We start from the raw sequence: 72,089 nt of genomic DNA on the forward strand, positions 1-72,089 counted from the left end.
AGTAAAAATTCCACGTGGTGTTGGTATGTCCCTGTGTCTACAGTCTCGGAGGAGACGAGGGTCTGAACGGTCAGGGGCCCTGTGGATACCGCCTTGCAGGGAACAAGGGTATGCACGGACAGGGTAGGAGATGTCCCTGTGACTACCGCCTCGCAGGAGACGAAGGTCTGAACGGGCAGGGCAGAAAGTCCTCGTGGATACCATCTCGCAGAAGACGAGGGTCTGAACGGACGAGGTGTAAGGGAAAGTTCTGCGAATACCGCCCTAGGAAGGGGTCTGCACGGGTAGAACAGAAGAGGTAAGAATCTTTTGATAAATTGGATAAGATTAAATAATACAGAAGCCGGCAAATTGGGCAGTAAAAGTATAGAAATATGTGTAGAAGTAGTATAGGAAACAATAGCGCTAACAAGTGAGTTGTGAGATTCTGAGAAACATCCTGTAAAACAACATGATGGGAAAAGGAGCTTCAGTTGAAATATTAAGTAAAAAAATTCCAGTATCTGAAAGTGATATCACAAAAATTTCGGAGAAATGGGAAAAGAGAACCAAAGATCTAGTTACAAATGGCAAAAAGAGGGAACTTCTGACGTGTGTGTGAGGAAATGGAGGGTTTAATTAAAAACTACAAACCAAAAGACAAAGCTGAAAAAAGAAACCAGCAGAGAGAGCAGGAGGCAGAGATACTAAATATTTTCAGGACGGAAGGAGAAAAGTTGAGAAAAGCATATCAGGCGTCAGTAGAGCGCGCCAGGAAACCAGAGAAACAGCTTCCCATAACAGGGGAGGAGGAAAGTCGACTTTGTATCCGGACTTAAAAGAGGTAAAAAAAATCCGCTCCCTATCCAGACCAAGGGAAACTCAAACAGTGCCCAGTAATTAAAGGAATAGTGGGGGTACAAGGGGAAGTAGAATTCTATGACGATGAGCGGCAGATCAGGGATTTAAGAGAAAGAAGGGAGGAAGAAAAGAGAATGTTGCAGCAGCAAAGGAGGAAATAGAGAGGCAAAGTTTATAATTACAAGAAGACAGTAGAACATTGATGGAAGATAGAGAACGGAGGGAGTTCGAGGAATTCCGAACAAATACAAAGTTAGCCGAGCTACTTCGGATGAAGAGAGAACAGGAAAAAGCACAAGGGCGAGAGAGAAAAGAAACCCCGGCAGAATCGGGGTGGCAGAAAATAGAAATAGAACCAGGATCAGAGGCTGATGAGGAATCGGACAGTGGACCAGCAGGTCAGTGCTCGGAAGGGGGAAGGGGAGTGTATCTACAGTTAGTTAAAGGACCAGGACAGAATCAGTACATTCCTTGGGAAACTCAGGACCTAGAAGGGATGATAAATGCATTATCCAGTATATATGCAGGAGCGGCAAAATGGATTAGAGCCTTTGAGGACGAGACCACAGGACGTTTACTGCCAATGGGTGACTTGAAGGCACTACTGGTAAACGTGGTGGGAATCTCGAAACTGAGAGAACTGATGATTTCAGCTGGCTTAACGAATGTGGCAAACAACCCAACGATTGATGGATGCGGTTTTGACAGAGTGAGGCAGAGGGTATGGAGGGCCCTCAGAGACTGCTATCCACCTAAAGTGGACCCCAAAGCCTTAAAAGGGGATCCACTGGGAGAGACTGAAAACCCGGCAGCGGACCTAGAAAACCAGTTGGAAAAGTGGAGACTGTAAACAGAGCAAGAGGTGGAGGGCAACCAGTTGATGACCACATTGTTTCGGACTGCTATTGTAGATGCAATGGCCCCCCCCCCCCCGCCCCAAGTCAAGGCCAGACTCGAGGAGGTGGTAGGGCTGACGTCAATGTCCCGCCAAGAATTTAGGGACCACGTAGTCCACGCAGTCGATAAATACCGAGAAGACAGAGAAAAGCTGATTGAACAGTAGGAGGAGGTGCGAAGAAAGCTGACACAGATGCAGCCTGAGGAGCTTAAACAGAAAGAAAAAGAAAAAGGCAAAAAGATGTTTCCAGCAACTGATCTGATTGTGCCGACCGAAATGAACGAAGCGCCAGCTTTGGGAGGAACCTGTTATGTCGCCAGACAAGGGCCAGAAAGCCCCATGCAAGTGATAGGTGTCTTTGGGGGAGCGTTTCCTCAAACGCCATATAAGCGGCAAAATGAATTCATACAAAAGCCCAGACAGGGCTGGAACTTCCAAGGAAGAGGGCGGGGAGGTAATTGGCAAAAAGGGCCAGGGAACACACAGGTAGAAAGAGGAACAGGAGGATCATGCTTGGGATGTAATCAGCCATTGCACATCAGGAGAGACTGTCCTTACAACCCTTGACCTGCAACATTTCGGCGGGAGTCGATGGTTCTCGAGCAGCGGTTTAATCAAGGACCGGCCCCAACAGGTCTGACTGGACCTGTGAACCCTTATAGAAGGTGCTAGGTGTGCCCAGAGACCCGGGTGGGAAGGGACAGTACCCAATGATAACACGGGAGGCGGAATAATGTTCAGATCATTCTAGAAGGGCAAATAACACCAATGATGATAGATACTGGAGCCACATACACTTGTGTACATCCATAATAAGCCTCCCACCTTCCCATGTCAGAAAAGTTTGATAAAACTGTAGGGTTCTCGGGAGAAGTTCAGTTAACACGATTTACAGCGCCAGTGAGTTTAAAGATGGGAAATAATGAAATAGTTTTACCTATTTTAGTGTTCAAAGGAACCCCGATCAATTTCTTAGGCAGAGATGCACTGCTAAAACTGGGATTAAAATTAGACTGCTCCTCCAAGGGTTTAAGTGTGGGGTAAAAAGAAACACTCAGCTTGTGATGCAGGAAGCTGAAAGAGCGAATGTGTATTGGATAGGGGACATAGAAGATCAATTCTGGAAACCCTAGAGAAAATGGAAAGAGGGCGCTCTGGCAATATTACCTAAGGCCAAGCCGCCTAAGACTGAGTTGCATTGCACAGTGATTTTTGATGAGACTCAGTGTAAAGAGACAATGGCACAATGAAGTAAATACTCAGCAGCATTTAAAAGGTGAGGCAATAATAACAGGGAACCTGTGAGCTGCCTTGCAAATAAAACAAAATGCATTTCTGGAGAAATGGTACAGGGTGCCATGAGCTGCACCCCATGTAACGCTGTTAGTAAATGAGGGATACCAGTCCAAAGATTTGGGGCCCATGGTGAAGCAAGCAGGAACGATTATTGATAGGCAGATAGTGACACCAATAGTTTGGAAGTCTGGGGACGATAATAATGTCAAAATAGCAATAGACATAGAGATGATAGGAAGCCCTAAAGAGGTCGAGGTAACCCCTCAACGACATATGACATTGCTAGGAGAAGAAGAGGGCCAGCAGAAGGATAAAAGGCTGGAGGCACTGACAGCCATTTTATGGTCACAACACGATACAGATGTAGGAAGAGTAAAATCAGCCAGTCTAGTAGAAATAAAACTAAAACAGGGAGAGATTCTACCTAGAAAACCACAATATCCCTTGAAACCGGAAGCAGAAGAAGGAATAGGGCTACCAATACAGGGATTGCTTGAGGTAGGAGTGCTTGAGAGCACGAGTAGCCCCTGTAATATTCCACTGTTACCTGTCTTGAAAGCAGACAAGTCCAAGTGGAGACTGGTACATGATCTGCGAGCAGTGAATTGGGCAGTGGAAGATTGACCAGCTGTATTCCCAAACCCACATACGCTGTTGACTAATGTGACACCGGAGTAAATTTGTTGTTCGGTGATTGATTTGTGTTCGTTTTTTTTTGATCATTTCTTTAGCGAAGCAATGCCGGTACTTGTTTGCTTTCACTTACAGAGGTAACCAGTATACTGACGCTAGGATTCCGCAGGGGTTTAAGCATTTATCACATATTTTTCACCAGACATTGAAGAGAGACCTAGAGGGTATAAGATTGGAAAGTACACTGATACAGTATGTGGATGATTTGTTGGGTTTCTCCTAAAGCGAGGAACAGTGCGAGTGGCATACTCTGGCCTTGTGAGAAAGATTGGCATGTGAAGGTCATAAAGTATCCGAAAAGAAGCTGGTTTTGTAAACGGCAGGTAGAATATTTGGGTAGATTAATACCTAAGGGAACAAAGTCGATAGCGCCGGATCAAATTGCGGCTATAACTTAAGCTCCTAAACCTCAGACAGCAGACAGATGATGACATTTTTGGGAATGGCAGTAAACCGTTCAGATTGGATTGGAGAATATGCTGAAATTGTGACAACATTGAGGAAAATGATGAAGGAAGCTGGACATACAGACTTGAAGGGTGTTTTGCAATGGAATGAGGAGGCAGAAATAGCTTTTAACACTCTTAAGCAGGAATTGCAGTCAGCCCCAGCGCTAGCTTTGCCTGATTATGAAAAGGTTTTTCATCTCTATGTGTCTAACGGACAGAAAGGTTATGCTGCAGCAGTGTTGACACAGGAGACGGGAATAGGGAGAACAAAACAGCCAGTTGCATAATATAGTGCGAGACTGGATGAGGTGGCACAGGGATATCCACCTTGCTATCAGGGACTGGCAGCATTGTACTATGCTTCTGAGAAAGCACCATCTGTGAACACGGGTTATCCTGTGGTTCTGTACACGCATGATAAGGTAGCAGAATTATTGTAAAAGGCAAAGTTTGTACTGACACCAGCTAGGATAGTTGCGTTTCGGATGGAATTGATATTTCCAGACAGAACTATACGAAGGTGTACCACAAGTAGTATAGCTGATTATATTCCACTGGGATATAAAGGCAGACCCATGTGAGTGTGAGGGATATGATGAAATTTGCCAAATTAAGAGTGGACTGACAGTCAGAACCGTTGGATGATGAGGATAAAAAGATTTTGTTTGGTGACGGCTCTTGCTGCAGGGACCACGATGTGAATCATGCAGGTTTTCAGTGGTGCAACAGGATCAGTCTGAGTTTAAAACAATTATGCTGGAAGCTTGTCCGCAACTCTGTTCAGCTCAATTAGCAGAACAAACAATATGGAGAGAAAGGGGAGCTAAGTTGAACCAGGAAGGCTTATGGAGCATGGATGATGGTTTGTTGGTAGCAACCACCCTTTTGTTGACTGCCCTCCTTTCAGAGGCACATGGGTTAGACCATTGTGCAAGGGGGGAAGTGTAAAAAAGGAGGTATCTGTGTACTGTTTAGGGAACATTTTTGTACTGTTATACCAAATAATACCAACTCAGAGGGATCCTTTGCTAAGGCGATGAATAAACTGAAAAATTTGAGGAAAGAGGTTAAAAAGAATGCAGGATTTGAACATCAGTGTTTTGATTGGCTGGAAAGTAAGTTAGATAGTTGGGGAGCCTGGTTAACCAAAATTGCAAAAGTTGTGGGTATGGCATTGCTTATGTCTACACTTATTTTGTGCTGCTTCCTTCCACTCTGAAGTCCCTTCGAGTGCGCGCCACAGCATAACAGTTTCCGATACTTCGGGCAATGGCTGAGTCGAACCCCCGGCAAAGGAAGTTGCAACAACATACTTCTATGATCAGACTCGGGGAGATGTGCCGAATGATGATGATAACATTGCGGACGACAATTATGTTTGTGTTGGGAATAGTCTGTGAGGGCCACAGCTTCTTTTTCCCGTCTCCGTTACGGAGGGCTGAGTTGTTGGCCCTCTGTCCCAGGTAATAGAGAGCGAATCTATGGGGCTTGTGCACAAAAAGTGCATTATACCTGTTTTTGGGATGATTGGTTTTCTATGTGAGACGGTTTGATCTCAAAGGGGGAATATATAGAATATATAGAAAGTAAAGGCTATACTTCTTTTATTTATAGTCTTCTCTGTGTTTAAGATGGCTTATGATCTCCTTGAGACGGCCGCAGGGTCTCCTTCTTCTTCAGCCGGAGCGCGGGAAACTCTTAGTGCGGGTAACATATCGCTGTTTAAAGAAATAGTTAGCCCATTCTTTGGGAGACACTTTTGATTCAGTGTAGCTCATTGAAACGACGGTTAGCTCATTCCGAGGAAGACACTGTTGATCTATTGTGTAGCTAATGGTCGTTAGGGTTAGTGCGACTAATGATTTTGTAGCAGTTCTGTAGTTGATAGTTTTCATAACTGATAAGCCAGGTGCAAGCGAGTCTTAGAACTCATAGAAGTAATAGAAACACATTGTGATGTTTTATAACTGTTAGCCTTTTAGCGAATAAGCCCAGTATTGTTTTATAACTGATAGTTCTGCGGCCTAGTACCAGTACTCCCGATGCCCACAGATAATTGGACACTCAGTGATTGAGTCAGGAAATGACTGTGGTGAAAGACAAATGGTTGTGAGCCAGGAGACAACAGTGAAAGGAGGCAAATGAAGGATGAAACTGTGAAGATAAGAGAGAACATGATGGATTGTAACAATGTAATTGAGCTATGAAAAAAGGTATAAAACAAGGCCCGCGAGCTTTGTTCGGGGGCAGTCAGAGAGGGCAGTATTCAGAGGGTGACTGGTAACTGACTGTCTGACTTTCACAGCTTCTCTTTGCAAATAAAGGTTTAACTTCTTTAGGAATCTTCTGCCTTCTCCTAGTCATCTATGTATTGCGGGTAACCACGGCAAGCGCAGACCCCGACAACCCCAGTACTGGTCTGTGGGGCCACAGATTCCCAGCACCAACCTCTCTGCTGTACAGATAAAGACATGAACAGCCCCTGCAAACACTGAAGCCACAGCCCAAAATAGAACACACACAGCCCAGCGTGGACAGAGAGCTTTACACCAGCCAGCCCAACACTGGAAGGACACAGATGTGCACAAACCAGCCCCGGACTTCACGGGGACTGCTCAGTACAGCTCCAGCACTGCACGGCAGGGAGTAGGACAAGAGGAAACCAAGACCAGTGCTGCAGGGACACCGACTGCTGCACCCTCAGCATGGTGCAGGGTGATGGGGAACCTCCAGAACTTCCTGCCCAGTGGGTTGTGGGAGCCAGAACACTGGAGGGATTTGAAGATAATTTTGGGGAAGAGTTGGGGATTGTTTGGAACTGGCACAGAAGAGGAGTTGAAGCCTGGATCAGACCACCCGTGATCACATGGAATGGTGGGGCAGGGTTGAGGAACAGGTGACCGCCTCCTGCTCCTGTTGCTGCTGTGATGCAGGAAGACACAGGGGTGGAATGTTTACCGTGCACCCAGGAGAGCTTCATTTGCCAGTCGGTGGACAGACCTACCTGGTACGGTGCTGGACATAGTCCATGGAATGAGGTAAGGAGAGTGGAAGAAGTGTCTGTGCGGCGAGAACTTTGGGACGAGTGAGTACAACTCAGGATGTTTCAAAGTAGTTCTGGAAAGGGGAGATAGATCGTCTGGAAATTCAGTGTCTGGATCGGGGGGGGGGGTCTGTGGGGGGGGGGTGGGAAAGGACAACGTCATCATCATTGAACAGGAGAAGGTTACTGCAGGGAGAGATGTTACCTGCAGGTATATCGACGTTCATTAAGTGGGAATGTATTAAAAGTTAAACAGTGAGAGTTAAGGGCAACGTGTTTGTGTCAGGGTGAATATGAAGGACGGCAACTCCCTGGACCCCTGGATGTGCAGTAACACGGAGGATTTGATGAAAAGGATAAGCATCAGGTGGTGGGTAAAGAGCACTCAAGGCCGGGGAGGCCCTTCAGGTGCACAGAGAGTGGGTGTGGTGTGTGACTCCCAGAAATAGGAGGGCAAAGAGTCACAAAATACCAGTGACGGCTGAGATTACGGAAAACTCAAATATTTTATGTAAATCAAGAGCAAGAGGGTAACTGGGGAATGTGGGGCCTGTGAGGGACCAAAGTGACAGCCTGTGTGTGGGTCCAGAGGGTGTGGGAAAGGTCTGAAATGAATCGTTCCCATCTGTGTTCACTGAGGGAAAGACATTGTGGTTGGAGGTTTCATTTGGGTCAGTGACATTATGGAGCACATTAAGATTAAAAACAAGGAGGTATTAGATGTCTCGGTAGAGATAAAGGTGGATAAATCCCCAGGGCCTGAGGAGATGTATCCCAGGCTGCTGTGGGAGACAACAGAGGAGATTGTTTGGGCCCTGACGGAGATATTTAAATCTTCACTGGTCACAGACGAGGCACCAGATGATTGGAAGACAGCCAATATTGCATCTTTATTCAGGAGAGCCAGGGATAAGCCAGAAAGTTAAAGGCCAGTGAGACTGACATCTGCAGGTGTAAAATTATTCAAGAGAAACTTTAAGAAACAGAAATAATCTGCATTTGGAAAGGCAGGGATTAATCAGGGACAGTCAGTTCGGTTTGATTGGTGGGAAAGCCTGTCAGACTAAATTAATTGAGCTTGTTGAAGAGTAACTAAATGTATTGCTGAGGGCAGTGTGTGCGATGTGACTTACAGAGACTTCTGTGTGGGAGTTATGAACTAGTCTGTGTTGTGTTGCAACATTTGGGCGAATTGAATAGAGAATTATTCTACCTGCAGATGGGTGACCAGTGGTCATCCATTGGAATCAGTGCTGGGACCTCAAGTTTGATCAGAGAAAAATCCACATGGGCTGATTAGCCTGCAGACGACACAATTGTTGGTGCAGTTGTTGATGGTGAGGAAAGTTGTGAGAAGGATACAGCAGGATATAGATCAGTTGCAAATATGGGAAGAGAAATGCAAGATGGACTGTAATCTGGACAAGTGTGAGGTGTTCACTTTGGAATGTCAAACGTTGGAGGAAAGTGCACAGTAAATGGCAGCTCCCTTCGGAACATTGATCTACTGAGGGATCTTGCGATCCACGTCCATAACTCCCTGCAAATGGCAACACAAGGAGACGGTGGTACAGTTGGTATCTGGTACACTTGCCGGCATCAGTCGGGGAATTGAATATAAAACTTGGTTAGTCATGTTGCAGCTGTGGAGAACTTTGGTTCGGCCACATTTGGAGAACTGAGTTCAATTTTGTTTGCCACATTACAGGAAGGATGGAAAGGTGCTGCAGAGAAAAACCATCATGTTTCCGGGATTAGAGAGGATCAGATGCAAGGAAAGTTTGGATAAACTTGGATGATTTTCTCTGGAGGATGAGGGCTGAACTGAGGGAAGTATATAAAATGAACAGTGACACAGACAGTGTGGACAGGCAGAGTCTTGCTCCTCGGGCGGAAATATCAAACACTGTTGGGCAGAGATTTAAGGTGAGGGGGGAAGGTTGAAAGGAGCTTCAGGAGGCAAGTTTTATATCACACAGGGAGGAGTCGGTGCCTAGAACATGCGGTGAGTGGAGGTGATGGAAGCAGATCCAATGGAGAAACATTGAAGAGGCATTTAGACATCCCCATGAAGAGACAGTGGACGGAGGGACACAGACCAGGTGCTGGCAGATATGCAGTCTTAATTGTCATCATTGTAGGGAGAGGCAGTGTGGGCTGAAGGGCCTGTTCCTGGGGGTGTTTGCAGCTACAGCAGGTAATGAGGAAAGCTGACCTTTTATTGATGGGGGGAACTGAGTACAGATGTGTGCAGGTTGTGCCTCATTGATGGAGGGCAGTGGGGAGGCCACTTGTACAGTGTTGGGCTCTTTATTTAAAGAAGGATGTTAATGTATTGGACTCAGTTCAGAGAAGGTTTACTGAACCAAAACTGGCACTGGGCTTGTTGTTTGATGAGGAAAGGTTGGACAGTCTGGGCTTGTATCTGCTGCAAGTTTTGAAGAGGGAGAAGGGACGATTCAAACAGGCAGAGGTCCTGAGGGATGCTGACAGGCCACATGGGGAGGGTGGTTCAACATGTGGGAGAATGTGGGATTGGAGACTGCTGTTTAATGATAAGGAGCCTCTCATTTCAGCCAAGGATGATTGAGGACTTTTGTTTTAAGATTATGTTTATCTTTGCAAAGGTATTTTTTGCCTCAGAGGTTGTTTTGATCTTTGGAATTTTCTTACCCAAAGGGTATTGGGAGCAGAGTCTTTGAACCTTTCTAAGGGAGAGCTGTTAATCCACGTGAGATGTTACTGCGGGCAGACAGGAACTGGAGTTTGATGTTAAGCTGAGACCAGCCGTGAGCTCATTAAATGACAAAGCAGGTGGGAGGGGCTGAGTGGAGACTCCTGCTCCTAATTCGGATGTTGGTGTCTGTGTGTCCCTGTGGGGTTTTGACCAGGACTGGACACAGCGCTCCAGCTGTGTCCCAACTTGTGTTTCTCCAGTTCCAGCAGAGCTCCCTGCTCTGGCATTCTGTGCTTTCAGCCGACAAAGGCAGGTCTCCCATCCGCCTCCTTAATCCATCGACTCACCTGTCCCCCCACCTTCAGGGACATGTCCACATGCTCCCCAGCGTCCCTCTGCCCCTCCACACTTCTCCATATTACTCCACGTGCTGTGTGTCCCCCTGCCGTGTTTAAGCTCCCAACCTGCATCACCTCACTTCCCCTGATTAAATTCCATTTTCCCCCTGTTTGCTCACCTGCCCAGCCCACTGATATCTTCCTGCAGCCTTCAGCTTCCCTCTTCACTGTCAGCCACACGGCCAATTATTGTCACATCTACAAACTCCTCGATCAGCTCCTCACACCGAGTCGTCCCTTCCCATCAGACGCATGGGCCCTGGCCCTGGTCCCCAGGGAGCCCCACTGCAGGCAGCCTTCAGGCACGGGCGCCCTTGTCAACAGTTCCCCTGACTTCCTGTCACTCACACAGTCTGGCATCCAACTTGTCACTTTGCCCTGGAGCCCATGGGATTGACCTTCCCTATGGGATTTGTCCAACACCTTTCTAACATGCATGTGACCACAACACACAACAGTACAGCACAGGAACAGGCCCTTCAGCCCACAGTGTCTGTGCCGACGGTGATGCCAAATTAAACTAATTCCTTCACCTGCGCAGGATCCCTATCCCTCCAATCTCTGCACATTGACGTGTCCGTCTGAACCCACTGAACCCCACACTTATGTGTGCTTCCACTAACCCGGCAGTGTGTTCCAGGCACCTTTCACCTGTGGAAAAGAAATTTGCCCACACATCCCCAGTAAACGTTCTCCCTCTCACCATAAAGACATGCCCTCTAATGTTCGACCTTTCTACCCAGGAAGAAGACCCTTACTCTCTCGCCGGCTCTCCAGATATAATTTTATAAACTTCTATCATCAGGTCTCCCCTCAGCTTCCAACACTCCAGAGAACACAATCCAAGTTTGTCCAACCTCTCCTTAGTGGTAATCCCCTCTTATTCAGGCAGTATCCTGGTAACCTCTTCCACATTCACCACAAAGCCTCCACATCCTTTCTGCAATGGGGGGACCAGAACTGCACTCAACACTTCAAGTGCAGCCTAACCAATGTTTTCTCCAACTGCAACAAGACTTCCTGACACTTATACCTCCTGCACCTCATACTGAGGGCAGGCGTGCCACACACGTCCTTCACCATTCTGTCTACCTGTGCTGCAACTATCAGGGAGGTAAAGACTTAGATCCCAGGGTCCAACTGGACATCAATGCTCCTGAGGGTCCTGCCATTCACTATATACTTTCCCTTTATATGCAACTTCACAAAGTACAACACCTCACACTTGCCAGGATTAAACTTCACTCTCTCTTCATCAACTCTCCTGACAAATAATCAGAACAGTTTCAACCTTCCTATCTCAGATTCGTGGTGACTGCCTTCGAGAATAATTCTCTGCCATTCTCAGTGGTGATTTCTGCCGTCCCTCAGAAATCCCCCCAGTATTTCCCCCAGCACTGCTGTGATGGTAACCGGCTTGCAATAACTCAGTCTGTCTCTGCTCCTTCTGTATCCACCGGTTTCACGTCAGCAGCCTTCCAGTCCTCCGGCATGCCACCTGCAGCCAGAGAGGGCTGGGAAATGATGGGCAGGGTCTCTGCTATTTCCACCCACGCTGCTCTGAACAGACCGGGACGTGTTTATCAGGGCCGCTGAATTACCTGTGTGTAATGGTGCTGAACAATGTTTCTTCCCTCTGATCCGTCCCTCTCTCCCACTCCTCCTGCTCCTCTTCCTCATGTTCTCATTCAGACCCTCGTGTCTGCTCCACCGGTCAAAGAGGGCAAGGCTGGTCTTTGACCTCAGCACCACCCTCCTGCACTAACCACAGGTACAGAGACTCCTTGGATGACTAAATATCTCCCAGAAACTGTCAGTTTCAGCACTGAATACACTGAAACCTGGGAGTCCACAGTCCACAGGTCAGGAATATCAAGGTGATCCATCCTCTTATGAAGGAAGCAGCTTCGGGACTTTGTTCTTGAAGGTCCAACCCCTCATTCTGAGTGTGACACTTCACTACAGACCCCTCAGACAGCAGAAACACCCTCCCTGTATCCAGTCTGTTACACCATCCAACAATTCTGCAAGTCTCCATTGGATCTCCCCTTCTTCTCATTAACCCCACAGAACACATGCCCAGCCCACTCACTGTCCCCTCAGACAGGGGACCTGCCCTCCCTGGAACCAGTCAATTCAGAGTGGGGAACAGTCACTGTACTCCCTCTGTTTCAGGTAGATCCTTCCTGAAGTAGTGAGACCAGACCTGGCACAATGTTCAAGGTGCGCTCTCACCAGGGCCCTATATAACCCCAGTGAGACATCTCTACTCCTGCTCTCCAATCCTCCTGCATCACAGGACAAAATCCTGTCAGCCTCCCTAATGACCTGCTGTCCCTGCATGGTCACTTTCAGTGGTTTGTTCACAAGGACACCCGGGTCTCTCTGAACATTTAAGATAAGGTAAGATATCTTTATTACTCATATGTACATCGAAACACACAGTTAAATTCATCTTTTGCGTAGAGTGTTGTGGGGACAACCCACAAGTGTCGCCACGGTTCCGGTGCCAACATAGCATGCCCGCAAATTCCTAACCCGTACGTCTTTGGAATGTGGGCGGAAACCGGTGCAGCCGGAGGAAACCCGCGCGGGCACGGGGAGAAAGTACAAACTTCTTACAGAGTCCGAATTTGTACCCGGGTCGTTGGCACTGGAATGCGTTACGCTAACCGCTACACTACCGTGCCTGCAACTCTGTCCCCATGCAAAATGTTCTCTCCTATTCTGTGTTTCCTCTGGGAGTGGATGACCTCACCTTTCCCCACATTCTGTTCAACCTGCCCCCGTTCCCTTTTATATCTTTCCTCTCTCACTTTAAACCTGTGCCTCTAGGTTTGGACTCCCCTCCTCTGGGGTAAAGACATTGGCTGTTCATCTGACTATGTCCGTCACGATTTTATAAATCTCTCGGAGGTCACATGCACTTCAGGAGAGAAAAATATTAGCCTATCTAGGAGGGCATCACCCAAACCCTCGAGTCCCAGTAACGTCTTCAAATCTCTTTTTCACCCTTCGAGTTCAATGACCTCCGTCTGACAGCAGGACACCAACAACTGTATGCAGTTCTCCAAATGCAGCTTTCCCAAACGCGTGTACAGCTGGAACATAACGTTCCAATTCTGGTACCCAATATTCTGACCGATGAAGGCAAGCTTGTCAAACGCCTTCTCCACGACTCTGTCTACAAATGTTGCCTCTTTGAAGGAATGAGGTACCTGCACCCCGAGGTCTCTCCGTTCTGCAACACTCCCTGTGCTCGACCACTTACTCTGCCAGTCCTGCCCTGGTATGCCTGACCAAGATGCAACGTCCCACATTTATCTCCCGTTCCTCAGCTCACTGAACAAGTTGATAAAGATCCCTTTATAATCTCAGATAAATCCTTTCACTGTCCACTGTACCACCCAGTTTAATATCATCCGCAAACTTCCTGACCATGCCACCTACATTCTGATCCATATCTTTCATATGAATGATTCTGATACAAATAGCAGCAGACCCAGCACTGATCCCTGTGGTGCACCTCAGGTCACTGACCACAAGTCTAAAACATGACCCTCTGTCCCTTACCATCAAGCAATATCATGTCCATTTGAACAGCTTCCCTGTATCCCATATGATCTAACTTACCAGACTGGTCAACAATGCGGGACGTTGGGACCTTGCCAAAGGCCTTGCTGAAGTCCATGTAGACAATGTCTACCGCACTTCCCTCATCTAGCTTCTTGGCTGCCTCTTCAAAGTAACTCGACCAAGTTTGAGAGACAAAATTCCCCACAGACAAAGTCATGCTGACCATCCATAATCAGTTCTTGCCTTTCCCAACACAGGTGGATCCTGTCTCTCAGAACCCCCTCCAATAACTGTCCCAGCACTGATGTTAGCCCCACCGGTCTGTAGATCCCAGACTTTTCCTTGCAGCCCTTCTTAATCTACAGCACAACATGAGCCACAGTCTTCCGGCCTCTCACCCGTGACTTTCGATGATACAAATATATCCACAAGGGGCCACACAATGTCTTCCGGACCTCCCAACAATGTCCGAGGATACAATTGGTCAGTCCTCAGGGCTTTATCTACCCTAGTACATTTTCATACCTCAAACACCTCCTCCACTGTAATGTGGTTTCTCTTCAAGACATATGCCCCGAGTTCCCTGCTATTCATGCCTTTTTCTACGGTGATCACAAAAATATTTGTTAACGACCTCACGTATCTCTGATTCCACATACAGATGATCTTGGTGATATTTAAGGGGCCATGTTCACTCCTACTGTTTAACTGTTGTATTGGAAATGTGTGTCTGTGTCTTGGCCTCAGTGTGGGACTGAATGTGTCTGCTGTCTGACACTATGGAACTGATCAGCTGTCGGTGTATCTGTACTCTGTAAAGTACCTGGTGTGTGAGAGACGGAGCGGCTGCTCTGTTCCTTGTGCCTTGGGTGGAGGGAACACCAGAGTTGATTGACGCCTCTCCCTGTGGGAAGGAAAAGGAAACGGCATCAGTGAGGGAGAGGTAAAAGGCAGACGGCTGTGTGAAGTGGCCGGTGCAGCCAGTGCCAGTGTGTGAGGCCGCTGCAGGGCTGCGGCTCACAGCTTCTGCCGTCCAGCAGAGGGCGGTAGCTCCACACCAAGTGTGGGACACACACACCGCCACATGCCGGCACTGATCCGGGAATGGGACTGCCCATGGAGCAGGGAGATTTACACAGCTCGCATTTCCACTCACCTCACACGGCGGACTCGTCGCTCAACCGGAGCCAAACAGCCGCTGTTTACACTGTGTGCCCCACAATTCTCACCGGGACCCTACAACAGACGCTGTTTGTAAAACTGGCCCCACCCTGAGTGTCCGGTTCTGTGTCCACTGTTCACTCTCCAGTAACAACACACACGGCGAGACTGGAACACAACCTGGGACTTTCCCTCCTGGTCTTGGGAGAGGAAGCACCAGTGACCATCACAGGCACCTACTCCCCACCGCCTCCCCCGCCCTGCCCACCCCAGCCCGGGAACGGCTTCTGCCTCCCCACTCACTCCATGTTCCGGACCCAGTCGCTACGTACTCCGCCTCTTCCCTCCAGCCGCCGTCTGCACTGCCCCGGGTCCGGACTCCCACGTCGGTCCCTGAGTCCATCTGTGGAGCCGCTCCCAGAGCGATGCGCTGCTGGAAGGAGGCTGCTCTCAGCGCACTGCCCCCGGGCCCAGGAGGTCTGCATTTCCGGCTGCTTTAAACCCGCTCCCGCTGCTCTCTGGGGGAATGGCGCTCACAGCCGGAGCTGCAGCACAAGGCGCATGTGCTCTGCCGCCCGCTGTCAATCAGGGCAGGGGCGGGGCTACGCAGCGCATGCGCTCCTGTCCGTCTGACGTCACAGAGAGAAGCCCAGCCGGACCTTTCCACAGTTAACTTTGATCAGAGTCTGAGCGAAGGGTCCGGGGCTGGGGAAGGGACAGGTTGGCTTTACACCCGGGACCCATCCGATGTAAAACATGTCCACTTGGGATTGTTCTATGCAAAATGTTTCCCTTGTTCCTGAGGTTGAACAAAATGTCCCTTCTTCTTGGAGACTCACACGTCCCGGCTCACTGCAGACCGGCCTGTTCCACATTCCGAAAAACGGATCACCTCAACATCAATCTATTTGTCGGTTTTAGTGTTCAAAAATTCACTAGTATTTCCCGTTAAACTTCTCCTCGTCGGGGAATTGAACCCCGGTCTCTCGCGTGACAGGCGGGGATACTGACCACTATACTAACGAAGAAGAGATAGAACGATGTAGCCCATCTTTTGTCAGGGTACAGGAGGACTCACAGAATCACACTCATGTTAGTTCATTGACTGTAAAACCGGCGCCTTTCAGACACCTACCTCACTGTGTGACCGGAGGGGTCTCAGGATCTCCAGCGATTCAGTTACTTTTTGTGCTTAAGGACTAGACGGAGGTGGGGCTCGCATTTGCAGTTAATAGGGTGGTGTTGGAAATTAAATTTATGATCTGGATTTATTTTCCAATTTGCTGATGTGAGGGGCAGGAAACGATGTGTCGCCCATCGACTATTTAAGGGGTAGACTGTAACTTCAGTCCGATCCCGGGTGAATCTTCACTGGGCGCTGCGTAACTCCGGTCTGGTGGAGGGTGGCGACATGAATTGGACGGAACAGGGACTGCAGCAGAGTGAAGAATGACCCGTCAGAAAGCAGGTCGGGGACTGGTGATCGAGGCACAGAGTCAGACAACACTGGAGACGGTTCAGTACCCGCATCTCCTGCAGCATCATGGAGCGATGGTGGTATTGTGGTGAGCATAGCTGCCTTCCAAGCAGTTGGCCCGGGTTCGATTCCCGGCCATCGCAGGAGGTAGTTGAGTTTTAAAATCCTGACATCGGGTTTGTCAAAAATGAACCTCTTACAGTTCAACTGTCTGTACAGAGGTGGAGGGGCCGAGTGGTCTACTTAGGCTAACTAGCGGATAACTTTCTTCATTCATGTAGTTTGATGGGTGAGTGTAAGAGAGATACCATTGCTGTTTCATTAATTATCACTTCCTGTGTGCAGGTCAGTGGGCCAGGGAAGAAATTCCCCTCCCCTCACCCTTTACTTGGGAAATCAATGAACGGATCAGTGCAGCTTCCAGCCCTCACTCTGTCGCAGATTCCCACAACAAACTATGACACTTGCGGTCGCCTCATTACATAAGGATGTGGAGGCTTTGGAAATGGTGCAGAAGTGTTTACAAAGATGTTGCTTGGATTGGAAGTCATAAGCAATAAGGAGAGGTTTGACGAACGTGGGTTGCTTTCTCTGGACCCTCAGGGGCTGAGGGTAGATCTGGCAGAGATTTATAAAACTATGAGAGGCATAGATGGGGCAGTGAGTCGGAATATTTTTCCCAGGGTTAAAATGTAAAATACTGGAGGCCATGCATTTAACGTGAGTGTTGGAAGTTTAAAGGGAATATATGTGGCAAGTGTGTTACAGAGAGCGGCCGGTGCCTGGAATGGGCTGCCAGGTGTGAAGATGAAAGAGGACACGACAGTAACGTTTAAGAGGCTGTTAGATAGACACATGAATCTGCAGGGTGTGGAGGGATATGGATCAAGTACAGGCAGAAGAGTTTCGTCTAATTCGGCATCGAGTTCGGCACAGACGTGGTGGGGCAAAGGGCCTGTTCCTGTGCTGAACTGTTCTCTGCTCTATGATCCCAATGTCCCAGATGACGTGTTCACATTGAGAGACATCAGTCTGTTCACCCTCCCCCGCCCTCGCTCCCTGTCTGGGTTTACCCCGTGCAATCATCCCCTCACTCCCCCTCCGTTCCGACACGGACTACACCCGGTGCTTCTGCACTGACAGGAGTAATACAGGGTGACAGGGTCACAGGCCCTTCAACCCAGCATGTCCGGACCGACGATAACATTCCCGACTGTGCTGAACCCGTTGTCCAGCCCTTGTCCCCAAAACGTCTCCGCCTTTTCGACGTAAATGTTCCTCTGGACACTTCATCGATGTTGTGAGAGTTCCTGGCTCCGCCATCCCCTCACGTCGTGCGTTCGAAACACCAACCACTCTTTGGAGAAAAACATTTCCTCATACCGTTTCCAACCCCTTCGCCCTATCCCGGAACTGGACATTTCAGCCCGTCACCCATCAGTCATTGTGGCTCCGTGTTTCCCCTTTCCAGGGCCAAAGCCGGCCTGTCCTGTGTGTCCCACAGCACCGTCACATGATGTGTTTGGTCTCACCGTGTCGGAGATGTTCCCCTTGTTCCCCCCACTGCGCACTCCCTACCTTCTCAGCTGTTGAACATTCACTTATTCTCTCTCTGACCCGGTTCTACTGACGGGTCCCGGCACTGAAACGATAACTCGCTTTCGATTTCCGCCTGAGCTGCTGAGTGTTTCCAACATTTTCTGTTCTACGGCAGAGCTCAGCCTTTCACAACAGACTTCAATGTGTATTGGACCATATCTAAGCACAATAGGTCGTTCTCTTGTCCAGACCTGCCCACATAAAATGATGGAATAAAAGTAAATTTAATATTGAAACGCGAGATTTTCATTCTAAGTGAAGTGAAACGAACATTGTGTGAATGTGTGACGTGACAGGGTTCCGTTGTTAAATGTTCTGCTGAACAACAGCAGAGGATGCTTTCGATCCATCGATCTCTGGGTTCTGGGCCCAGCACACTTCCGCTGAACCACTCTGCTGTGAGACAAACAAAGTGCAACTTTCCGTATTCCCTCCTTTACTCATTTTTGCCGTGTTCCTTTCCGACTTATACTGTTTCTTTTGTTGGTTTCTCTTTACTTCCCTCTGACTTACTACTTTATCTCTTCCCATAATCTTTCTCTCACCCCCTCTCTCTGCCCTCCACTCTCTCCGTCTCCGTCTCCCTCTCCCTCTCCCTCTCCATTTCCCTTTGTTCCTTATTCCTTGTCCCATCCAGTTACTATCCCTGTGCTGTCTGTACTCTGTCCCAGTCGGATCCCAGTTCCCAACATTTCAGCAACAACTGTGTTTGACATTACTTAATTGACACTGTTCTTGCGGCCCTGCTGTCGGACATTCTGTTTCTCTTCCTCCGTGTCTCTTCCGCCTTCTCTGGGTCAAACGTGAATGTACAGAGCAGAGGGCACGGTCTGTGCTGCTGTGGGGCATGACCCGGGGATACTGAAGTCTCCCCGCGGGCCACCACGCAAAGGCTTCACCCACACCTGGTGGTGACTCATTTTGCCCAATCCCGAGATCTCATTAACTTCCCACACCTATCACTATAACTCAATAAATGTCGGATTTCCTTCAGTGCTGAAGGGCCGGCAGCTCACATTGTCTCTTTGTGACCTTCCTGATATAGGTTGTCGACCCGAAACGTCGACAATTCCTTTCCTCTCACAGATGAAGCTTGACCTGCTGAGTTCCTCCAACATAGAACATGGAACCGTGCAGCACAGGAACAGGCCCTTGGGCTCACAATGATGTGCCGAACTATTTAAATTAGTAATCAAATGCCCGACTGAACTAATCCCTTCTGCCTGCACAATGTCCACATCCTTCCATCTCCTGCACATCCGTGGGCCTGTCAAAGAGCCTGTTGAACTCCCCTTTCATATTTGCCTCTAAAACCACCCCAGGCAGCGCATTCCACGCACCCACAACATTGTGTAAAAAAAATGCCCCGCACGTCTCCTTTGAAATTACCTCTCTCACCTTAAGTGCATGGCCTCTGGTATTGGACAAGTTAAGATTAAGAGGCGCAAATCTGGCAGTTGGCTATGGACATATTGCAGGTGAGATCTTCATGATAGATGTCACTTTCCCAGCCCTTTGTGGCTCGAGCGCACATCAGGTTTGGATTTTACTGGCCTTCCGTTCTGAGGTCAGTCGGAAGTCTCTCCAGGAACGTGCACCGGGGTTTTGTTCCAAATTCAAGGTCACCAGCGTGTAGATGCCGGAGATTGAATTCGGGACCTCATAAATGCAAAACATGCGTGCCCCCAGTGAGCTACATTCCCCCTCCTATTCCGTAATTTAAAAAGGCCGCTGCTTGCTGTGTCTCACCCGTTGAGCAAAAGACGTAGACATTGGAACATAGCTAGTAGGGCTGCCACCGGCCATTCGGCCGTTCACCATTCAGTGCGATTATGATTTATCAATCCCCTGTCCCGTTCTCTCCCCAGACCCCGTGGGCCGAAACCATTTAGATTTCAAATGAATGATCGAAGAGCTAAAAGTAAATCAAATCACGACAGTTGTCCCGCAATCCCGTCAGTTCCAAGAACATCGCCGGAGGAAGCACACACATCCCAGTGAAAGGGAGGCGGAACACCGGGGCTCCCTGATGTGAGACACGGCAGGAAGGGCTCCCACTGAGCTCAGTGAGGCAGCAGCAGTGAGCTGCCGCCTCCGGACAGTGCAGTGTTACCCAGCTGATGATGACACGCACAGCGAAAGCTGCCGGATCGCCAGCGTCCCTTGGTGGGGTCGAACCACCAACCATTCGGTTAACAGCCGAACGCGCTGACGGAGTGCTCAACTGAGAGACCCTGAAGGAAGCGGGGATGAATTCCAGTCTTGGTGAAAGGTCCCGGCCTGAAATGCCGACTGTTTATTTCTCCCCGGTCATTTCTTGTGTGTTGAGGAATGATTCTCGGGTTGGGACGCCGCGACGAGGGACTGGTATTGGGAACCGGCTTTTCACAATCTAAATCGATGTTTTGGATCCGGGGGTCACGGATAATATAATACAGAAAATTCAAGAAACACGTATTCGGCAGGATTCGAACCTGCGCGGGGAAACCGCAATGGATTTCTCGTCCATCGCCTTAACCACTCGGCCACGACTACCCCTCTCCCCACGGCTGGGCAGACAGAAGGACATCGGCCACCAGACACGATCCATGGATGCCGGGACGGACGGGGTCAGCACCGATCCCGGAGTGAGAGAAACAGGACTGATCCTGAACCACAAATAGCAACTGTCTGAAACACTCAGCAGGTCAGGCAGCGTCTGTGGAGCGAGAAATGTTTCAGTCGATGACCTTTCACGCTGAAGTCCGGCGGGCGGTTGGACGGAGGGAATGTCAGTCAGAGCGGGGCAGGGTTTCCTCACCAGTCACCACACCCCCAGACCTCCCAGTTTGCTCTCAGTCTCTGACCGTGGGCACCAGCAGCAGGGACAGCGGTTATTGTCATTCCCCAGCTGCCCTGGTAAAAGGTGGTGCAGGGCCGCCTCCCTGGGTCGCTGCGCCCCGTGTGGTGAGGGCGCTCCCACTGGGCTCTCAGTAACCGGGCTCCAGGATCCTGACCCGTCGCCCAGACAGCGATGACTATGGGGGGGGGGGGGGACTGCAGTGTGGCCCGGGCTGGGCGGCCTGTCCGGTTTCACTCTCCTTCTCTTTTCTGATCCACCCGACGGGCTTGCCGGGCTTCTTCAGAGGGCAGTCACCAGGTAACTGCATTTGGTGTGGGCTGGAGTCACGTACAGTCCAGAGCGGGTGAGGACGGCGGGTTTTCTTCCCCCAGCACCTGGGAGTCAGCAGGTGGGAGAGACTGAGATCGGTTGGCGGGGCTGAGCTGATGTTCCGTCTGCTGTCATAGGGCATTGACCTGACACTTCTGTCTTCTCTCTCCACGGGCGCTGCGTGACCTGCTGAGTTTTAGAGCACGTTTTGATGTCATATCCAATTTACAGCAACCGCAGTATTTATGGGCTGTTTGGACCCGACGCTGGATATAAAAGAGCTGACGGTCTGGGGCAAGAATGACATCGGTGCGTTAAATTCTCCCCTGACTTGAACAGGTGCATTTTAATGAGTATTAAGGAGGTGGAGGAGCCTTGGTTTCCATGTGCAGAGACCCTTAACGTGACAACTAATGCAGGTGAGGGTGCGACGCATCCAAACGGGGGAGCTCCTTCATTACGCGGTACATGGAACTTAACAGCAGGGTGGCTTTGTTCCAAACATGTTCGAGTTTGAGTCGGCCCACACTGGAGGGCTGTGTGCAGTTCTGTTCGCCACACTGTAGGGAGGGCCAGATTTCGCGAAAGAGGGTGCAGAGGAGATTCACCAGGATGTCAATTCCCTTATAAATGTTTCCTTTGGAACAGCGGGGATTGCGACGCTTGTTGATGCCGCGCTTTGTCTAAGGCTGAATTCTTTTCAACTGTCGACACCCTCTGAGTTGTACTGGAGGAAGTCCTGTAGGAAACAGTGAATAATTGTTGGTGACCTTCCAAAATATTTGGACTCTGGAACAGTTACCGCTTGTACAGGTCGTTCCTGTCCCACAGAGATCCCAGTGATCCAAACAACTGAATCCTTCCCCTTCATTAAATCTTCAGCTGCGAATTTGTCTGCCATATCGCTTTGTTCTTCCTCTCAATCGTCGTGGCACGACGAGTAATACAGATATCACTACCCTTAAGATCCTCCTTTTTCTCCTGTTTCCTGACTCCCGATATACACTCTGCAGGACCTCATGACTTTTTCTGCATGTGTCATTAGTCCCAATGTGTGCAATGACTTCTGGCTGCACACACTCCCTATTGAGAATGTTCTGCAACCGCTCAGAGGCATCCTCGATCCGGGCACCAGGGAGGCATCACACTATCCCAGAGTACTGTTTGCGGCCACAGAATCTCCTGTCTGCCCCCGAACTATCTAGTCTACTATCACTATTGTGGGTCTGCTTTCACCCTTCCTTGCTGCGCTTCAGAGCCAGTCATCAATAAAATCAATAAAAAGGAAGGCCATTGGGTCAGAGGAGGTGGAATCCTTATGGATGGAGCTAAGAAATATCAAGGGTAAAAGGACAATAGTAGCAGTCATATATAGGCCCCCTAACAGCGGTCAGGAAGTGGACGATAAGTTGCAGTTTGAGATAGTAAAAGCATGCCAGAGTGACAATGTGAAGATAATTATGGCGGATTTTAACATGAAGGTGGACTGGGAAATCCAGCAAGGCGGTAGAACTCAGGAGAGTGAGTTTGTGGAATGTCTAAGGGACGTTTTTCTGGAGCAACTTGTTGAAGAGCCCACCAGGGGATCGGCTGTTTTGGATTGGATGCTTTGTAATGAACCGGGGGTGATTAGGGTATTAAAGGTAAAGGAACCACTCGGAACCAGTGATCACAATATGATTGAGTTCAGTTTCAAGTTTGAGAAGGAGAAGCTGATAACTGGTGTATCGATATTTCAGTGGAAGAAAGGAAATTACAATGGTATGAGAGAAGAGTTCGCCCAAATTGATTGGAAGAGTAAGCTAGCTGGAGGGACGGCAGAGGAGAAATGGAAGGAATTTCTTAAGGAAATAAGGAAAATAAAGGATAGATACATTCCAAGAAAAAAGGTTTTGGATGGAAAAAAAGACACAAATGTGGATAACGAGAGGGGGGAAGGCTAAAATAAAAGCAAATGGGTCGGCTTACAAAGAAGCAGAAATTAGTGGGAAAACATAAGACTGGGAAGCTTTTAAAAACCTGCAGAGAGAAATTAAGAAGGTCATAAGGAAAGAAAAGATGAATTATGAAAGGAAGTTGGCGGATAACATGCGAAATGATAGTAAGAGTTTTTTTTTAAATACATAAGGAGTAAAAGAGAGACACGGGTTGATATAGGACCAATTGATAACGGTGCAGAAGGTATAATAATGGACGATAGAGAGATGGCAGAGGAATTGAATGAATATTTTGCATCGGTCTTCACCGTGGAGGACATCAGCAAAGTGCCGGTTAGTCAGGAGTCTCACGAAGTGGAACTGAGTTCAGTTAAGATTACTAGGGAGAAGGTGCTCGGAAAACGAAATGGTGTAAAGACTTATAATAGTCCCGGACCTGATAAGGTTCATCCCCGGGTTCTGAAGGAGGTGGGTTTAGAGATAGTGGAGGGATTGGTGATAATTTACCAGGAATCGATAGATTCCTGCATGGTTCCGGAGGACTGGAGGATCGCAAATGTAGTTCCGTTGTATAAGGAAGGTGGGAGGCAACATAAAGGAAATGACAGACCTATTAGTCTGACGTCAGTGGTGGGAAAATTATTGGAATCTATCCTCAAGGATGGGTTTACGGAATACCCAGAGGCGCAAGACAAGATAGGTCCTAGCCAACATGGTTTTGTGAAAGTAAGATCCTGCCTGACCAACCTTTTGGAGTTTTTTTGAAGAATTCACAGGTAGAGTGGATAAGGGAGAGGCGGTAGATGTTTTGTATTTGGACTTTCAAACGGCCTTCGAGAAGATGCCTCACAAGAGATTGATTAATAAAATGAGAGGTCATGGAATTACGGGTAGGATAGCAGAATGGGTGGAGCATTGGCTGGTTGGTAGAAAGCAAGGAGTGTAAATAAAAGGATCTCATTCTGGTTGGTTACCGGTTACTAGGGGTGTGCCGCAGGGGTCGGTGTTGGGACCGCTCCTTTTTACCTTGTACATCAACGATTTGGATAATGGAATAAATGGTTTCGTGGCAAAGTTTGCGGATGACAACAAGATAGGTGGAGGCGTAGGGAATATTGTGGAGATAGGAAGGTTGCAGAGGGACCTAGATAGTTTAGAAGAATGGGCAAGGAAATGGCATATAAGATTCAATGTTGAGAAATGTGCAGTTATACACTTTGGAAACAGAAATAAACGGACACATTATTATCTCGAAGGAGAGAAAATTCAAAGTACGGAAGTACAAAGGGACTTGGGGGTACTCGTGCAGGATACGTTAAAGGTTAACAACCGGTCGGATCGGTGGTAAAGAAAGCGAATGCTATGTTGGCATTCGTTTCGAGAGGTATAGTGTATAAAAGTAAGGAAGCGTTAATGAGGCTCTACGGGCCACTAGTGAGTTCTCATTTGGAATATTGTGCGCAGTTTTGGGCCCCACATCTTAGGAAGGATGTGCTGAAGTTGGACAAGTTTCAGAGGAGATTTACGAAGATGATTCCAGGAATGAAAGGGCTTACGTATGATGAGCGTTTGTCGGCACTTGGACTTGGTCACTGGAGTACAGAAGAATGAGAGGGGACCTCATAACGACATTTACAATGTTGATAAGAAAGGACAGAGCAGATGTGGCTAGGCTGTTTTTCTTGGTGGGTGAGTCCACGACCAGAGGGCACAATCTTAGAATTAGAGGGTTACAGTTTCAAAACAGAGATGAGGAGAAATTTCTTTATCCAGAGGGTGGTGAATTTGTGGAACTCCTTGTCACGTACAGCAGTGGAGGCCAGATCAGTGGAGGCGTTCAAGGAAGAGATAGATAGCTATCTAAATAGTCAGGGTATCAAGGGATATGGGGATAAGGCCGGAAATTGGAATTAGAATAGGTTTTATTTTCTCCCCATTCCCCATTTCTTTTTTCCCTTTTCCCTCGAGTAGACTCGATGGTCCGAATGGCCTGCTTCTTCTCCCTTGTCTTGTGATCTTGTGATGATACCATAGTGGGTCGATACTCTCTGCAGTTTACTGGGTAAGAGGTGATTGCCCCTCACACTCTCTGGACCCACGGATTCATGTCAGAAGCCGATGGATGATTTTTTTTAAAACTGATAGCAAGTGAAAATCTAAAAATAACTCATATTGCAGCAACATAAGACAGCCACAGGAACTGCTGAAATACTGAGCAGATGAGGCCATATCTGTGGGAAGAGAAAGGAGTTCACATTTCAGGTCACAATCCTCTCCTGTATCTTGCAGGCATCTTCTGTTCCCTTTTCCGTTCTGACGAAGGGTGTTTGACCTGAAGCTCTGTTCCTCTTCCCACAGTGTCTCAGCATTCCCCGCATTTCTTTTTGTTTTGCAGCTCAGCAAAGAGACTATTCGGCTCATGGCGTCCGTGTCGTCCATAGATAATCAGTCGACCTTCATGAGCAACCAGGACCACTAGCAGGAGAGAATTTCCAAAGTACACTTGAACATGTAGTCGGGACGTTAACTGGCCCTTTGAAATGCTCCTCGTGTGCAAGTGATTGGGGGAGTTGATGGGAATGTTGTGAAAATAAAATGGGATCAGTGTAAACCGGTGATTGATGTGTGAATCCAGTGTGTTGAATGGCCAGTTTCTGTGCTGCGTGACTCCATGACCATGACCCTGTCACACAAGAGCTTAGATTGCAGTGACGACGGAGAGCGATTTATGAAGCTATTGGAAGCACTGGGATAATTCAGCTGTGAGGAAAAAAAGCATGGAGAAGCGGAGGTTACTTTTGAGTCTCTGGACAAGAGAACGCTTCAGGGAGAGGTAACGGCTGTTTACCAGCATTTATAAAACAGTTAATATTTGCAAGTGAATGTTCATTCAAGGGAGAAAGAGAAGGCATCGGACATTATGGAGAGAGAGAGGGAGGAAAAAGAGAGAGAGAGAGAGAGGAGAGAGAGAGAGTAAATGACGGTGAAGAAAATGAGTGGGACATACGGGAGCAGGGGAGGGCAGAGAGAGAGCTCAGAAAAATACTATAAGCGCACAACAATTCACACATTTGCAGAAAGAGAAACGGACGGCGTTAACGCTCCCAGGGAAATGCGTTGACAAAACCGGGTAACAGGGGTAAAAGTTCGTATCAAGCTGAAAGGCGAGGGGGGAAGGGAGGTGTGGGACAAGTGGGGGATCTCTGGGATGGGAAGAACGGGCTGCGGACAGGATCAGCTCTCACTGTTGTTTCAGATCTCCGTTCACAACACGATTTCCACTTCCCTAAGTGACCATGTCCGGTAGGGAGCAGGTCGGCAGATTTAATTGTAATGTTTCATACCATTTATTTCTAACGTTCAGAATCCGATTCAGCGGATATTTCGCCGGGTTCTTCAGTTCCTGTCGGAATTTGCTCTGAGTCACGGCGGTGGGACAGGGGCCGAGGACCTGCAGCATTCCCGATGGGAATTCTGTGATCTAATGGGGATAAGTGGAAGAGTAACTGTGAATCTTTGAAATTCCATGATCGATGTAAAACCCCACCTGTGTTATCCACAACAGAATGAAACTGCCGGTTATGCTCAAGAGTAAAACGATGGATTTCCTTCGGTTCTCCATCTTTGGATCCTTGTCATTATCTGTTGCTGAGGCCCTCGAGCCCTCTGCGGACTCTACCTGCCGCTGAAATCCGTCTGACAGTCTGGTCATTGAGCAGAAATCAGAAATAACGGCAAACAAGGGGTTAAATGCGGCTTAGCAACTCAAATGCCGCCTATGCGGAGTATGTACTGAAGCTCCAGGGAACATCATCAATTTTTTCGTCAGGCTCCTATGTAAAGTACTTTGGCACAGCCTCTGAACAACCCAGCACACTCACTGTCACTATAACCACAGCCGCCGTTCTCTCGGTGCAATATTTTGTTTTCAGCTTCTCACAGCAAATGGCGACACATCAATCGAAGGTGAAAGCGACTATCAGCCAGACAGAGAGCGCTGTGCTTGCAGATATACTGAGACTGCACACGGGAGTGATGCGAAGGAATGACCGCGGTAAATAAATCCCAACAGTCCACGTCAGCAGTGGGTCCTAGATAACGACCAGGAGATCGGCCGCTGCCATTCCCATCAGGTCTCGAGTGATGCAGTTCGACAGACCGCACTTTCCTTGAGACGGTATCGCAATAGCCACCAGGTTAACTGGAATCAAGAGAAAAGGAAGCAGAGAAATGACTGTCCAGACCCGAAGCCAATGCAGGAGTTTGACAGGTCCCGGTGACATCTCCACTTTGTTGCTGCATCGAGCGGTGGAAATTCGTTCCTGTCTCCTTCTAAGGATCCGGAGAAGGGGCAGAACTGGTATGTACACAGAAGGAGATTACGGCATCTTGTAAAATGTGTCACATCTGGATTAGGAATCCTAAATACTGATTTAAATTTGTAGTAGCGGGGAAGCTCCAGCTGGATAATTGCCTCCATAGAGGCGATGAGGGATGGATCAACTGTACCGGCGCCGCCCGCGTATTCTGCTGAATGAAGTTAATAAATCCGGGCAGCAGAATGCGGCGTTGTTCCAACAGCCAAGCACGAACTACGTCCCTTCGCCGCACTCCCCGTCAGTGACGGAACAATTAAACGAAGGATCAAAAACATTAAAAACCTGGAAGCGCTCAACCTGGCAAGCAGCAAGTCCGGAAAGGGAAGCCGGTTGTCGTTTTGAGTCCCCGACGCTTCCTCAGAACTGTTCGGGGAAAAACCCGTGAGCCGCACCGTTCACAGGTTTCTCGTTCCAGACACGCTACTTGCCGGGCTGAGTGATCCCAGCATTTTCTGTTTGCGTTTCACATCTTATCATTTGTCATTTTGTTGGTTTTACAATGGAAGGTCGGCTAATGCCCACTGGTACAGTGCGGGCTGTCACACCTCACAGCCAGACGTCGTCTCCCACTGAATCCATCACAACGAGACAATAGACAGGGCTTCAGCAACCTGCAGAAGTCTCAATGCAGTCGTCTGACATCTGGAGCGCTGTTAAATGCAGACATAATATAAAATAATTACAGTATTGATAACTGTTAATTACAATGTAATCTCTGCTGCCAAGAGCAAAGAACCATAGAACCATAGAACAATACGGCACAATACAGGCCCTTCGGCCCACCATGTTATGCCGCCCTTCAAATCCAACCCCTTCCAACCACATATCCCTCTAACTTAAATTCCTCCGTATGCTTATCGAACAATCTCTCGAACTTGTCCAATGTATCAGCCTCCAGCACCACCCCAGGCAGCGTATTCCATGCACCAACCACTCTCTGGGTGAAAAACCTCTCTCTGACATCACCCTTGAAATTCCCACCCAATACCTTAAAGCCATGTCCTCTTGTTTTGAGCATTGGCGGCCTGGGAAAGAGGCGCTGGCTGTCCACTCTATCTATTCCTCTCAATATCTTGTATACCTCTATCATGTCTCCCCTCATCCTCCTTCTCTCCAATGAGAACAGCCTTAGCTCCTTTAATCTCACCCCATAATCTACACTCTCCAATCCAGGCAGCATGCTGGTTAATCTGCTCTGCACCCTTTCCAACGCTTCCACATCCTTCCTATCATGAGGCAACAGTACTCCAAGTGTGGCCTAATCAGAATTTTGTAAAGCTACATCATCACTTCGCGGCTCTTAAACTCGATCCCACGATTTATGAAAGCTAACATCACATAAGCTTTCTTAACTACCCTACCCAGCTGCGAGGCAACCTTCAGTGAACTGTGGATATAAACCCCCAGATCCCTCTGCTCCGCTACACTCTCCAGAATCCTGCCATTTACCTTGTACTCCGCCTTGGAGTTTGTCCTTCCAAAGTGTACCACCTCACATATCTCTGGATTGAACTCCATCTGCCACTTGTCAGCCCAGCTCTGCATCCCATAAATATCCCTCTGCAAGCTCGACAGCCCTCCACACTATCCACAACATCACCGATCTTTGTGTCGTCTGCAAACTTGCTAATGTATTTCACTGAATTCTTCACAGATTTCCCACATCCAGTCATTGCACATTTATTTAGTTATAAAAAGAAATTCACATTAGCATCATTCTACAACATGGGTTTCTTCACAACTGCTCAGATTTGCCAACTGTTGATTATCTGTTTCCTGTCCTTAACGGGCACAACCATTCCCAGCACAGACAATCATCCCGGGCTGTATAAACGGAATCACAGCAAATGCAATGCAGCGGCTACAAGACCAAAGGCGCAGAGACCGTGCACATTCCATTATTGTGAAAACAAACTGCTGGAGGAACACAGTGGGTCAGGCTGCAGCTGTCCGAACCGGTGAGTTCCACAGATGCTGGTCGACCCGCTGAGTTCCTCCCGCAGTTGGTTTTTATTCCAGATGTCAGACGTCGCCTGCATCTCCATTTCATTCCTGAAATGCTGCGACTGGACAGGTATCTGTACAAACACGCAGAGAGAGAGAGAGGGGGGAAAAATCCAGAGCTCTGGAATTGGACAGCAATTTTCACCATCGGCAGCTGACACAGCGGCTTACCGGGAACACCAGCGGCTGAAATAACAGGATAGTAAATGTCTCGTAACCATCATATTCTGGATATCTCATTTCAGTGTGAAGCTGTGACCTGTTGCTCCGGAATCCACAGCTCCGGCAGACTCCCTGAGCTGATGGGATCCAACAGGCTCTGATTTCTGCAGACGGTCAGTCTCCAGTGACACGTTTATACCCCTGACCATTGTTCTCAGTTACAGTCATTTGAACAAACACCTTATATCAACACTATTATATCCAGTGCAAATATTGTGGCGACTTAACACAAATACGTCAACGTGCCCAGAGCTTTCTCTTTTGTAAATAAGACCAGTAAATTTGATCACACATGACTGATCGTTTCCGCAGGCCGATTCATCCACATTTGTCACTGATTTCTGCCGAGTGTGCAGTGAATTCAGCGGCACAATCCGACCCATTGCTCTGCCCCTGCAGTTGCCCAGACAGAACTCCTTCCCTCAGCTCCTTCCTGGCCGCACATCCAGCCTCCACGCTCAGTCCACTCTCCCTGCCCAGCAGACTACAGGTCCCGTTCTTCATCACCGCCTCCTTCACTCGTCTCAGTTACCTGAAGATATTTTCTTTGCACAGATATTCATTGTTTTATGACATGCAACAATGTTTCAAGATGTTCTTGACAATTTAGCTAATTTTGTATTTCCTGGACGTCTGATGTTCTAAATAGTTGATAACAGTGTAACGGCCCTGGCTAATGTGTAAAGTAGCAATTATGAGATGAAAAAGTCGAGCGTTAAATATATTCCCTGCCAATTACAGATTTCATGCTGTATATAGATGAATTATCCTGCTGCTTGTTTCCTCGCTGTGACCATTTGCCCGGTATCCCTGTGCTGAAGTGCTGGTCCAGCAGTGCAGAAGCGCCGCTGCAGGAATGGTTCCTGGACAGTGCGCAAGGCTGGGGCGACATTGCAGTGTTCGGAGCCTTTGCTGCTGAGCGAATGAAAGTCATATTCCGATGTGTTCTGGGTTGAAATGTTTGCCGGACAAATTAAGTTTTAATTAGCGTACACGTGACGCAACAGCTTTGTGCGAAAGAGTCGAGATGGAAAATTGGTAATGACAGCACATATTTCAGAAACGTTTAATACCTGGACCTGTGGGGCATGTGGTAAGCAACACAACACTGTGCTTCCTGAAATAACCTCTCTTCAGTAACCTGTTAGTTGCCCACTTAATACCCGTGCCGTCTCTCCTCTGAAGCTCCTCCAGCACTATCACATTGTTCCCATATTGGGACGCTCAGAACTGCACACAGGATTATAACTCTTGATTTATTTAGTTGTAATATAAACCCCTTATTCTAAAACCCCATGTCACCACAATTGAAAGCAAGTCATATGCACAGAGCTTCTGAAAAAGTGAGACAATCTTTTCACAATGGAGAAATTCCGACAACACTCTGAAAGTTAGCTGAGAGCAGACCGGCAATGGTGTAATTAATGGTTTCATCAACATTAATTCGACGAATGCCCGCTTTCCATCACCACTTTGATTGTGTTTATTCCTGTTTATTTTTTTGAACGCATGACCGTCCGTATCGGACAGAGGGAAGACGGATAAGCAACAGGTTGCAAAAATCTGGAAGTGTCAGTTCGGTGAGCAGCCGGTCGGGAGGAGATGGCGGAGCAAGTGTCGTATTGTCGCTCCATATGAGTTTGCAGAGTTATGGAGAGATGGAGGAATTGGGATTGATGGCAGAAAGAATCGTTAGTGTTTCAGGATCCTTCATCTATTGTGGGCCAGATCGGGGGATGATTGGTGAGACTGGCCGTGCTGTGGACAAAATACACGTAGCAGTGCCTTGGATAAGAAAACATATGAAGGGTCAGTGGCAGTGGATGAACCGCATGTCCATTGGTGTTGGTGAGGTCGGGTGTGAGAAAGACAAATGTTTGCTTCATCGACCTGGGAATTCTGAGCCAAGTAACAGTCCATTCTCCTGTCTGAAATAACCCCTCTGCAGCAACCTGGTAAACAAGTGATTTCAACTTCGCCACAACCGCCGGACATTTGTGGGATTCACGGCCTGTGTTTCTGTGCTCTTTTCTGTAATCCAAAGCCCAGAATCCCCTTCAGAAAACGCAGGTGTTTCTGCACTCAGCCGCCACATCCATCCTCACCAGCTGCAATGGGTCGTGCACACCGCCACAGCAACAAACTGGAAACCCACGTTCACCGAACAGAGACAGAGGCAGAGACACGCACACACATGCGGCCAATAGGATAGAAACACCGAGAAACAGAGCTTGAAACAGGCAGAGAGACAGAAAGCACCGACAGGCACTGAGAAGGGGAGACGTGCAAAACTGAGTCGCTCCCTTCACAATTTCTGTACAACTGTGCTATAGCTACACCCATAAACGTAACCGGCTTAACATCCCGCTGTCCAACTCCGGAATACACCAACCCACCAGAGCTGGAAGAACATAGTTCCTTGTCGTCACTGACTTTGATTTACTCTCAGTCCTTTCCCACCCATAATACACACACACCACACACACACACACACACACACACACACACACACACACACACACACACACACACACACACACACACACACACACACACACACACACACACACACACAATAACACAGGAACACAGACAAAGACACACACAGAGTCTAAAAATTCGGAGAGCCATGTTACAAAAGCAGGAGATATTTGTGAATGAATTGAAACCAATAACTACGGAGGGATTAGTGAAGGAAGCATCAGTCTTTCAGAGAACAAAATAAAAATAAATTGGAATTATCAACCGCCAGAGGGAGGAGTATGGTTGAATTGGAAACAAAACATAACTGCCTGAGCAAAGGAACAGGCGTAAGACGTTTAATGGGGAAAAATACATAAAATACATGAGGTGGGAGAGACAGCAAGAGAGAGAGAGAGAGAGAGAGAGAGAGCAGACACAGAGAGCGAGTCAGAAACAGACAGGGAAAGTCTCATTCTGTACCTGTCAGTCTCTGCTACATTGTGAGAACGTGGAGCTCATTCTGTACCTGTCAGTCTCTGGGACAGTGTGAGAGTGTGGGGTTCATTCTGTACCTGTCAGTCTTGCTACATTGTGAGAGAGTGGGGTTCACTCTGTACCTGTCAGTCTCTGGGACAGTGTGAGTGTGTGGGTTCATTCTGTACTTTTCAGTCTCTGGTACAGTGTGAGAGTGTGGGGTTTGTTCTATTTTCATGTTAGTTGTTCCACAAATACGTTACTGACTAGCTTTATGTAATTATCGATGCTTATTGTTCAAACTATATTTAAAACAACTATATTTAGTCACCTTTGGCTCATTTTGAAATAACACTAACTTCAGTGCAAGTTTGAATAATGTTGGTTATAGTGCGCTGAGATTCAGAGAGTCAGGCAGCTCAGAATCAGGTCATTTGGCCCATTCTACCCATGCAGACCATCGATTGTACACCTTCAATAATCCCAGTGCAAAAAAGAACGGTCTATCTCCTTCTATACCTTGGACATTCTCCTTCTCGGTTGAATGATCGTTTAATGTTCTGTCCGCTTCAAGCAGCTACTGGGTTGGTGCAGTCCAGATTCAAAAAACTTCTGTGTGAAAATAAATCTCCCGCAGATCCTCTCTAATCCTCCTATCCCCAGTCGTTGCTCATGCCTGTCTGATTTTTTCATACATATGCAAAGGCAATGATTTTCCTGCTCGCTATCATATCATAGCTCCGATGCAGATCAGAACATAACTCTTTGATTGAATGGTGAATAATGCAAAACAGCCTGACACTGTGTTTGAGTGTTGGACTGGCCTGCAATATAATTCTGAGTGCATTGTTCTTGATAGCACTGCACCTCCTCCTCACTGACCACCAATAAAGACGCACCTCAGGGCTGACTGTCTAACCCCTGCTCTACTCACTCCATAGCTTCGACTGTGTGGATGAACACAGTTCCAACGCCCTCTACAAAATGGCCAATGCCACCACTGTTGTTGGCAGAATCACAGGAAAGGACGCGAGACGTTCAGGAGTGACATTGGTCAGCTGGTTGAGTGGGAACAACGTCTTGTTCATCTTTAGCAAGACCAAGGAACTGATCGTGGTCTTTAAGAAGGGAATTCAGGATAACACGCAGCAGTCCTCATTGAAGGATCTGCGAGGAAACGGGTCAGCAGCTTCAAGTTGCTGGCTGTCAACATCTCGAACGATCTAGCCAGGGCCTAGCACAGAGATTCTGCCATGAAGAAGGCACGCCAGCGTCTCCACTTTCTTAGAATTTTAAGGAGATTCGGCAGGTCATCGAAGACTATGACAAACTTCCACGTATGTGCAGTGGAAAACATTCTGACTCGATGCATCGCAGCCGAGTATGAGACCTCCAATGCACAGGAACACAGTCGGCTACAAGGATTACGTTCCATCACGGGTACAGATCTCGCCACCATCAAGGACATCTACAAGAGGCGATGGCTCAGGAAGGCGACATCCATGATAAACGACCCCCATCATCCGGGCCATGTCCTCTTCTCGATGCTGCCACCAGGCAGTAGGTACAGGAGCCAGAAGACTCACACTTCAAGATTCGAAAACATTTTCTTCCCCACTGCCATCGGGTTCTTGAAGCGACCTGAAATTCCCCACTTCTGCGTTTGACTATATTTCTCTCAAGTTGCATTGAGCTTATTATGTTATTTTCGGTAATTTTCTTGTATAATTTCTGTATAATTGATGTTAATTTAATTTTATTTAATTTTTGTTTGTCCTGTGTGTAACGCACTGTGCTATTGCATAACAAAGTTTAATTATTATGACAATTATAGCCTGGTTATGTATTGCCATGACAATAAACTTGAACAAGTTGGGATATGAGCGCAGATCTGGATCGAACAGGACTGACCAGGGTCTCACATTGCGCAACGTGGGTGATTGATGAACTGTTGGGAAGTTAGTCCCTCGGGTGAAGCCACCCTTAAATCCTGGCCGCATACTCCCAGATGTCTGTCTGATCCTGTGATATGGGCATATGCTCGACAATTATTATTTGAATGATAAAAGATCGTAGAACTCGGAGATCAGAGGGATCTGCGTGTCCTGGTGCATAGTTCATGGAAATGCCCGGGTGCAGATAATTAGGGAAGTTACCAGAGTGCATAGAATTTCAAATATAGAATTGCATCTATAAAAATAAGTTAATGCTTCAGTTCTGTCGAGGACTGTGGAGGCCATGCCCATAGCAAACGAAGCATTACTTTCTTTCAGGATATTATCCTGTTGAAGTCAATTCAGTCAATAGTTGACTCGACTAATAACAGGAATACAAATATTATTTGATGAAACAGCGTTAGGCAGTTTGGGTTCTTATCCGCCAGTGTTCGGAAGGAAATGGTTATTTGTTGAAATACATAGGATCAACGAGAGTCTTGAAAGGATTCACATTGGAAGGATGTTTCCACTGGGGAGAGAATCTATAACCCTTGGCTCTTGTCTAAAATAAGTGGTCATTTATTATTTAAGTGTGAAATATTTTCTCTCAGTCGTTCGTTAGGCCACAGAACTCTCTTCCGCTAAGGGACATGGATGCCGAGATTTGAATATATTGCAGGCTGCGGTCGACAGGTACTTGATAAACAGGGGAGTGAAAGATAACGGCAGGTGCATGGGAACGTGGAGTTACTGGTCAAATGAGATGATGGATCATCTGACTTAATGGAGGAGTGTGCTTGCGCGGCTGAGTGGGGAGTCCTGCTCCTAGTTATGTTGATGTTTCTGCATGTTCCTCTGGCGTTGTGACCAGGACTGTACACAGCGCTCCAGATGTGGTGAATTTGTGTTTATACAGTTACAGCAGAGCTCCCTGCTCTGGCATTCTGTGTCTTCAGCCAACAAAGGCAAATCTCCCATCCGCCTCCTTAACTGATGACCGCCAGACCTGTCCCCCTACCTTCAGGGATCTGCCCACTTGCTCTCCGAGTTTCCCTCGGCTCCTTTGTTCTTCATGCTCTACCGTTGATTGTTTGTCCCTTGATCTTATTTAGACTCACTGCCAGCATCACCTCACTTCCGCGGATTGAACATGTGCCCTCTCGCTTTATACACCTCGCTAACTGGAAACATATCCTATTATATAACTATGATCGTCATAACGTGTGCGCATCAAACCGGTCCCCCACCCCTCAGCCTCCTCCGCTCCAAGGAAAACAAGGCAGCCAAGCCAATCTCACCTTATAAATGAAGGGCTCATGGTCGGCGACATATCGGTGAATCTCTGCACATATCCCGATATAACCACGTCCTCCACATAATGTGGCCAACTGAAATTTATTACCCTCAGTCGCTCCCACCTCTGGACTCTCGGAGAAGAAAACCTGTCATCCAAACCCGCTCTATGTGACTCCAGCACACACCAATTTTGTCGCCTGGATCAGATCAAGCACGTCGGATGAATCAGAAAGGAGACGGGGAGTGAGACCGGCCCCGGCCGCCCAGCCCAGGCTACCCTGCATAAGGCACCAGCCCCCGCCCCCAATCACGATCGCTGCCTGGACGCCGGGTCAGAATCCTGGAGCCCGGACACTTGAGAGCCCAGCGACCAGGGAGGCGGCCCGGCACCACCTTCTCTAGGGCAGCTGGGGAACGGCAATAACTGCTGCCCCTGCTTCTGATGCCCATAATCAGAGACTGAGAGCATGATGGGAGGCCTGGGGGTGTGGTGGCGGGGTGAGTAATCCAGCCCTTAGTGAGCCTCTCGCCGTCCAACTGCCCGCCGGAGATCAAGGTGAAAATGTCATATACCTGAGACTTCAATCCTATTTCTCCCCCCCCCCCCCCCACAGATCCTGCCTGACCTGTTGAGCGTGTCCAGAATGTCTGTTTTCAGTTCTGAATCAGTCCTGTTTCTCCAATTCCGGGATCGGTGCTGTTCCCTACGTCCCGCACCACATTGGACACATCACATAGGAAAATTCCTTCTGTCTGTCCGCAGTAATGGCCAAGTGTTTAGCGCGTTGGACATGATATTCATTCGGGTTTTCGCAAGCAGGTTCGAATCCTGCAACGGAAGCAGCAGGTCGGCCTGGTGTAAACATTATGTGGGGGATTTTGTGGGGACCTCTGGTTTGTGCTCTCAGAGGAAGAAAACTATGGGATCAATAAAACGGTGTTTACTCTGGTTCAATTCTACCGTTCTGAATTTTGGACGTTTTCTTGGAAATATTGTCGCTGCAGAAGTCCTCGTTACTCCTGAAAGTCGACAGATCATTTGCCGCCGACATGAACGCTCTGAGCGGCGCAGGTTAACGTTCGGTTGATGGACCCAGGGGTGGATGAGGATGTGCCGAGAGTGATGTTTGGCCTCTGTGTGAAAGAAGCCAGTTGGCCAAAACACAACAGCGCCTCCCATTGGTTTCATGGCGACATTGGCTTTGCTCCCCAGTGAGCAGGGGTCCTGAACTTTTTCAAGGGCTTTGGTGAGAATGATCAACGGATCTGGAAAGGCAAGAAGAGAAATGGGCAAAATAAAGGTGAAATGGAGGTGGAAATTCATAGCAAAGTTAAAGCCTAGATCGACGGTCCCGTTTTGTATTCTCCCCTGATTAATAAGTGTAGGGTGACTGCAAATCCTTGCAGGGGAACCACATTGGGGTCAGATGTCGTGCAGTATGGCTCAGGAAGACAGATACTCTCCCTGAAGACCGGTGCTGAACCAGATACATTTTGACGATAATCCGGTAGATATGACAGTCTATGTATTGCCACAATTCCAGATTGTCAGCTGAATTTAAATTGCACAAGTGTGTTGTGGATGTGACACACCCAAGCGCCTTTAAATTTACCCGGTTCAGAGTTCATCTGCTGTTTTGTAAAGAGAAAACCTTCACCTTGCCCACGTCACCGAAGCTCCGTTTGTCCCTCATAGCAGATGAAGGATTGTCTATCAATAACATTGATCCTGTTTCTCTCTCCACTAAAGCTGCCTGATCTGCTGAGAATCTCGGGCATTTTCAGTTTTCCAACTTCTGCAATATTTTGTTTCTGAATCCCACATTCCGTTAGCCCTGACACTGTAGCAACCTTTTAGTAAGTTATAAAAACAATTTAAAAATCTTTATAATCTGTCACCCACCCCTCCTCCCACTGGGCCTCACCCATCAAAGGAGCTCCAGTGTCCCTCTTCAAATAAACCCTGGGAAGTCAGCCTCTACAGAGGGGACACAACATAACTTTATGTTTATACAGAACAGTGAACGGGTCAGAATATTCCGGGACAAATCATAGCAGGGCCATAAGGTACATGATTGAAAACTTGAGAGCTGCCACTTTAAAATGTCTGATAAGTCCTTGGCTGAATTTATAGCTTTTAATGGACGTCCCACCGTGGAATAAATGGCACCGAGTCGAGACGTTTTGGGGTTTTGGGGATGCGACGAGCTCGGCCTTGTTTCCTCACGGTATGGTCGGCAGTCTCGGCGTGATCAGATGCGCCAGTGGTCAAGTAGCCAGTGGTCAAGGGGGCAGAACTGCGGAAATGTACTTTTCACCAGAATTTTGCCTCAAAGATCCTGCTCGATAAACGTCCTACCATGAGGAATCGTTGCAGCCCACATCTCAGGAAGGAATTAACAGCCAACGCCAAACACCTTTCCCCCCAGCACACACGAACTGAAGTGTTAATTCAGCGCTGATGGTCGGTCCTGGGCTGAGTCTGTCATTGTTCTCGTTCAGGAAGAATCTCCAGAGCCCACGACATTGCCTGATCCTGTCACCACCCATCCCCTTCCCCACCGTCAGCCCACCCACGTTGCACCGAACGACAAGGAAATAGACACAAGGCGGAAGAGATTTTATTCGTTTATTTCCAAACTCTGTGAACAATATGCTTGATATTTGATTCACAGTCGGGATGATATCACAGCGCGCTGTTCTCGGATCAACTGCATGTCCAGGATTGCCACTTTTTACAACATCATGGTGATGTCGTTTAGAGTATATTCAGGTGAAGAATTGGTAAGATTTGTGGAGGGTTGGGATGTGTAGCTGGAACACCTGGATAAACCGCAGCAAACGCAGCTGCAACTGGTGAACATCTGCTCGGGGATCGGGGATATTTATGACGAGGCCGTGTCTGCAGCTATTTCTATGACTTGATTAATTTCACAATGAGATTCACTGGGTATTTCACCGCGTTCATCAGCTGCTCCCGGAACTTTCTTTGTGTCAGGACATAAATTCCTGTGTTAGTGCAGGTGCCGAGAAGCTGCAGCATGTTTGCTACTAGATAGAAATCACTGTCCGCGCTGTACTGACTGCCAAGAACACGCTGAAACACAACATACACAAATACTGTGCTCCACAACAGGATGAAACTGCCCGATATGCTGAAGAGTAAAATGATGGATTTCTTTCGGTTCTCGAGCTCCGTGTCCTTGTCATTCTCTCCATTACTGCGGGCCCGGAGCCCCCTGCGGATTCTACCAGATAGTAAAACATACCTGGCGGTCAATGAATTCACTAGAAATAACAAGAAGAACGGGAGGCAAGGGGTGAGGGTAAACATAAACAACTCAAATGACGCCCATGAGGATAAATTTAAGAATGTCCATTTCAAGACACACCCATGGGGTACCTTGCGGATGATATATGCTGGGTCAAATGTAAAGTACCAGGGAACGCTGAGGAAAAAGCTCAGTACAGTCACCGTCCCAATAACAACAGTCGCCGTTCTCTCGGTGCAATATTTTGCTCTGAGCGTCTGGCAACAGATGGCCACAAACCGATCAAAGGTGAAACCCACGGTAAACCAGACAGAGCTCACAGTGGCTGCAAACGCCAGGACAGAGTTAAGGGAGCACACGGGGGTGACGGTCAGGAATGAATGTGGGAGATACAATTCACCGATGGTCCTTACTATGACGTCAATGATGACAACCAGGAGATCGGCCGCTGCCATTCCCACCAGGTAGCGGGTGATGCATCTGGAGAGACCGCACTTCCATCGGGACAGGATCACAATCGCCACCAAGTTCACTGGAAGATAGACAAAATCAGAAATAATGTTTTCCTGAGGTCAGCAACAATAACTGCTGAAAAAAAAATCCCGGCTGACACTGAGAATGGAGTTTTTGGAATAAAAGTGGGAATGCAACAATTTATCCTGGGAAGCTGAGGACAAATAAACCGCCATTCCGCACAGCACCAGGAACCCGGGTTCGACTCCCACCTCGGATGCTGACTGGGTGGAGGTCCCACCTTCTTTGGATGACCGATTCGCTTCGCTGCGGGGCTCCGGTTTCCTGCTGCATCTCAAGGACTTTTCAGTGTGTTGACGGGCTGCTGTAAATTCCCCCACAGTGCAGGGTGATGGCAAGAGCAACACAATGGAGGGGTGGGTATGTGAGGGGGAATAAGTTGTAGAACTAAGGTAAATGAGAAGGGGAAGCGGCTGACAGGATTCTATTTTGGGGTGAACGTGGAGTCAATGGATTGAATTCCTTCCTTCTGTGATGTAATAAATGCCAAATAAATAATGTCGTTATTGGAGAACAGACACGGGTGGGGACAAGTTTGTGGAGCGCAGGAACTGTAACTGAGGCAATAACTGTCCGGCAACTGGTTCCTCACCCTGTTCCATTTGAAATCCCTCCAATGGTTTCACGAATTTCACAACACTGTTCACAGGACATTCCCACTTCCCCGACACAACTGCGACATCAAACTGCGAAGTTCCAAATGGACTTTGTTCTGATCCAGCCCAGCTGCAGCTTGAGGGACCCCTCAGACTCTTCAAGGCACTTATCAGCTGCTCTTGGGACCAGCGCTGGTTCAGGACATCAAACCCGGTGCTGCTGCCCGTGCTCGGGAGATGAGCGTCAACGTACCTGACGCCGATTGCGTTAAAGGCTGAAGTTCAGATGTAGGAAAGAACATGACATGACAGTTGGGGCTGGACTGCTGCGCTTCAGGTCAGATATAATGAAGAGTAAAACGATGGATAACCTGCTGCCCCGCATTTCAGGACACTTGAATATATTCTCATCAGAGAGAACCAGAGTCTGCTGCTGACTGCAAACCACACGTCCAAAACAACCACAATGTATCCACAATTGCTGAGAGTGCTGGGGCTGTAAAGGGCTATGGACAGGCAGATGACTGACAGGGCAGAGCGTAATCACTGAGAAAAGGGAACTCACAAAGGACATAGAGAAAGATTATAACCTGCACTGGTGACAGGGCAGGGTCAATGTGCAGTGGGGACCGGCAGGGTAAGTGTGCAGTGGGGACCGTGTAAGTGAACGTGCAGTGGGGACCAGGCAGCGAGAAAGTGCATTGGGGCCTGGGCAGGATGAAGGTGCAGTGGGGAGCAGACAGGGTGAAAGCGAAGTGGACTCTATGTGCAGGGTGAAGTTGCAGTGGGAATGTGGCTGGCTGAAGGTGCTGTAGGGACTGGCAGGGTGATGGTGCAGTGACGAACGGGCAGGGTGAACGTTCACTAGGGACTGGGCAAGGTGAACGTGCAGTGGGGAGCGGTCAGGGTGAAGGTGTTGTGGGGACTGGGCAGGGTGCAGGTGCCGTGGGGACAGAGCAGGGCGAAGGTGCAGTGGGGACCTGGTATGGTGAATGTGCAGTGGGGAACGGCAGGGTGCACGTGCAGTGGGGAGCGGACAGAGTGAAGGTGCAGTCGGGACCGGACAGGGTGAAGGTGCAGTAGGAACCGGGCAGGGTGAAGGTGCAGTAGGAACCGGGCAGGGTGAAGGTGCAGTGGGTACGAATCAGGGGACAGGTACAGTGGGGGCCAGGCAGCGAGAAGGTGCAATGGGACCTGAGCAGGGAGAAGGTGCAGTGGGGACCAGACAGTGTGAAGGCGAAGTGGACTCTGTGCAGGGTGAAGTTGCAGTTGGAACGGGGCTCGTTGTAGGTGCAGTGGGGACTGACAGGGTGACGGTGCAGTGGGAACCGGGCGGCGTGATATTGCATTGGGGACCGGGAAGGGTGAAGGTGCAGTGGGGACCGGACAGGGTGAAGGTGCAGTGGGGAACCGGCAGGGTGCAGGTGCAGTGGGGAACCGGCAGGGTGCAGGTGCAGTGGGGAATGGCAGGGTGCAGGTGCAGTGGGGAACGGCCAGGGTTAAGGTGCAGTGGTTCCAGACATGGGGAAGTTGCAGTGGGGGACCGGCAGGGTGAAGATGCAGTGGGGAACCGGCAGGGTGCAGGTGCAGTGGGGAACCGGCAGGGTGCAGGTGCAGTGGGGAATGGGCAGGGTGCGGGTGCAGTGGGGAACGGCCAGGGTTAAGGTGCAGTGGTTCCAGACATGGGGAAGTTGCAGTGGGGGACCGGAAGGGTGAAGATGCAGTGGGGAACCGGCAGGGTGCCAGGTGCAGTGGGGAATGGGCAGGGTGCAGATGCAGTGGGGAACGGCCAGGGTGAAGGTGCAGGTGACTCTGAAGCTGAATGTGAAGGATCTTTCCTTCCCTTCTCTTTTACCTTTCTGTAAATCAAATTCTTACCTTGATCTTTTGTCCATAAACGTCAACATTATTTGTCAGATCCTTCATTGAGACTCCCCTCACATTTTGTTCCACCGAAAACATATCCACTTTCTCCAATAATTCCTCATCACTCCCACTTCCCGCACAGAATAATGGGCGGGAAATGATGCTCTGCCATTCTTCCAGTCCAATCACATCATTGCTGTAATATGGAAACGATACCTCTCTACGATGCTCAAACTGTGACCAGGCTGGTTTGTCAACTACTTCACACATAAGTCTTAGGCTCTGGTATAATGTGGAATAGCGCCGGTATGCATTTCAGATACCTGACTGGCATCCCACACCACCTTGGAATATCTGTGCACGCACAATCCAGAAGACAGAATGGTTTACATTTTAGCAGAATAACGTCATGGATTTATAAACGGCAGTTTTCCTCCAACATTCACATCAATTCACCGCAGATTTAACAATTCATCTGCACACATTGTGGAACTTACAGCAGTGAAGGAAACGACTTACTCACACCTCTTTGGGTGAGAGTGGAAACCGGTACATTCAGAGGGAACCGATGCGCTGACGGGGAGAATGTGCAACCTCACCACAGACAGCATCCAAGGTCAACATCCATCCCTGGTCACTTGGACGATGAGGCAAGAAGTCTGACAGGACAGCTACTGTGCCGCCCAAGGAGAAGAGGAATTTAGAATCTGACACTGAGCTCAGCAATGAGGTTTAAGAAAGAACTCACGGACAGTTAATTGATGTCCAAGAGCAAAAATCAACACATCTCAGACCAGCTGCATCACTGTATATTCACAGTGAAGCAAATATAATGAGGAATGCAGATGCTGCGTGAACAAAGTCGGGAGATCTGAGGCTTGCAGAGGAGTCACAACAAATCTCAGCCTAAACCATTGACCACAGGAAGTTTACCTCTGTGTATGATACGCAACGTGCACCGCACCAACCCTCCCAGTTCCCTTTCCAGTAACGTATCCCTGTGTTCTCTCTGACACCCAACAACGTTGACTAGTACCGTCACCTCCAGGTATAGTGTCCCACAGCTCACAGACCCATCCCCAACTGGAACAGATGCTGCCCTTCTCCACTGACGTTGGGTCACAGAGCCTGGATCCCCCACCACTCACTACTGTAGCAGAACCGACACCCACAAAGAGGCAGCAGTTCAACAACAACTCTTCAGTCAGCTGCTGTGAGGGTTCTGGATCCACGGGATTCCCCTCACAAAGCAACAAGGTATGAGGATCAGACACAGACTTGTGCCCCGTCTGTCACCCAAGTCCACGCCACAATACATAGATCTGATCTCTGATTCGGACAGACCCTGGACAGGGACAGAAATGTACTCTGTCTCTGCAATAACACGGCTCCATTTCTTTCAGTCTGAAAGATACTTTAACCAGGAACAACCGAGCTCAAACATCACCACAATGTACAAAGGGAAATGGAAAAGCTCCATTTCTGGTGACGGAGCATCACAGCCACGGACCAGTGGGCAAATAAAAAAAACTAGATGCTGAAAATCTGAAATAAAACCAAAAATGTTGCATAACTGCAAATGCTGGAATATCCTGGGCAGATCCCAGCAGGTCAGACTGAACGATGTTATCCCATACTTAGATATTGCAATTTCCCAGCTTCATCAAAGACACATATCACTTTACAAAGATTGTTAACTCCCTGACCGTGATCCCTGATGCCACCTTCTTTATCATGGACATTGGAAGCCCGCACACAAACAGAAACAGACATGGGCCTGAAGGATGTTAAATGTTTCCACGAAAGCTTTAGTGAAACCAACTAACCTGGGCCTGACTAAGAATGACTTTGAATTCAATGACGAATGTGGCTTACAAGTCACAGGGACAACAACGGGGAAGAAGTTTGCCCCAGTTTATGCAAACAAGTCTCTGGCAGTCTGAAAAGAGACACTCTTCCAGAAGTGGGGCAGGTGACTGATGTGTTATTGCAGTCACCGAGATGACATTTGGGGAGTGCGAACACATTCAAAAACTGATTTAGAGGTAGGCATTCAAATCTTTGACACCCATCACCCAAGGTCAAAGCCAAAGCAATCACAGAAAAAGATATTTTCTGGACACTACCATTTTAAAAAAAAACATGTATGCAAAAATGAGGACCAGAAATTCGCCATTAAATTATTTTTGGAAACAACAGACACCCACACCCCCTTGTGCACACTGCAAGCCAACATCAAAAACATACATTCAGAGGCAAAGTAAAATTACAACGGACTCACATTCAGCACATCTGCATCAAGTGGGATACCTCGACCAATTAACTTCACACATCATTCAGACTTCACAAGATCACCGTTGACTTCACAACATGAAAATGCATCACGCAGACAAAGGAGCTCAGCTCTCCGTTCAACAGCAACATCATCTCACCCGGTTCCAGACATCCCCTGTGTCCCACCCAATGACCCCCCCCCAACCACTTCCTCTGCCTCCTGCACTAAATTGCTTTCTCCATTTCTAAGTCCTAGTCAAGCAACTTTGACCTGAATCCTTCTCTCATTCTCACTCCACAGGTGCCGTCTGACCTGCCGAGTTTGGGTTTTATTAGGGTTTCATTCCACAGGTGCCTCCTGACCTGCTTAGTTTTGACAGCAGTTTTGGGTTCTATCACAGACCAGCGGGGACTTATCCCGGGATGTGGAAATATTCCGCGCCGCCTGTGAATAAAGAAAGTGGATGGAAGTGAAACTCGAACGTGTCTCGGGCAGCCGAGCGACGGCGCCGGTCTCACACCCGGGCGGGAACATTAACGGATGATCTCCAGTTCCTGGAGGGGAAAGGAAGTCATTGACAGCAGGTTAGTGTCCCTCAGTGCGGGAACAGCCGGGTGACCCAGGGACACGCATCCTGGGTTATTTCACGGTGTATTTCACAGACTGGGACCATCAGCGTGTTACTCCTCTCTGTCCACACGCCAAGAATGTACACTGTAAACTCACACCGTCACTGCTGACCTGACACTAGCGGCTGGTTTACACATCACACTGCAACACCTTCAGCAGTCAAAGTACAACATGGCAACTCTGCCTGAGATCACAGTTTGAATGAATACACTGGGTTAAAATAAAAACAACAGTAGGATTGAGCAGATCTCACCCACAGAATTATACAGCTGTGTAACAGGCCAATAATGCGGCACACAGCCACCAGCACCTAAAGAGTTCACAGAGATGAGCAGGGTGAACATCTGTGCGTCAATACGCACCGGGAACACCGACAGCTGCCAGAACTGGATAGTAAATAGCCAGGACTTGTCCAAGTATCCGGCCTCCCATGTTCGCGGATATGTGATGATTCCTCTGTTAATGCAACATGCCAGGCCCGTTGAGAAACCAGTGCTGAAATGTTCACGGCATCTCTTATTATTGAACGGGTAACTCTCCAGTGGCACGTCTCCTGATCATTGACGTTAGTTTCACTCGCTGAACAACCAGATTACATCAGCTGCTCCCAGAATAGCTCTGCTGTTGGAATTCCAGACTTAAATTGACATGCCAAAGATCAGAATATAATCTTTGGCAGACAGCACCGGGTAAAGTGTACAGGGGCTGTGCCACCGTAGGAAAGAGATTCCTGAGGATCCCGGGCCTTCACTATTTGGGACTGATACTGTTTCTGACAGTGTCCTGCTCTGGCCACATCGGGATCTGAGGTCTGTAGTGACTAAGACTGAATGAACCCATCCCAGTGCTGCAACTGTGTGAATGTGTAAACAGGGAACAGGTTGGAAAAAAGTTGAAGGTCAAATGAGGACAGGTGTTGGTCAATCTCACATCACCTGATCATATTCTCGGAGCGCGGAAAAACGGCTGCCTCCCTTACCTGGCCTGGTCCCCGTGTGACTACAGTCCCACCAGTGTGTTTGTCCCTGCAGTGCCCGTGTCAGGCTGCTTGTTGTACCGATGCCGAAGCGAAGAAACGGGCCCCGATACACAGGGTCTGCAGGAAACGATGTACCTCTACCTCTAGGTCTCTCTGTTCAAGAACACCAGACGGGGCACTGCCATTCACCATGGATCACTTGGCATGCTTTACATTCCCACGTGCCTGAGTTAAATTCCACCTGCCCTTATTTTGCACAGTTGATCAGTAACCTGTTGTAACTTCAGACAACATTCCTCACTGTCCACGACACCAGCAATTGTGGAGACATCTGTGGACCTACTGATCACCCCCCCCCCCAACATTCTTCTCCAAACATGAATAAATGACAAACAACGGGGGAGCCGCATCCTTCCCTGCCACACATCACTGGTTACAGGCCTCCAATCTGAACCATAAACCTCGCCTCCCACCCCTGCCTCCTTCCACCAAGTCAGTGTTGTATCCATTCAGTATATCACCCTCAGTCCCATGTGATCTCACCTTCCAGACCAGCCTACCAGGCAGGACGTTTTCAGGCCCTTTCCAAAAGCCATGAGAACAACTTTTACCACCCTGTCCTCATCAATGTTCTTCATCACCTCTTCAAAAAATCAGTCAAATTCGTGACACATCATTTTCCACGGACAAAGCAATGCCGACACTCCCTGACTAGTCATTGCATTTCCAAATGCTGGTAGATCCTGTCCCTCAGAATCCCCTCCAGTAACATTCCCACCGCTGATGTGAGGCTCACCGCCCTGTAGTTCTCTGGCTTGTCCTTGCAACCTTCTTCAATAAAGCACGACATTATCCACCCTCCAGTCTTCCGGAACCTCACCGATGGTTCAGGGTGATACTACAATCTCTGCCAGAGCTCCAGCAATGTCCTCACCTACTTCCACAACACCCTCGGATACAGGTACTAGTGATTTATCCAGATCGCCTACACCGACACATTTATTCTGTCAGTGTGTTTCAGGATATCACTCTCTTCTTCCTTCTACTCACCAACTGCATGTCTTTTCTGCGGTAAATAAAGATGGCCGGTGTCCATATAAAAACTCACCCATATCCTGTGTCTCCACAGATAGACAACAACAGTGATCCTTACGGGGACCTATTCTCTCTCTTGTTGCCCATTTGCTCAAAATATACTTACAGAATGCTCCAGGATTCCCCTTTACCTGATGGGTCAGGAATAGCTCGTGTCCTCTCTTTGCATTTATAACTTCCCTCTCAAGTATACTCCTCAGAGGATTCACTTCATCGGAGCTGCCTAAACCTGACATGTGCATCCTTGTGTTTTGCTGACCAGATCCTCAATATCAATCAGAAATCTAATTCACTTCCCTCACCCTGTCAGCCTTGCCGTTCACTGTAACAGGGAGACTTCGGACCTGAAGTCTTGCTATTCCATGTTTAAAGACTCCCACTTGCCAGAAATCATTTTAACTGTTAACATACTCTCCCAATCAACCTTGCAAGTTCCTTTCCAATGATATCAAAATTTGCCTCTCCCCAATTTAGGGTTTTAATTCTTGGACCAGCTCTATCCTTTCCCATATCTATGAAAAATAATGGGATTATGTTACCTGGTGCTACAGTGCTCCCCCACTGACACGTCATTCACTTTCCCAGCCTTATGTCCTAGGAGGAGATTGAGTGTTGCCCCCTCTCTGGAAGGAATATCTTCACATTACTTGAAAACACTTCCCTGGACCCACTGAACATATGTTGCCCCATCTGATCCCTTCACACTGTGGCTGCACAGTCAACATTAGGGAAGATAAAATCACCTACTTCCACCTGTGTATTTCCCTCCACAGTTGCTTCCTGACCTGATGAGTTTCTCCAGTACATTTTGTGTATGACCTTCACAGCCTGTTATTCCGACAGCTATCTGCGATCTCCCTAAACATTCCTCCTCTAAATACTGCTGGCTATTGGCAGGAGGAGGGGTTGGAGGTACGCAGGGATCTCTGTTTAGCCCCACATAAACCCTACTCTGTGTAGCCCCACATAATCCCCTTCTTAAGTCGCCCCTCAAAAGTCCCTCTATTCAGCCCAACATAAATATCTGTGTTGCCCCTCATAACCCCATCCCTGTGTAGCGCCACATATACCCTTCCCAGTTAGACAGACATCAACACCACTCTGTGTAGCGCCATATAAAACACTCTCCGTGTAGACCCACATAAACCTTTCTCTGTGTAGGCCCACATAAACCCCTCTCCTTTTAGCCCCACGTAAACCCTTATTATTGCAGACCCACATAAACGTTTCGCTGTGCAGCACCAAATAAGCCCCTCTCTGTGTAGCTGCTTCTGTGCATATCACCAAATAAGCTACTGTGTGCAGCCAAAAACACTTCTCTTTCTTGACCCACATAAAGATAACTTTTTTGACGAGACACAGGAACACTTCTCTGTGTACACACACTTAAAAACTTAACTGTGTAGATCCACAGACACTCTTTTCTAAATAGCCCCACGTAAACACCTCTCTACTGAGCCACACATCAATCCTTCTCTGCGTTTTCCCACATAAACCCTTCTCTTTTTTCCCCACATGAGACCATCTCTGTGCAGCCCCACATAAACCATCTCTGTGTATCACCAAATCTTTTCTGTGTAGCCCCACATATAACCCTTTCTGTTTCGCCCCACTTAACACCCTACTCTGTGCAGCCACACATGGACCCTTCTATGTCTAGCCCCACATAAACACATTGCTATGTCGCCCAACTTGAACCCTCTCTGTGTATTCCCTCATAAACAGCACTCGGTTTAGCCCCACATAATCCCTACAATGTGCATTACCACATAAACCCTTCTCTGTGTTGATCTACATAAACCCCTCTCTGCGTAGACCCAAATCAAGCCATCTCTGTGTATACCACAGAAAACCTTCTCTGAACAGCCCCACGTCAACCCGTTTCTTTGTAGCCCACATAAACTCCTCTCCGTGTAAACCCACATAAACCCTTCACTGTGTAGCCCCAAATAGTCCCCTCTGTGCGGCCCAAAATAATACCTCCTCTGTGTCGCGCCATTTAAACCCTTCTCTTTGTTGCCCTACATAAACCATCCTCTGTGAAGACCCACATAAACCATTCTGTGTGTAACCCCACATAAACGCCTCTCTGTGTTGCCGCGCATAAACCCTTCACTGTGTAGCTCCATAAAACACCCTCTCTGTGCAGAACCACATAAACACCTCTCTGTTGCCCCACAGAAACACCTTTCTGTGTACCCCACATAAAACCCTCCCTGCGCAACCCCAACTACACCCTCTCTGTGTAGCCCCACATAAACCACACTCCGTGTAACCCCGCATAAACCACTGTCTATGTAGCCCCACTTACACCCTTCTCTGTGTAGCCACACATAAACCCATTTCTGTCGAGTCGCACCAAAACACAACTCTGTGTAGCCCCACATATACCCCGCTCTGTCTAGCCCCACTTAACACCCTACTCTGCGCAGTCATACATGGACCCTTCTATATCTAGCCCCACATAAACACATCACTATGTAGCCCAACTTGAACCCTCTCTGGGTAGCCCACATGTTTAGCCCCACAGAATCCCTACAATGTGTATTCCCACAGAAACCCTTCTGTGCAGATCTCCTTCACCACTCATTGCGTAGACCCACATCTCTGTGTAGCCCACAGAAACTCTCCTCTTTCATACTAACATAAAACCCGCTCTGTTTAACCCATATAAACCCTTCTCTGTGCAGCCCCACGGGAACCCTTCTATTTGTAGCCCACATAAAGCCCTCTCCGTGTAAACCAACATAAACTCTTCACTGTAGCCCCAAATAAACTCCTCTGTGTGCTGCCCAAAATAATATCCCCTCTGTGTTGTCCCATATAAACCCTTATCTGTGTCGCCCCACAATAAACATCCTCTGTGAAGACCCACATGAACCATTCTCTGTGTAGGCCCACAAAACCCCCTCTCTGTGCATCACCACATCAAACATTCTCTGTGTAGCCCCACATAAACCCCTCTCTGTAGCCCCACATAAAATCCTCTCTGTGCGGCCCCACGTAAAACCTATTCCGTGTAGAATCACATACACCACTCTCTGTGTAGACCCACATAAACCTATGTCTGTGTAGCCCCGCATAAACCCCTCTGTGTCGCCCCTCATAAACTCTTCTCTGTGTAGCCCCACATAAACCCTATTGGTGTAGCCACACAGAAACGCTTCTCTGTGAAGCCCCACAGATACCCCTCTCTGTTTCGCCCCAAATAAACCCTTGTCTGTGTCGAGCCATTTCTCTGTGTACGCCCACATAAATGCTCTCTGTGCAGCCCCATATAAAACCCTCCCTGTGCAGCCCCGCATAATCCAATTTATGTGTTGGGCCACATAAACCCTTCTCTCTGTATTCCTACATAAATTCTTCTTTGTTTAGCCTCATCAATCTCACTCTGTGTGGCCCCACATAAACTCTTCTCTGTGTAACCTCACAGTAAACCCTTCTGTGTGCAGACCCACATAAACTCTTCAATATGTAGCCCCACATAAAGCATTCTCTGTGTAGCCCCACAAAAACCTCTTCTGTGCAGCTACACAGAAAACCTCCTCTGTGTAGCCCCACATGAACTGGTCTCTGTGTAGACCGACATAAACCCTTGGCAGTGCAGCCCCACATCAACCTTTATCCGTGTAGTCGCACATAAACCCCTCTCTGTGTAGCTCCACATAAACCCTTAGTGTAGACACACAGAAACCCTTGACTAGGTAGCCCCACACATACACTTCTTGCTGTAGCCCCACATAAATCCTCTGTGTCGTCCCACATAAGCCGCTCTCCATGTGGCCCTACAGAAACGCTTCTCTTTGTCGCCCCACAGAAACCATGCTCAGTGTATCCCCACATAAACCCTTCACGGTGTAGTCACACATAAACACCAATGTGTAGCCCCACATAAACCCTTCTCTGTGTTGCCCCAGATGAACCCGTCTCTGTGTAGTCCCACCTGGAGTAAATCCTTCTCATGTCTCCTCACAGAAACCATTATCTGTGTAACCCCACATAAATCCATTTTGTGTGGTTTAACATAAAATATACCCTTTTGTATCCCCAAATCAACCCCTCTTTATTTAGCCCAACATCATCCACTCGCTGTTTAGCCACACATAAACACTTTTCTGTGTACGCCCACATAAACACCTTTTTGTGTAGCCCCTCATAAACCCGAAATACCCCGTTCTTCGTGTAGACTCACATAAACCCCTCCCGGCGTATCCTCGCATTAACCCCTAGCTGTACAGACCACATGAACCTTTCGCTGTACAGCCCCACATTAACCCATCTCTGTAATCCCACATAAACCCCTCTCTCTGTCCCCTAAATTGGACCCCTCTCTGTGTAGTCCAACATAATCCCTGTGTAGCCCCATATAATCTTCTCTCTGTCTAGTCCCAGATAATCCATTCTATGTGTAGCCCACATAAAACTTCTCTGTTTAGCACCACATAAACCCCTCTCCGTGTAAAACCACATGTCCTTCTCTTTGCAGCCCCACATGAAGCCCTCTCTATATGGCCCGTCATGAACCACTCTCTGAGTAGCCTCACATAATTCCTTCTCTGTGTGGGCAACCTAAACGATTCACAGTGTAGCTCCACATAAACATGTCTCTGTGCAGCCCCACATAAAAACTCTGTGCAGCACCAGCGAAAACCCTATCTTTGGCCGCACATAAACCGCTCTCTGTGTAGTTCCACAAACACCTCTCTGTGTAGCCCCACATAAACCTATCTCGGTGTAACACCACATAATCCCTCCTCTCTGTAGTCCTACATAAACTCCTCTCTGTGCAGCACCACATAAACCCCTTTCTGTGCAGCCCCACCAAAACCTCACTCAGTGCAGGCCCACTTTAAATCATCTCTGTGTGGCTACACATGAACACTTCTCTCTGTAGCCCCACAGAAATCCTTCTCTGTGTAGCCTATAGAAAAGCATCTGTGTCGCCCAACATAAACCCCGCTCTGTTTTGGCCCACATAAACCCCTCTGTGTGTCGTTCCATAAAAACACTTCTCTGTGTAGCCCAAGTAAACCCTCCCTGTGAAGCCCTACATAAACCTGTCTCCATACAGCCCACATAATCCACATTCTGTGTAGCCCCCATAACCCCTCTCTGTAGCCCCACAGAAACCCCTCTGTGTGCCCCACTTGAAACCCGCTCTCCGTCTGACAACATAAACCCGTCTCTGTGCAGCCCCAAATTAACCTATCCCTGTGTAGTCCCACCTAAACCTTGTTCTCTGTGGACCCACATAAACACTTCTCTGTGTAGAGCCACATAAACCCCTCTCCGTGTACTCCACGTAACCACTTGCTGTGTCGCTCACATAATCCCTTCACTGCATAGACATAGATAATCCCTTCTCTGACTAGATCCACATAAACCATTCTCTGTGTAGCTCCACATTATCCACCCTCTGTGCAGCCCCACAAGAACCATTCTCAGTCTAGCCCCACCTAAAGCCCTCTTGTATGGTCCCACGCAAACTGTGTAGACCCACAGAAACTCCTCTTTCTGTAGACCAAAATAAACCCTTCTCTGTCTGGCCTCACATAGATGTTTCTCTGTGTAGACCCGCATAAACACCTCTCAGTGTCGCACCACATAAACCCCTCTCTGCGTAGCCACACATATACCCTTCTCTGTATAGCCCACATAAACTCGTCTCTTTTTAGACCCACCTAAACCTTTCTCTGTGTAGAAGCACATCAAAGGCTCTCTATGCAATTCAACATAATCCCCACTCTGTGCAGTCCCGCATACAACCCTTCTCTGTGTTGCCCCAGACAAACATCTCTCTGTGTAGCCCCACATTTACAACACTCTGTGTAACCTGACATAAACTCTTGGCCTGGCCCCATTAAAACAACACGCTGTTTGGACCCACGTAAACCCTTCTCTGTGTAGCTCCACATAAACCACTCACTGCGTAGCCGCCACAAACCCCTCTCTGTGTAGCCCCACATAAACATTTCTCTGTGTCTCCCCAGATAAACAGCTGTGTGTGTAACCCTTCTCTCTATAGCCCCACATAAACCCTTCTCTGTGTCGCCCCAGATAAACTGCTGTGTGTGTAACTAAACAGAATCGCCTTTCTGTCTAGCACCACATAAGCTTATCTCTGTGTAGGCCCACATAACCCATTCGATATGTAGCCCCACATAACCTCTTCTCTGTGTAGCCCCGCTTAAAACCCTCTCTGTGCAGCCCTACTTAAACCACTCTCTGTGTAGCGCCACACATACCCTTTTCTGAGTCGCCCCACGTAATCTCTTCTCTGTGTACCCCCTCATAAACGTTTTTGTGTGCAGCCCCACATAAACAAGTCTCTGTGTAGACCCACATAATCCTTTCTCTGTGTCGCCCCAATAAACACGTCTTTCCATAGCTCCACGTGATCCCTTCACTGTGTATCCACACATAAACCCCTATAAGTGTCGGTCACATTATCCCCTCACTGTGTAGCCCCACATAATTCCTTCTGTGTGGCCCCACATAAACCTTTCTCTGTGCAGAACCAAATTAACCCTTCTCTGTATAGCCCAAGTTAACCCACCTTAGCAGCCTACATAAACCGTTCTATGCGTAGCCACACATAAAACATTGCCTGTTTAGCCCCACAAAAAACCCTCTCTGTTTGGCCCCACATAAACCCTTCTCTGGGTAGCTCCTCAGAAACCATTCTGCGTACCCCACATAAACTCTTCTCTGTGCAGCCCTACATAAAGTCTTCTCTGTGTAGCTCCGACCACCGGGAATCTCACCCATGACAACCTGAAGTTCACCCCTGACCACCGCAGCGTCACCCTTGGCCACATGCACTGTCACCCCTGACAACCAGGAGTTCACCCCTGGCCACCAGGAGTTTCAACCCTGACCATAGGGAGCGTCACCCCAACAACCGGGTGTCTCACACTTGATCACCGGCAGTGTCACATCGGGCCACCAGGACTGTCACATCTGACCAACGAGACTGTCACCCTTGACCACCAGGAGTCTGACCGCTGACCACCGGGAGTGTCACCGCTGATCACCGGAAGTCATACCCCTGACCAGCGGGAGACTGACCCTTGAACACAGAGAGAGTCACCCCTGACCAACGGGAATGTCACCCGTTACCACGGGCCCCGGAGTCTGACCCCTGTCCCCCGGGAGTGCCACCGCACACCACCGGGAGTCTAACTTCTGACCAACGGGAGTGTCACCCTTGGCAACAAAGAGTGGCACCACTGATCACCTGGAATCCGACCGCTGATTACGAGGAGTGTCACCACTGACAACCGGGAGTCTGACCCCTGACCAAGGGGAGTCTCACCCCTGACCAAAGGGAATCTCACCCCTGACCAAAGTGAGTCTCAATCCTGACTACCGAGAGTGTCACCACTGACAACCGGTAATGTCACCCCTGACCAACCAGATTCTGACCCCTGACTACCGGGAGTGTCACCCGTGTCCACCGGTAGTGTCAGCACTGAAGAACGGGAGTCTGACCACTGACCACCGGGTGTCTGAACCCTGACCACCGTTAATCTAACCCCTCACTACAGAGAGTGTCACCCCTGACCTTCTGGATTCTGAACCCTGACCGCCAAGAAGGTCACCACTGACCACCGGAATTCCGACCCCTGAGCACCGGGTGTTTCATCACTGACCAACGGTTGCCTCCCCACTGACCCAGGTTGTGGAATACTTAACGAGCGGAAGTGTCATCCCTGACCACCGGCAGTTGGAACCGTCACCACCAGGAGTGTCACCTCGATCACCGAGAGTGTCACCCCTCACCACCGGGAGTCTGAAGCATAGGAGCCGAGTGTCTGACACCGGGCCACCGGGAGTGTCGCAACTGACCACAGGGATTGTCATCCCTGTCTCCCCGGAGTCTCAATGCTGGCCACCAGGAGTCTGAACACAGACCACCGGGTGTATCACCCCTGGCCACCCGGTGTGTCACTCTTGACCAGCTGGAGTCTAACCCACGACCACTGGGAATCTCACCACTGACCACTGGGAGTCTTAACCGCTGACCACCGGGAGTCTCATCCCTGACCAACGAGAGTGTCACCCCTGACTACCGGGAGAATCACGTCTAACCAGCGGGAGTCTAACCACTTACCACCAGAGGTCTGACCCCTGACCACTGGGAGGTTCACAACTCACCGCCATGTGTATCACGCCTGACCACATGGTATGTTGCCGAAGACGAGCGGAAGTGTCACCTGTGATTACTCGGTGTCTTACCACTGACCTCTGGGAGTCTCACCCATAACCACCCGGAACCTGACCACTGACCCCCGGGAATCTGACACGTGACCGCCGGCAGCGTCATCACTGGCCAGCGGGAGTGTCAGCAATGACCACCGAGAGTCTCAACCCAGACCACCGAGAGTCTGACCCCTGACAACAGAAAATGTCACCCCGAACCATCGGGAGCGTCACCCCTGACCTCCGGAAGTGTCACCCGACCACCGGGAGTATCAACCCTGGCCACCTAGAGACGGACCACTGACCACCGAGAGTCTGAGCCCTGACCACCGGGAGTGTCACCCGTGACCACACGTTGTTTGACCCATGACCATAGGGAGCTTCATCCCTGATCACCGTAAGTCTGACCACTGACCACTGGGAATGTCTCCCATGACAACCGGGATTCTGACCAAGACCACCGGTAGTCTCACCCCTGACCACTGGAGGTCTGACCGCTCACCAGCGAGTGTGTCAAGCGTGAACACCAGGAGTGTCACAACTGTCCACCGGGGTCTGACCCGGACTGCCGGGAGTGTCTCCCCTGGCCACCGGGATTCTGACACCTGACCACAGGGAGTCTCCCCACTGACCACCGGCAGACTCACCCGTAACCACCGGGAGGGTCACCCATGACCACCAAGAGAATCACTCCTACCACCGTGATTCTGACCCCTGAGCACCTGGATTTTCACCCATGACCCATGACCACCGGGAGTGACACCACTGTCCACATACTCGCCCCTGACCTCCGGGATCTCACACCTAACAGGCGGGAATCTGACCCCTGACCAACGGGAGACTCACACCTCACCGCCATGATTCTCACCGATGAGCAGCGGGATTGTTAACCCTGACCACTGGGAATCTGAGCGCTGACCACCGGGAGTGTCACACCTGGCAACCGGGAATCTGACCGCTGACCACCAGGAGTATCAGCCCTCGCCAGCGGCTGTCTCACCCTTTACCACCGGGAGTTTCAACCCTGACCACCGGGAGTGTCAAACCTGACCTCCAGGACACTCACACCTCACCGGCGGGAGTCTCACACATGAACACGGGGTGTCTGACCGCTGACCACCGGGATTGTCACCCTTGACCTCCGGGAGATTCACCCGTGACCACCCGGAGTCTCACCGCTGACCGCCGTGAAAGTCAGCCCATTCCACCGGGAGTGTCACCCCTAACATCCTGGATCATGACTCCTGACCACCGGGGGTGTCAGCCCTGACCACAGGGAATCTCACTCCTGACCACCGGGAGTCTCAATCCGGACCGCCGGCAGCGTAATCCCTTGACCACCAGGAGTCCGATCCTTGACCACCGTGGGTGTTACCCCTGACTACCGGGAGTCTCAATCCAGACCGCCGGCAGCGTAATCCCTTGACCACCAGGAGTCCGATCCTTGACCACCGTGGGTGTCACCCCTGACCACCGGGAGTGCCACCCCGAACCACAAAGAAACCCACTCATTGACCATCGGAGTTTCCCCCCTAGCCACAAGGAGAGTCACCTCTGTTTACCAAGAATCTGACCGCTCACCACACATGACCCGGGATTCTGAGCCCTGACCGCCGGGAGTGTCACCCCTGACCACAGGGGCCTCATCTCTGACAATCGGGAGTGTCACCCCTGACCTCCGTGGAGTTGACCCCCGACTTCCGGGAGTCTGACCCCTGTCCAATAGGATTTTCACCCCTAACCACCGGGAGTGTTAACACTGACCATCAAGGGCTGACACCTGCTCTCCGGGAGTCTGACCCCTTACTACCTGGAGTGTCACACCTGACCAGCCGAATAGTCACCCCTGACCAGCGGCAGTCTCACACCTGACAACCGGGAGTCTGACTCCTGACCAACAGGACTTTCACGCCTGAGCATCGGGATTCTGACCCCTGACCACCGGGCGTGTCAGGGCTGACCCCCGGCTGTGTCATCCCTGACTACTGGGAGTCACACCCCTGTCCAGCGGGAGTCAAACCCCTGGCCACCGTGAGTGTCTCAACTGACCACGGGGAGTGTCACCCCCTGGCGACCGGTGGTCTCACCCCTCACCAGCGGGAGTCTCATCACTGACCACAGGGTGCCTGACCCCAGACCACAGGGTGTCCCACCCCTGACCACCGGGAGTGTCACTCCTGACTTTCCGGAGTCTCACCCCTGACACAGGGAGTTTCACCCCTGATACTGGGTGTTTCACCTCTGGCCACCGGGAGTGTCACCGCTGGCCACCGGGACTGTCACCCTTGACCACCGGAAGTCTCACCCAGGACCACCAGGTATCTGACTGAGAGGAGGTTATGGGGGTTTACACAGAGAAGGATTATGGGGGCAACACAGGGAGGGGTTATTTTGGTCTACACAGAGATGGGTTTATTTTGCGTTCACAGAAAGGGTTTTATGTGGGGATACACAGAGTGGGGTTTAGGTGAGGCTAAAAAGGGGAGTGTTTATGAGGGGCTTCGCAGAAACGGGTTTATATGGGGCTCCACAGAGACGGGTCATGTGGAGCTACAGAGAAGGCATTATGTAGGGCTACACAGAGAGGGTTTTATGAGCGGCTACACAGAGAAGAGTTTGTGTGGGGATACAGAGAAGACTTTATGTGGGGCTACACAGAGTCGGAGTTGTGTGGGGCTACACATGGAGGGGTTTATTTGGGGCTACATAAGAGAAGGGTTCGTATCGGTCTGCATGGCGATGGGTTTATGTGGGCCTACACAGAGAGGTGTTCATATGGGGCGAATTTCAGCGGTGTTTAATTGGGGCTACACAGAGGAGGGATTATATGGGGCTAAATAGACAGGGGAAGTTTTCTTGGGAAGTTATTTTAGGCTGTCAGCTAAATCTGCTGCCGAGTTACTTTATTTGTAAATCTACTGTAGTATTTTCTACCGTTTTTTTAATGGTTTACTCATCATTCTTTTTTTACCTGCATTCAAATAATATTATTATGGAGAGCTATTAATTTACTGATTTTTAATGTGAAAGGCTTAAATCATCCTTTCAAGCGAAAAAAAACATCTTTGGCTATATTTAAAAGCGTAAAGCCTCTGTCATCTTTTTACAAGAAACTCATATTCGCAATTGTGATATTCACATTTTTTTAATCGATGGAATGGGCTCCAATTTCAGTCTTCTTTTCAAGCTAAATCTAGAGTGGTTTCAATTCAATTCTTATAGATAGGACAGTGTCATTTTACCAACATAAGGTCATAACTGATACTAATGGTCGCTTTATTATAATATCAGGGAACATAAATAATAGATACAGATGCAGATATGCTCCAGATACAGATGACCCAGGATTTCGTGAACGAATTTTTCATTTCTACCAGACTTGAACTTTTATTCTTTGGTCTTGGGAGGAGATTTTAATCTCTGGTTAGATCCCAAATTAGACTGGCCATCTACTAAATTAGCAGTTCCTAATAAATCAGCTTTATTTCTTCAATCGTTTTTAATGAAAACTGGGGTTATTGACGCCTGGCGTTTTCTGCATCCAGGGGATATTCCAGGATTGATTACCTTTTTATTTATAATCAAATGATTTCATAAGTTCGATCCTGTGACTATAAAGAGCTTGCTCTTTCAGATCATGCTCTTGTGCTATTTTCCTTAAATTTTGGGCTCCCTCAGACAAATAGATTTTGGGGTTTTAACCTAACTTTGTTATCTGATAAAAATTCTTCCCAATTTATGGAGAAACAAATTAGTCTTTTTTTAAAGAGAATTGATTGGAAGAGATTTCTAGTCTTATTGTTTGGGATACTTTCAAAGCCTTTATTAGAGGTCAATTTTTTTCTTATACGGCAAGCATTAGGAAAAGAATCTGATAGAGAAAGAGCTGGTCTAGTTGATCAATTGAAAGTATTAGATGAAAAATATGCTTTGGATTCAGATCCGGCTTTTTATATAAAGCGAGCTGAAAGTAAAACTAAATATGATCTTCTTTTAACTTATCCAATTGAAAGCCAACTTTTAAAAGATAAAAGTCAATTTTACGTTCATGGAGATAAAACGTAAATTACTGGGTAACCAATGAAGAATTTTCAGAGCTCGACGACAAATTAAAGAAATTTCGATAGCCAATGGTCAGAGGACAACTGATCTTTTAGAAATAAATGGTACTTTTAGAGAATTCTATTCTGCATTTACAGTTCTAATTTTTCTGAAGATAATACTGTAATGGATAATTTCTTTGACGAATTAAATGTTCCTCCACTTTTCACTGAAAATGGAAAACAGTTGGATCAATCTATTACATATGAGGAAATCGCCGAGGCTGTGCGATCTTTACATTCTGGAGAGACTTCGGGTCCGGATGGATTTCCCGGAGAATTCTATAAGGCCTTTTCCTCTTTACTTATACCTCGTTTATGTGCTGTCTTTTCGGATTCTTTTAAATTGGGTAGACTACCACAATCTTTTTATGAAGCTTCTATTTCACTTATTCTTAAGAAAAATAAGAACCCATTAGAATGCACTTCGTATAGACCAATTTCGCCAGTTAATGTGGATGTTAAAATTTTATCTAAAGTTCTAGCCCTTAGATTGGAAAATATTTTACCTTCAATTATATCCGATGATCAGACTGGTTTTATTAAAAATCGGTATTCGCATTTTAATATTCGTCGTTTATTGAATATTACTTATTCTCCCTCTAAGGAAATATCAGAATATGTGATATCTTTAGATGCTGAGAAGGCCTTTGTTAGGACTGAATGGAATTAGTTATTTAAAACCTTCGAGAAATTTAACTTTGGACCTAATTTTATCCAATGGATTAAATTACCTGATTTATCCCCTTCTGCTCGAATTCTTACTAATTTACAAAATTCAAAACCTTTTAAACTTCAATGGGGAACCAGACAGGGATGTCCTTTGAGGGCTTTGCTCTTTGATTTGGCCTTAGAATCTTTAGCTATTTCTTTCCGAGAATCTAGAGACATCTTTGGTATCTCCAGATGAGGTATTAACCATGACGTTTCTCTATATGCTGATGATTTATTCCTCTTTATATATAATGTTGAAGCCTCCTTACCTCCTGTGCTTTCTTTACTTTCTCGCTTTCGTCATTTTTCAGGCTACAAATTGAACTTATACCAGAGTGAACTTTTTCCTCTGAATAACTTGGTACCATTTGATATTAATATTCCTTTTAAAATTGTAAGAAATAATTTTACCTACCTGGGAGTGTCAATTACTAAAAATTATAAGCATTTATTTAAAGATTTTTTTTTACTTTATTACAATATGTGAAAAGGGTTTTAACAAATTGGTCTCCCCTTTCTATTTAATTCATTTGCCGAATTAGTGTTATTAAAATGAATATTTTACCAACATTTATATATTTATTTCAGGCTTTACATGTGTTTATTCCTAATCTTTCTTTGACTCTCTTGAGTCAATTATATCTTCTTACATATGGAATAATAAACATTCTCGATTAAATAAAGTTCACCTTCAGAAGGTTAGAACCATAGAACACTACAACACAGCAAACAGGCCATACAACCCTTCTAGTCTGTGCCGAAACGTTATACCGCTGGTTCCACTTCCCTGCACCCAGTCCATAACCCTACAGACCTCTCTCGTCCGTATATCTATCAAATTTATTCTTAAAACTGAAGAGTGAGACCGCATTTACCACATCAGATGGCAGCCCGTTCCACACTCCCACCACTCTCCGAGTGAAGAAGTTCCCCCTAATGTTCCCCTAGTCCTTTCACACTAAAACCATGTTCTCTCGTACTATCTCTCCTAATATAGGTAGAAAGAGCCTACTCGCATTAACTCTGTCTATGCCCCTCATAATCTTTTAAACTTCTATCGGATCTCCCCTCATTCTTGTTTGCTCCAATGACTTAAGTACTAACCTGTCAATCTTATCCTGTAACACAACTCCTGAAGACCCTGAACATTCTAGTAAATCTCCTCTGCACTCTTTCAATCTTACTCATATCCTTCCTATAGTTAGGTGACACTAACTGCACGCAATACTCCAAATTTGGCCTCACCAGTGACTTATACAACCTTACCAAAACATACCAACTCCTATACTCAATACTTTGATTTATGAATGCCAGGATGCCAAAAGCCTTCTTTACAAACCTGTCGACTTGTGACGCCGCTTTCAGGGAATGATTTATGTGAACTCCCAGACCCCTTTGTTCCTCCGCACTCCCCAGTGCCCTCCCATTTACTGTGTATGCCCTCCCTTGATTTGTCCTTCCAAAATGCAACACCTCACACTTTACTGCATTAAATTCCATCTGCCATTTTCTGGCGCATTCTTACAGCTGGTTCAGATCTCTCTTAAAGCTTTGAAATCCTTCCTCGCTGTCCACTACGCCTCCAATCTGAGTATCCTCCGCAAATTTACTAATCCAATTTACCACATTATCGTCTAGATCATTGATATAGACAACAAACAACAATGGCCCCAGCACAGATCCCTGAGGCACACCACTAGTCGCAGGCCTTCAGTCTGAGAAACAGTCATCCACAACCACTCTCTGTCTTCTCCCACACAGCCAATTTCGAATCCAGTTTACAACCTTTCAATGGATACCTAGTGACTGAACCTTCTGAACGAACCTCCCATGTGGTACCTTGTCAAAGGCCTTACTAAAGTCCATGTAGAAAACATCCACTGCCTTTCCTTCATCTACTTTCTTGGTAACCTCCTCAAAATACTCTACAAGATTCGTTAAACACGATCTATCACGCACAAAGCCATGCTGACTATCCTTAATCAGCCCTTGGCTGTCCAAATACCTGTATATCCGATCTCTCAGAACATTTTTCAATAATTTATTTACTGCTGATGTCAGGCTCACCGACCTGTAATTTCCTGTTTTTCTTAGCCTTTTTTAAACAACGGAATAACATGAGCTACCCTCCAGTCCTCCGGCACCGCACCCGTGTCTAAGGACATTTAAAATATATCTGCCAGAGCCCCTGCTATTTCTACACCAGTCTCCCTCAAAGTCCGAGGAAATATCTTGTCAGGCGGGGGTTTATCTACTTTTATTCGCTGCAAATCAGCAAGTTCCTCAAACTCTTTAATGTCTATATGTTCCACGACCCGAATGCTTGTTTCCCTTCCTTCCATATCCTCTATGCCAGTTTCCTCAGTAAATACTGATGCAAAAACACTGTTTAAGATCTTCCCATCTCCTGAGGCTCCACACATAGACATTCACTCGGATCTTCTCGGGGACCAATTTTGTCCCTTACTATACTTTTACTCTTCATATACTTCCATAAACCCTTTGCATTTACCTTCACATTATCTGCCAAAGCAGCCTCATAACATCTTTTTGCCTTACTGTTTTCCTTTTTTAGTATTTCCTTATTTTTCTATATTCTTCAAGTACCTCATTTGTTCCTAGTTGCCGATAGCTGCTATACACCTCTCTCTTTTTCTTCACCAGAGCACCAATATATTTTGAAAACCAAGTTTCCCTATGCTTGTTAACATTGCCTTTAATCTTGGCAGGAACATGCGAACTCTGCACTCTCAAAATTTCGCCTTTGAAGGCCTTCCGCTTACTGAAAACATCCTTACCAGAAAACAACTTATCCCAATCCACTTTTCCTGGATCTTTTCTCATTTCCACAAAATTGGCCTTTCCCAATTTAGAGCCTCAACCCGAGGACCAGACCTGTCCTTATCCATAATATACTTGAATTAATGACATTATGGTCACTGGACCCAAAATGCTCTTCTGCGCTGACTTCTGTCACATGACCTGTCTGATTCCTAGTTTTGCATTCTCTCTCGTTGGTACCTCTATGCATTGATTTAGAAAACTTTCCTGATGTCAGTCCACAATTCCAAGGCATCCAGCCCTTTCACAGTGTGGAAGTCCCAGTCAATATGTGGAAACTTAAAATCCCCTACTTTTACAACTTCCTATTTCTTGCATCGGTCTGCTATCTCACGACAGATTTGTTCCTCCAATTCTCTCTGACTATTGGGCGGTCTATAATACAACCCTAGTAGTGTGGCCACACCTTTCCTGTTCCTCAGCTCCACCTATATGGCCTTGGAAGACAAGCGCTCCGGGCTGTGATGTCTACGCACAGCTGTGATATTTTTCCTGACGAGTAATGCCGCTCCTCCCACTTTCATCCCTCCCCCTCTATCACGTCTGTAACAACGTAATCCTGGAACATTAATCTGCCAGTCCTGCCCCTCCTGCAATCAGGTCTCACTGATAGCAATAATGTCGTAATCCCACGGGCCAATCCACGCCCTAAACTCATCCTCCTTACCTACAATACTCCTTGCATTGAAATAGATGCACCTGAGAACGTTTCCATCACGTACAAACCTTTCGTTTCTGTCTATACCTGCAGTCCTCGCATGTCCATTATCTTCCTCCACCTCACTATCTGCTCTAACACTCCTGTTCCCCTCCCCCTGTTAAACAGAATGGAGAAATAACCTTACCTCATTTTAGATTTTATTACTGGGCAGTCAATATACGAAATCTTACGTGTCGGTTATATTACATCAATCGAGAGGCTTGTCCAGTATGGGTCTCTTCGGAAATTAATTCTGCTAAAAAAAAATTCTATTATTTCTCTGCTTGGTTCTTCACTTCCTTTATCACTAATTAAACTAGCAGATAATTTAGTACTTAAACATGCCTTTAAGATTTGGTTACAATTTAGAAAATATTTTGGTTTATTGAGTTTTTCTTTTCCAGTCCCATTTTCTCTAATTACTTCTTTAAACCTTCTGAAACTGATGTAGCTTTTAAAGAGTGGGACACATTAGGTATTACTTGTTTTCAAGATCTGATTGTTGGAGGAAATCTTTCTTCGTTTGAACAATTGTCTACCAAACATAATTTGCCAAAAACTCTTTTTTAAAGATATTTACAGATTAGAAATTTTCTTCAATCTCAAATACATTCTTTTCCTTTGTGTCCCAATAAGAATTTATTAGATGTAATTTTTAAGTTGGAATCCTTTCAGGATTGCTCAATATCCAATATGTATGACAGATAATTAGGAATGAGTAAGGTGCCACTCGATAAAATTAAAAACGCTTGGGAACAAGATTTGCAGATGTCAATTTCCGAGGAAACTTGGAATGAAATTTTCAAGTTGGTTGATACTTCATCATTATGTGCTTGTCATTTTCTCCTTCAATTTACTGTGGTAAATAGAGCTCACTTATCTAAAGATAAACCTGCCGTTTTTATTCTGGTATATCTCCTTACTGTGATAAATGCAATAACGGAGTGGCTTCCTTAATTCTACGTGTTTTGGACTTGTCAGAGTCTTAGGAAATATTGGACAGAGGTCTTACATGTTTTTATTCTGTACTTTTAAAAATAAATTTTAAACTTAATCATTTGACTGCACTATTTGGGATTGTTGAAGAAAAATACATAACTTTGAAGGTTTCTGATTTACATATTCCGGCTTTTATTTTTCTTATAGCCAGGAGAGCTGTGTGGTTAATTGGAAGGAAGCTACTCCGCCTGCGCATGTTCAATTGTTACGGGATGTTATGTCATACTTGAATCTAGAGAGAATTCGCTGTTCTGTTTTTGAATCTAACCTAGACTTTCAAACCCTGTGGGGACCCTTTTTGAATTATTTCAAAATCTCTGATTTGGGGACTAAAATGCAGATATTGGCTGACACGGTTACGTTTTTTAAGGTTTGTCCTTGCTGTTTCTTCTAGCAGCTTCGGGTTTTGGTAGTGAGGATAGTTTGTTTTGAAGGAAAATGTACCATGGGGATGTGGTCGATATTCAGGGATCTTATGCAGGATGTTAGGGATAAATATGTCCCGGTGAGACAGAGAAGGAATGGCAGGGTGAAGGAACCGTGGGTGACGAGAGAGGTGAAACGGCTTGTTAGGGAGAAGAAGGTAACATACGTGAGGCATAAGCAGCAAGGTTCAGACAGGGCCCGTGAGGAATATAGGGTAGCGAGGAAGGAACTTAAGAAAGGGCTGAGGAGAGCTAGAAGGGGACATGAAAAGGCTTTGGTTAGTAGGGTTAAGGAAAATCCCAAGGCCTTTTTCAAGTACGTGAAGGGTAGGAGGATGGCTAGGGTGAAGGTAGGTCCGATTAAGGACAAAGGTGGGAGAATTTGCCTGGAGACGGCGGAAGTGGGAGAAGTTCTGAATGAGTACTTCTCTTCGGTATTCCAAGGAGGGAGGGGTCTTGATGATGCGTAAGGGAGTGCTGGTAGGGGTAATGTTCTCGAGATTGTTGATATCAAGAGAGAGGATGTGTTGAGGTTGTTAAATAATATTAAGACAGATAAATCTCCGGGGCCTGACGGGATTTTCCCCAGGCTGCTTCGACAGGCTAGGGAGGAGATTGCTGAAACGCTGGTGGGGATCTTTGAGTCCTCGTTGTCTACGGGGGTGGTGCCGGAGGATTGGAGGGTTGCGAATGTGGTCCCCTTGTTCAGAAAAGGTAATAGGGATAGGCCAGGGATTTATAGACCGGTGAGTCTCACGTCTGTGGTGGGTAATCTGTTAGAAAGGATTCTAAGCGATAGGATTTATGAACACCTTGAGAATCATGGACTTATTAGGGACAGCCAGCATGGTTTTGTGAAGGGAAGATCTTGCCTCACAAGCCTGATAGAGTTCTTTGAGGAGGTGACCAGCAAGATTGATGAGGACAGTGCGGTTGATGTGGTTTACATGGATTTTAGTAAGGCATTTGATAAGGTTCCTCATGGTAGGCTTCTTCAGAAGGTCAGAGGCCAAGGGATCCAAGGAATCTTTTCTGTGTGGATTAGGAATTGGCTTGCATGTAGAAAGCAGAGGGTTGTGGTGGAAGGAGTTCCCTAGGATTGGAAGGCAGTGACTAGTGGTGTCCCGCAGGGATCAGTTCCGGGACATCTACTTTTTGTGATATTTATAGATGACTTAGAAGAGGGGGTGGAGGGCTTTGTTAGTAAGTTTGCGGATGACACTAAGATAGGCGGTGTTGTGGATAGTGTGGAGGGCTGTCGGAGCTTACAGAGGGATATTGATAGGATGCAGAGCTGGGCCGACAAGTGGCAGATGGTGTTCAATCCGGAGAAGTGTGAGGTGGTACAATTTGCAAGGACAAACTCCAGGGCAGAGTACTGGGTGAATGGCAATGTACTTGGCTGTGTGGAGGAGCAGAGGGATCAGGGGGTTCATATTCACAGATCATTGAAAGTTGCCTCACAGGTGGAAAGAGCAGTTAAGAAGACAAATGGGATGTTGGCTTTCATAAATCGCGGGATTGAGTTTAATAGCCGTGAGATGACGATGCAGCTTTACAAAACTCTAGTTAGGCCACACTTAGAGTACTGTGTTCAGTTCTGGTCGCCTCATTATAGGAAGGATGTAGAGGCGTTGGAGAGGGTGCTGAGGAGATTTACCAGGATGCTGCCTGGATTGGAGTGTATTGAATATGAGGAGAGGCTTAAGGTGCTAGGGCTTTATTCACTGGAAAGAAGGAGGATGAGATGAGACATGATAGAGACATATAAAATATTGAGAGCAATAGATATCGTAGACAGTCAGCGCCTCCTTCCCAGGGCACCAATGCTCAAGACGAGTGGTCATGGCTTTAAGGTTATGGTTCGGAGGTTCAGGGGATATGTCAGAGGGAGGTTTTTCACTCAAAGAGTGGTTGGTGCATGGAATGCACTGCCAGGGGTGGTGGTGGAGGCAGATACATTGAACAATTTCAAGAGCTTGTTGGATAGGCATATGGAGGAACGTGAGATAGAGGGATATGCGGGAGGAAGGGGTTAGGTAGTGTGAGGGTGGTCTGATGGACGGCACAACATGGTGGGCCGAAGGGCCTGTTTTGTGCTGTATGGTTCTATGGTTCTATGGTTCTATAATAAAATATTTCATTTTTTTCTTTCCTTATTAACTAACTGCTATATGTGATTATTGATTTAGAGTAATGTAATCCTAAGTACGACTTAATACAATGTATTCAGTAGTATTTTTACTTTCTTTTTTGATGCATGTACTCTGTATTTTTTCGTGGTTTAATAAAAATATTGCAAAGAAAAAGAAAAACTACAATGTTCGTTCATGGGTTTGAATGCTTACATCAGGTCTTTGTGTTTTTTACATAAATGGCCGTTTATTGTAAACACATACTTAATTCCGTTTTGCAGTTCTTCCCTAAATTTCTGTTGTGTCACTGTGTAGGTACTGAGAAGTAGGAACATGAACCCAAATTGTTGCAGAATATATATCTGTCTAGCCAACGATCTGTCTGTGGAGAAATAAGTTTGCACTGGCCAGTTCATTGAATGAGCTACATATGGCATCCAGATTACTATGAAATTAGCTGATAGAGCGAACAAGAAAATAATTGACTTTCTCCGGTTCTCCACCTCTGGATCCTTTTGATTCTCGCTGCTGTTCCGGAGTCCCTGGCGCACTTTGTTTGCCGCTATAATGTGTCTGACGGTTAAAGCACTGAACAGCAAAATTAAACAGATTGGTAATAACGGAGTTATGATACTGTCAAATAACTGGTAAGCTTTCGACATGGAGGATGTGAGGTATTCAGCTTTCTGGACACAATGCCAAGGCACGTGGCCGATTATAACGTAAGGCTCTAATGCAAAGTAAAAGGGAACACATCTCGCACAGCTCACTGCAACCACAGTCCCTATAACTGCAGTCGCTGTTCTCTCGGTGCAATATTTATCACGCAGCTTTTGACAACAAATTGCGACACAGCGATCGAACGTGAAAGCGACCGTAAACCAAACTGAACAGTCCGTGGCTGAAAAATTCACGACCAGTGTGACGGAACATACCGGGGTTATGAGCAAGAAATCAACTCATAAATAGATATTATTAATCTGCTCCACGATGACAGCAACAACAACAACAACTGGATCTGCTGCCGCCATGGCTTCGAGGTAACGATTGATGCATTTGGAGAGACCACATTTTCCGCGGGACAGGATCACAATCGCCAGTAAATTAACTGCGAGAAATATGAAACAGAAGGAATATTTCAGTCCGACCCTATTAAACTCAACAATTAGATTCGATATGCATGGTTAAAGATAATGCACTTTTCCACAGTTGGAACCCGTCGCCTATGGTTCCAGCCCTATTGTGCTTTATTAATTGGGTAGGGATGGAGATCAGATCGCCACTCTGTCCCCGGTAGAGCCGGTGTTGAAGTGTGGAGCTAACCGCTGGATGCGGACTGCTGGTATAGCAGTTGGAGCGCCATTGCACCAACGGACAGACGACAAAGCTGGAGTTTCATGAAACAAATGTGATTTTTATGATGTTACTTATATGCGTCCGATAATATAACAATATCAAAAAACTGAAAGATTCATACTGTCTAAATAATGAAAGGGAACGATCCTCGAGCTCCAGGTCACAGCAGTAAGAACTGAGCTGGAACTGAGAAGTGGACTCAGGGGCTCCGAGCGCTTCTGTGAGGAACTGAACTGAGGGATGCATCTCTGCTGTCGGATTCACATTGGCCAGGGCTTGAGTAGCCATCGAAATCCTTTCATTTGAATGGGGTTGGGTCCTGATCAGAAAGAAACAAGGAACAGAGTGGTATGTTCATTTAAACGCAATTTAAATACATCACCAGAAAGCTGCCCTGGTCAAATCACGTAGATGCCACGGCCAAGAAAGCTCACCAGCGCCTTTACTTCCTCAGGAGGCTAAAGAAATTCGGTTTGTCCCTTTTTCCATTCAACAGCTTTTTATATGCTCCATGGAAAGCATCTTACCTGGATTCATCACGGCTTGGTACGCAACTGTTCTGCCCAGGACCGCAAAAATATAAAGAGTTGTGGACACAGCCCAGCGCATCACCGACACCAGCCTCCCCTCTCCTCCTTGGACTCTGTCTATACCTCTCGCTGCCTTGGTGAAGCAGCCAGCATAATCAAAGACCCCAACCACTCGGGTCATCCTCTCTTCTCTTCTCTCCCATCAGGGAGACGATACAGGAGCCTGAGGGCACGTACCATCAGACTTAAGGACAGCTCTACCCCACTGTGATAAGACAATTGAACGGTTCCCTCATACGATGAAATGGGTTATGACTTCATGATCTACCTTGCTGTGACCTTTCACCTTATTGCACTGCACTTTCTCTGCAGCTGTGGCACCTTACTCTGTACTGTTATTGTTTTTAACTGTACTACATCAATGTACCCCGTACAAACCCAATGTAACTGCACTGTGTAATTAATTGACCAGTACGATGCAAGACAAGTTTTTCCCTGTACCGCGGTACAAGTGACAATAATAAACCAGTACTAATACCAATACCAATGTGCAAATTTTTTCAAGAACTGAAAACGTCCGGACTACTCAGTCTGCCAAATAGCCTGAGTGAAAATAGAAACCACTGCACATTTGGGATAATACTACTGTCTATACGGAGGTATTAATCTTAAGTTTAACGTTTTTCGTCTTTAAAATAGTTCTGTTTTACTCTCGAGGAGACACGTTGGGAGTCGGCGGAACAGGACAACCGTCAGTAGGAACCGCACAAATGATATTATGGGTGTTTTGGACAGGTCTTCATGGTTCGCAGCTTGAAGCAACGTCACAGCTCACTGATCGCTCAGGAATGCGTCGGAGGCGAAAGAAAGTAACTTTTCCCATTGATAGAGAGAGTGACGGGTCTCTTGGGCTGGTGTGTCAGGGGGATTCGATGACTGAATAATGACAAGCATGTAAACGTAGAATCCAGAAATAAAATGTAACACCATTTGGTGGAGGTTCCTAAGGGCGAGACTTGTTCCTTTTTTTGTTGCAAAACATTTCTTCCCTGTTGCTACAAATTCAGACATAAGACAATATACCGAAACGATGTACTCGATTATGGAACTCGACAGCAAAATGATCGATGCCCTGCATACAAGAGCAACAAAGGAGAGTTATCTAGAAAAATTGGAGCCATGGCCATATCTTACCAGGAATACTAACTGTTCCAAGTACAGGATAGTAAATGCTGGCTATGTAGTAAATGGCCGGATATCTCACTCCGTGTGTGCTGGCAGCGATGGGTTGAACTAAATTTTCCAACCGCCCACTGTGTTGACAAATGGTTCAAGAAGCTCTCATACAGCAAAGCGAATATCACCTGAGCTAATTAGTGTGGACATCTCCTCAGTCGCATCAGTCACAAGCCGTTGAACAAATATCGCTGTTGAACTATTTTAAGATATTTATTCATTAGTCACATGAACATCGAAACACATAATGAATTGCGTCTTTTTTGCGTTGCTGAGAATGTGCTGGGGGCAGACCTCAAGCGCCGCCACTCTTTCAGCACCAAAATAGCAGGCAACAAACTTACTCAATTTGTCACCGTGCGACACATTTCACTCCTTGAGGGATATTACAAACAACTGTTTGTTCAAACCCTGAGATGGTGTGTTGCAAATTATGTTTCTGTGACACGAACTTTGAGTTGCGTAATCTCAAATTTTATCGAGATCAATGTGATTTAGTATGCGATTATTTATCTCAAAGAGGTGTAATTTATTACATTATATTCAACAAATTAACTTGTAAAATAATGGGAGGGAGTTTAATTTTGCGGTAAAAGGCATGGCGGGCTTGTAGGAGAGGATTTACACCGTCTTCTTGACTTTCGGGTGGTTTAAGTGCTTGCAGCGATTGTAGCCAGTGGGTGAGATTGAATGTAATGAAATGCTACTGTACTCATTATCTCCAAAAACATCAGTGCATCGGGACTGACATTGAAATCGGCCCTGATAACACACACATGAGCAGTTTGTTTATCACGATCCCTGCTGACAGTTTGTAAACAGGCCAAAGGTCAATACTTTTCAGTACAGAAATGGTCTATTCGGACAGACTAAGCAGGCCTCGCCCAATGAATGTTCTGTCAATCATATCTCGCGTACTTGATATTTGCTTTAGTTTCTCGTTTTTATTTATCATTTCGCGAATGCCGAGGTTTTCATCATTTCGCAATTTCTGCAATCAATCACTGTCTATTCAAACCTTTCAACGACGATCAGTGATTTTCCCTCGTCCTTCAATACCAATGTTGGTTTTAATTTCTCCACTTTAAAATGATCCATTTCCCTTTACTTACTTCATTGTGCCTTAACATTTCGGTGCCACTGTGCTCATTGATCAAAATATTGACAACCATCAAACTAAAGCCGAAAAAATGACAGCGAATTCTCCTTCTTTGATAGTTCCGTAAATCAGAATTTTGGAGCCATTCTCCAGCTGACATTCCTACATTAAGTCATTGTCACTCAGTCTCACAAAAATTAAAAATTCTGCCACTTTCTTCACCCAAAGACCTCTGGTTTTCCAATACAATGTTGAACCTGAAACTATTATTTGCACACCTGTGGTTATCTGGCTGCCTCAAGCATTTCCCTGAGCTCGTCAATGGACGACGTTGACCTTCACGATGTTAATGGTCGGAGAATCCACAATGGTTATGTCCTTGTAATTTAAGAGTAATAGGGTCATAGTATTATTGAACTTCAACTTTCTAATATTAACTATGCTCATCTAGTGTGAAATAGATAAGAGGGGCCAGGAAGTTTAAAGTGCGTGGAGTACAGCGGTTTGATCTCATATGCAGATATTGGACTTATTC

General features: G+C 47.3%; 2 non-coding genes across 2 annotated transcripts; one reads left to right on the plus strand and one right to left on the minus strand.

Annotated features, from left to right (window-relative positions):
* Window positions 1-16,579: 16,579 nt before the first annotated feature.
* Window positions 16,580-16,651, plus strand: trnag-ucc (transfer RNA glycine (anticodon UCC)). Its single transcript has one exon. It is a non-coding gene; the product is annotated as a tRNA-Gly (tRNA).
* Window positions 16,652-20,560: 3,909 nt separating this feature from the next.
* trnas-aga (transfer RNA serine (anticodon AGA)) lies at window positions 20,561-20,642 on the minus strand. The gene has a single exon. It is a non-coding gene; the product is annotated as a tRNA-Ser (tRNA).
* Window positions 20,643-72,089: the final 51,447 nt, after the last annotated feature.

The sequence above is a fragment of the Pristis pectinata genome, chromosome 42, assembly GCF_009764475.1.
Source record: "Pristis pectinata isolate sPriPec2 chromosome 42, sPriPec2.1.pri, whole genome shotgun sequence".
Classification (NCBI taxonomy): Eukaryota; Metazoa; Chordata; class Chondrichthyes; order Rhinopristiformes; family Pristidae; genus Pristis; species Pristis pectinata.